Here is a 69,542-nt window from a genome sequence, read left to right as displayed (position 1 = left end):
GCTAGACCTCTATTAATGTGGCCTGAAATCACATCAGCTTTTTCAGAATCTTAGCTGCATTTTTCTGTGTGTGTGTGTGTGCCCATGCCATACAACATGTGGGATCTTAGTTCCCTGACCAGGGATCGAACTTGTGACCCTTTCATTGGAAGCTTGGAGTTTTAACCCCTGGACCACCAGGAAAGCCCCCCTAGCTGTACTATTTACTACCTGGTTTGTCCCTACAAGCTGTGGAGGGCAAGATAATGGTCTCCCAGGGACGTCTGCATCCTAATGCCTGGAACCTATGAAGATGTTCCCTTACATCCATGGTAAAGGAAATGCGCAGGTGGTATTAAGTTAAGGCTTCTAACAAGATAGATGATCCTGGATTCCTCAGGGGCCCAATGTCATCACAGGGTCCTTGTAAGAGGGAGGGGGAGGGTCAGAGGCAGAGAGATGGGAGATACTACTCTGCTGGCTGTGAGGATGGAGGGAGGGGCTGTGAGCCAGGGATATGGCACCTCTAGAAGCTGGAAAAGGCGGGAGCCAGTGCTCCCCTGGAGCCTCTGGAGGGACCAGCCTAAGACACCCATTTTGGACTTCTGACCTCTGGAAATGTAAGAATATTAATTTGCACTGTTTTCAGTCACTACGTTTATGGTAATTTTTGCTATAGTCACCCTGGGAAACCCATACAAAACTCTCATAGGATAGTCTGTCTGGTGCAATTACCCTCCCTCCCCGCCTTTTTTAAAGAAAAGAAATATATACTAATTGAAAAAAACTCAAATAATCAGAGAAGCAAGAAAAAAAAAATCACCCTTATCCCACCAAGTAGAGATAAGCACTGTTGATACCTCAGTGTGTATACAAAGATTATACATGTATGTATATTTAAGAATAATGGGACCTTAAATTTTGGGGTTTTTTTTTTGTTGTTGTTGTTGTTGTTTGCCACACCATGCAGCACGTGGGATCTTAATCGAACCCGAGCCGCTTGTATCCCTACTTTGGAAGCACAGTCTCAACCCCTGGACCACCAGGGAAGTCCCAGGACCTTTTAAATGTACTAGTTTGTAACCCATTTTTCTAGTTACTGTACCTTGACCATTTCAAAATATTTCCTTTGGATAAATTTCCAGATATGGAATCTCTGGGCCAAAGGGTATGCATATTTTTAGGCACTTTTGGTCAAGCAACTTTTTTTTCAGGTGTTTTCATTTCTGTGTGTTTTTCTAAGATTAATATATAAGCTATAGACAATAAAACATACAGATATTATATATAGAGTTGGATGAATTTCACAAATGTACACACCCATGCAAACTCAATTTTTGCTTTTTTTTTGTGGTTAAATAAATGTTTTATTTTGGATATAGTTTAGATTTACAGAAAAATTACAAAGATTCCAAAATTAGAAAGACTTCCTATCTACCCTTCACCCAGCTTCCCCTAGTGCTTTCATATATCACCATGGTGTATCTGTCACAAGGAACCAACACCTGTAAACCCTACACTGTCTTCACTTTTCTCCAGTTTTTTCCACTAATGCCCTTTTTCCATCCAAGACCACATTCTGCAGTAAATCAACTGACTTTCCCTCCTCAAAAAAAATTGTAGGGACTTTCCTGGTAGTCTAGTGGTTAAGACTCTGAGCTTCTGATGCAGGGTGCATGGGTTCGAACCTTGGTCAGGGAACTAAGTTCCTGTGGGGAACTAAGCCCCATGCTGTGGCCAAATAAATATATAAAGATAAATAATTATAATAAAATATACATACCAGGGCTTCCCTGGTGGCTAAGACAGTAAAGAATCTGCCTGCAATGCAGGAGATCCAGGTTCAATCCTGGGTCGGGAAGAGCCCCTGCAGAAGGGAATGGCTACCCATTCTAGTATTCTTCCCTGGAGAGTTCCGGGGACAGAGGAACCTGGGCAGCTACAGTCCACAGGGTCACAAAGAATTGGACACAACTGAGTGACTAACACTTTCACTTTCATACATACCATAACATTTACCATTTTAACCCTTTCTAAGTGTGCAGTTCAGTGGCACTAAGTAGATTCACATTGCCATGTAACCATCCCCACCATCCACCTCCAGGTCTTTCTCATCTTCCCAAACTGCAACTCTGTCTCTGTTCATTCAGTTGGCTTTGAGAGTGTGCACAGAACTTTACAGCCCTCCCAGGAAGGCAAGTGTGTATTTGTGTGTTTGTTGTGATACACTATGAATCCAAATTTATCTTCATTCTCTCAGAACTGATAAGCTAGCCTTCAGCATCTTGGCATCTTTATTCAAAGTCACTGTTGAAAAAGATTAGATTGATAAGGACTTCCCTGATGGTCCAATGGTTGGGATTTCCCCTTCCAATGCAGGGGATGTGGGTTCAATCCCTGACTGCTAGGATCTCACATGCTTCCTCGCCAGGGGACCAAAACTTGGAACAGAGGCAACATTGTAACAAATTCAATAAAGACTTTCTAAATGACCCACATCTAAGGAATCTTTAAAAATTAAATAGATAATGCTTAGATAGGTGTATAAACATAGACACGCACACATATATATGACATGTTGAAGTCCTAACCTCTAGTACCTTAGAGGGAGACTTTATTTGCAGATAAGGTAGTTGAAGATGTAACTAGTTAACATGAGATCATGCTGGAGCTGAGTGGGCCCCTAATCCAATGTGACCACTGACCTTACAAGAAGGGGACATTTGGACAGAGACAGATGAGCACAGAGAGGAGATGACCTCAAGGGACCTGGGGGAAGCCAGCGACTTACAAGCGAGGGGAAGCCTGAGGCTACTGGAAGGAAACCAGGAGAAAGGTCTGCAACAGATCCTTCCTGCAGAGCCTTCAGAGGGAGAATGGCCCTGCTCACAACTCACCTCTGGGCTCCTGGCCTCCAGAACCGAAAGGGAATACATTTCTGCTGTTCCCAGTCACCCAGTTTGTAGTCCTTTGTTACAGAAGGTCTGTGGTTGTTGTTCAGTTGCTCAGTCGTGTCCGACTCTCTGAGACCCCATGGACTGTAGCACACCAGGCTTCCCGGTCCTTCACTATCTCCCGGAGTTTGCTCAAACTCATGTCCATTGAGTCAATGATGCCATCCAACCATCTCATCCTCTGTCGTCCCCTTCTCCTCCTGTCTTCAATCTTTCCCAGCATCAGGGTCTTTTCCAATGAGTTGGTTGTTTGCATCAGGTGGTCAAAGTATTGGAGCTTCAGCTTCAGCATCAGTCCTTCCGGTGAATATTCAGGGTTGATTTCCTTTAGGATTGACTGGATTGGTCAGCAAAAAGATATGACACGGAAGCTGTAGAAAATGAATTTATATACATATTTCATAGGGTCCTTATAAAAGGGAGTTACAAGGGTCAGAGTCAGAGAGAAATGGGGAGATGTTGAGCTGCTGGTTTCGAAGATGAAAAAATAGATCATGAGCCTTTAAAAAATAAACATAGGGGGATTTTCCTGGTGGTCCAGTGGCTAAGACTCCAGGCTCCCAATGCAGGGGGCCTGGGTTCAGTCCCTGGTCAGGGAACTAGATCCCTCATGCTGCAACTAAGATCCGGAGCAGCCAAATAAGTAAATAAATAAATATTTTAAAATATAAGTGTGGGGACTTCCCTGGTGGTCCAGTGGTTAGGATTCCAAGCTTCCACTGCAGGGGGCATGAATTCCATCCCTAGTTGGGGAACTAAGACCCCACATACCTCATCACATGGTTGAAAAAAACAAAAAGACCCTGTCTACCTTCCCCCACTGTGGTCTCCATCTGTATAGGCTGGGATGCCCATACCAGCATCCCAACTGGCCTAGCCCTGCCCAAGGCTCTTACACAGTCATCAGTGTGATTAACAAAACATAAAGAAGGGCACAGGTCTGCTCAAACCCAAGCGGATGTCTTTCCATCAATACTTTTGGTGTAGGAGGAACATTTTAATTTTTTTTTTTTTGCTGTGCCATGAGGAATGTGGGATCTTAGTTCATTGACCTGGGATCAAAACCGTGCTCCCTGCATTGGGAAGGAAAGTCCCTTGACTTCTTTAATTTTAATTTTTTGAAAAGAAAAACATTTGGGAATTCCCTAGTGTCCAGTGGTTAGGACTCTTCACTGTCACTGCTGAGGGCCTGGGTTCAATCCCTGATTGGGGAACTAAGATCCCACAAGCCATGTATTGTGGCTAAGAGAAAGAAAGGAAAAACATTTAATTTTAGTCATAAATGACCACAGTTCATAATAATGAGATATGAGAAATAACTAGGGACCACAGGAGTATCCAGACTTCGGAATGAGATTGAGCCCAGCCACTCTCATCTCCTGTTTCAGGCCTACTTTTCTTTACAACCTAAAGAAAAAAATTTTGGGCAACATACATGAGACATAAATTTTACCAATTTAACCATTTTTAAGTGTTTACTTAGTGACACTTAGGTATATTCACACTGTTGTGCAACCATCCCCACCATCATCTCCAGAACTTTCTCATCTTCCCAAACTGAAACTCTGTCCCAGTGAAACACTGACTCCCTATCCCCTCCCCCAGTCCCTGGCCCCACCATCTACTTCCTGTCTCTGTGGATCTGACTCCTCTAGGGACCTCCGCTGAGTGGAATCAGACAGTGTGTGTCCTTCTGGTTTATTTCACTGAACATCACATCCTCAAGGTCCATCTGGGTTGTAGCAGGTGTCAGAATCTCCTTTCTTTTGAAGGCTGAGTAATAGTCCACTGTGTGGATAGACCACATTTTGCTTATTCATTCATCCATCAATAGACATTTGGGTTGTTGCCACATTCTAGGTATTGTGGATACAGCTGCTGTTAAATATGGGTGTTGCTTTGCTTTTTAAAACTGATATGTCATTCACATACCAGAATATTCACTCTTTAATGTGTACAATTTAGTGGTTTTCACAGAACTGTGCAATCATCACCACTATATAATTTTCAAAAACTTCCATAACCCCAAAGAGCAACCCCATCCCCCTTAGCAGTCACTCCCCTCCACCAGGTCCTGGCACCCACAAATCCACCCCCTGTGTCTGTAGATCTACCTGTTCTGGACGTTTCCCATCAGTGGAATCACAACCTGTGTCTCCTTCTGTGTCTGCTCCTCTCACTGAGCATCATGTCCCCAGGGTTCATCCATGTAGTAGTCAGTGTCAGAGCTTCACTCCTTTTTATGCCTGAACCCATGACCTGCAGGTGCCCCGGTCACTGCCCTAGAATCTGTTGCTCCAGCCTCACTGGTTTCCTACCTGATCCTCCGTCATGAATCCCAGACCCACACTTTACCCTTTATCCTCACACCTGGGAACATGCCCATCCTTATTCAGATCTCTGTTCTCTACCATCTCCTTGGAATAATTCTCCCTGATGATCATTTCAATAAAAGAACTGACCCCTTAGACAAACTTAGTCTTGGTCTGATGCTATGGGGTTTCTTGGGGTCTCTTGCCTTTTGCCATTTGGGGGCTATTTTACAACTATGTACGTTGTAGAAAATGGATGCTTATGGCAATGATTCTTTTTGTTTTTGTTATTTATTTATTATTATTTTTGGCCACTTTACATGGCTTTTGGGATCTCAGTTCCCTGACCAGGGATTGAACCCGGGACCATGGCAGGCAGTGAAAGTGCAAAGTCTTAACCACTACACTACCAGGAAATTCCTTGGCAATCATTCATTTAAAACAAAAATTTGTTGTTGTTCAGTCACTAAGTCATGTCTGACTCTTTGCAACCACATAGACTGCAGCACACCAGGCTTCCCTGTCCTTCACCATCTCCTAGAGTTTGCTCAAACTCTTGTTCATTGAACCAGTGATGCTATCCAACCATCTCATCGTCTGTTACCCGCTTCTCCTCCTGTCCTCAATGTTTCCAAGAATCAGGGTCTTTTCCAATGAGTCGGCTCTTTGCATCATGTGGCCAAAGTTTTGGAACTTCAGCTTCAACATCATTTCTTCCAATGAATATTCAGGGTTGATTTCCTTTAGGACTGACTGGTTTGATCTCCTTGCTGTCCAGGGGACTCTCAATAGTCTTCTCTAGCACCACAGTTCAAAAGTATGAATTCTTTGGCTTTCAGCCTTCTTTATGGTCCAACTCTCACATCCATACATGACTACTGGAAAAATCATAGCTTTGACTATATGGACCTTTGTCAGCATATTTTTAAATTTTTCTTTCCCAATTCATTTATTTTCTTATTTTTATTAATTTACTCTTTGACCACACAGCATGTGGGATCTTAGTTCCCAGACCAGGGATCAAACTTGTACCCCTTACAGTGGAAGCACAGAGTCTTAATCACTGCACTGCCAGGGAAGTCCCTGGTAATGATTCTTGTCAAGAGAGATACAAATTAATTGTGCACAATCATGTCTTGCTTCTGTCTGTAATTCATCCAAGCATTGCTCACCTGTCTCTATGTGAATATTCTTTGGATTTTCCTTTGAACCCATTGTAACACCTTGCTGGTTCCCTCATTAATGAATGAATGAAATAAAATCTTTTGACCTGTGTTCATTAAAAAAAAAAAAAGGCCCCAGGCCCCCATCACTGTCTATTCAGTTTCTCTGGTAACTGTCTTCAGTGAATCACTGATAATTTTCTGAAATTCTCTATGTATGTGTCTATTTGCTTATTATCCATATTCTCCACTAGAATGTGAGCCAGAGATTGGGAACTTGGTCCATGGGAGGTGCCAAGGGCTAGCTAAGTGGGTTTCCAGGCAGACCAACCACTGAGCAGAACATTCTAGAATTGTCAGGGTGTCCACATTAGGCTCAGTGACACCCCTAGGTTTTAAGACCTGCCTACAATCCTGCCATTTTCAAAAAGAAATGCTTACCCCAGCTTTCTTTCCCAGAACTTCTAGAAATATCAGCTAGGATTCCCAAGACTTGTGTGCAAACTTCTTCAACACCTCAATCTGTGAGCTCCCTGGGCCCAGTGACAGACCCCAATGACATCCTCAACAGCCAGGGAATGCCCCCTATCCACGCCCTCCTGGATCTTGGTTGAGAGAACAGTCAATGCCTAAAAACATAATCTAAATGGGAAAAGACTTTGACAAAGAATATATACATGTACATGTATGGGCTTCCCCAGTGGCTCAGTGGTAAAGAATCCACCTGCAATGAAGGAGACACAGGAGACGTAAGTTTGCTCACTGGGTCGGGAAGATCCCCTGGAGGCGGACATAACAACCCACTCCAGTATTCTTGCCTGGAGAATCCCATAGACAGAGGAGTCTAGTGGACCAAGTCCACAGGGTCACAAAGAATTGGACACAACTGAAGCAACCAAGCATGCATACCTATGTGTAACTGAGTTACTTTATTGTATACTTGAAACTAATACAATATTGTTAAGCAACTGTGCTCCAACATTAAAAAACAAACAAACAAAAAATGCAACTAAAGACATTTGATCCAAGTTGCCAAGTGCCTTGTCTGCTGGCTGCTTTGTAAGCCTGTGAAAGAGATATGGTGCTTGCCACCATTGGTATATTGAGGCCCAGGGGATGGAAGAAGATATTCATGCAAATAGACATTAAAAGAAAGCTAGAGCAGCAATAGTCATATCAGACAAAAATAGACTTTAAAATAAGGACTGTTGTAAAAGACAAAGAAGGACAGTATATAGTGATCAAGGAATCAATCAAGAAGAAAATATAACAATTGTAAACATATACACATCCAACATAGGAGCACTTCAGTATATATTTGCCATATATATATGGCAAATATCAACAACCATAAAGGGATAAATGACAGTAACACAATATTAGTCAGTAGTGGGGGACTTTAACACCCCACTTTCATCAATGGACAGATCATTCAGACAGAAAATCAACAAGGAAACACAGGCCTTAAACAGCACATTAGACCAGATGGACTTTAATTAATATTAATAGTGTGTTCCATCCAAAAGTGGCAGAATACACATTCTTCTCAAGTGCACATGGAACATTCTCCAGGATTGACCACATGCTGGGTCACAAAGCAAGCCTTGGTAAATTTAAGAAAATTGATATCATATCAAGCATCGTTTCCGATCACAACACTATGAAATTGGAAATAAGTTACAAAGAAAAAAAATAGCAAAAAAAACAAACATGTGGAAACTAACAATATGCTACTAAACTGAGGCCCAGGGTGGGAGGGTCCAACCTGGGCTGCAGAATCAGAACAAGAGGGTTGGTCTCAAGAAATGCCAGCTTTGGGACTTCCCTGGTGGTCTTGTGGTTAGGAATCTGCCTTGTAATGAAGAGGACACTGGTTTGATCCTTGGTCTGGGAAGATCCCATATGCCTCAGGGTAACTAAACCCGTGCACCACAGCTACTTAGCCAGCTCTCCAGAGCCCATGAACTGCAATTACTGAAGCCTGAGCACCTAGAGCCTATGGGCCCCACCAAGAGGAGCCACCACAGTGAGAAACCCACGCCCTGCAACAAAGAGTAGCCCCTGCTTGCCACAATTAGAAAAAGCCCAGGTGCAGCAATAAATAAATCTTTTTTTTAAAAGAATTGTGTCAGCTGCAAAATACTCCTCTATCAAAAAATAAAGCCATTGTAAACCAACTCTACTTCCATAAAAAAGTAATTATATATATATATATATATAACATATATATATAACATTTTATATATATATAACATTTATATATATATGTAACATTTTCTATATATATATAATATTTACTAAGGCATAATTCACATGCTAAACAATTCACCCTTTTAAAGTATGTAATTCGGTGGTTTCCAGTATAGTCACAGAGTTGTAAAATCATGGCCACTATCTACTTCCCAAACATTTTCATCACCCCCAAAAGAAACTTCATTTCTATTGGTATTCGTTCCCCACCCAATTCTCCCCAACACCTCCCAGGTCCAGGCATCCACTAACCCATATTCTGTCTCTGTATTTGCCTGTTCTGGACATTTTGTATAAGTGGAATTATACACTGTGTGGCCTTTTGTGTCTGGTTTGTTTCACTGAGCATTCTATTTTCAAGGTTCATTCACACTGTAGCCTATGTCAGTGCTTCACTCCTTTTTAAGGCTGAATAATATTCTATTGTATGGATGGACCACATTTGATTTATCCATTCATCAGTTGATGGACATCTGGACTGTTTCTACCTTTGGCTATTGGGAATAATGCTGTTATAGATATTCGTGTTCTCATTTCCCTTGGGTAGAGACACCTAGGAGTGGAATTGCTGGATGGTATGGTGGCTGTCTCTTTCACCATTTGGGAAACTGCCAAACTCTTTTCTACAGCAGCTGTAACATTTTACGTCCCCACCAGCTACAAATGAGGGTTCCAGTTTCTCCCCCATCCTCATCAATGCTTGTTCTGGTCTGTCTTTTTGATTCAAGCCACCCTAGCAGGGGTGAAGTGGTGTCTCCTTGCGGTTTTGATTTGCATTTCCCTGATGACTAGTGATGTTGGGTAACTTTTCATGAGCTTGATTGGTTATTTATGTTTCTTTCTTTCTTTTTTTTAGAAATGTCTATTTAAATCCTTTACCTTTAAAAAAAATTGGTAGTGTTTTTATTGTTGAGTTTAAGACTTCTTTATATATCATATAAACAGTAGACCCTTATCAGATCTACAATTGGCAAATGTTTTCTCCCATTCTATGGGTTTTTCTTTCACTTTCTCGATGGTGTTCTTTCAAACACATAGGTTCAAAATACTTTAGACATAATTTTTATTTTATTATAAGTCATAAGTGCAGGATACAAAATTCAAAAGATCAAAGAGAGTGAACAGAAGCTGTCTCAGTCTGCTTCCCATCCCAAAAGCAACCCCTGTTGATGGTCAAAAGAGTTATCTGTTCAAATGTTATATAACTTTGCAGCCTAGAGCTCGTAATTGGAATTTAAGTCCCTTTGCTCAAATGCTGTGTGTATTTGGTAAATTTGCCAAGTTTACCCTCTCTGGGTCTTCAATGTCTTTATCGTGTACATCAGGGATGATAATCCTGGGTTCCACAGATGGACTAAAACAGCACACAAAAGTGGAATTCAGAAAAGGAGAGCTGGTATTACAACTCACCCTAGACCAAATCTATTTTGAGGCAAGTTTCAAATATTTAACAATTTTTATATTGCTTTATTGCTATGATGGAGTTGGTCCTGATACATTCCAAGAACCCTTTAGCCAAGCATCTTAAGTAGGGGTCTGCCAATGAGATTTAAAAAAAAAAAAAAAAAAAGCCTTGAGTGTGTGTGAAGTTTTTACCTTGGGAGATGTGGGTCTCACCTCTATCCTGGCCAGGAACAGGGCATGGCGGTCAGGGTACAGCCCAAATAAAAATAATAATGACAGCAATAACAACATAATCCCATCTGTCCTGTGTTGAGGACCTCCCACCAGTAGGTACCATGCTGTTTAAGTATGTTACATGTACCATCTTGATTCTTCTTTGTCACAACCCTAGGAAGCCTCTACCATTACTCTTTTTTAATTTTTAAAATAAAATTTTAAAAAAGTTTTATTATTTTTTTGGACATGTTGTGGCATTTGAGGGAATCTTAGTTCCCTGACCAGGGATCAAACATGTGCCCACTGTAGTGGAAGCTTGAAGTCTTAACCACTGGACCACCAGGGAAGTCTCTATGATTATTCTCTACAGAGGACTCTGAGGATCAGAGAGGTTAAGTAGTCTTCCCAAGGTCACACAGCCACTCAACCTTTTATACTTTATTAGGTTTTTTAACTAGCATCTGCTTGGGTATCTTTATGGGGGGCAGGGGAGGGGGTGGAACTGAGGAGTGGGGGCTGTGACAAAGCTTTACCCACCTCCCTCTCTTTTCATTGCAGGGGCAGGAATGGGCACAGGGTACGCCATTCTGGCATTTTCTCAAGGACCTGCCTGCAGACCCTCTGGCAGGGTCCAGAGACAGATGAAGCTGGATCCAACATCCTTGGGCTCTCTCCCTCTCTGGGTCTCAATTTCCTCAAATGTAAAATGGAAATCACATAATCCCTGCTCTTTCCTGGGGCCTGATAAGGATTAGATTCAATGCCAATCTTACATGTAAGTTCTCTTGCCCCTTCTGAGTCAGGTTATCAACTGCCGAGAAGAGTACCAGATATCTGAGGCTGGGTGGTACAGAGGGGACACTGAGTGACCCCTCTCTGGCTGAGTGGGTGGAGCTTGCGGGATGGCAAGTAAGACCATTCAGGACGAAGGTCTGAGCTTCAGGTATCTACAGAGCCCAAGTGCTATCCTGGGACCTGCAAACTGTGTTTCTGCTTGGCCCTTCTCCTCCCAGGGTGGATGAGAGGGTGGTTTAAAGAAGGAAGAGGGCTTATTTCCCAGGCAGGGTCGTTAGAGCAAAGTCCCTGGGTTCCGCCCTCACTCTGGATGGCTGTGGCCCCTCCCTCAGTCCCTTTCCACCTACCCAGGGGCTGGTTTCAGGCTGCAAGTCCTGGGGCTGTCACTTCCCTTCTGGGGACCTCCAGGGTTTCCCCTTAAAGACAAATTATTAATATAAAAGCCCATTCACCCCGTTTGGGAGTCGAAAGGCAGTAAGGTGCAGGAGGTTGGGGTGGAGAGGTGGAAAGCTTTGAAGTCAGAGACGGACAGATGTGCGTTTCACTAACGGCAGTGGAACTTTCCTGCATGTAAGGTAATGGTGGTAAAAAATGATAATAACAAGAAACAATGATCATGGTCATGGCATTAGATGCTGGAATGGAAGTAAACAGGACCCGGGACAGAGCCAGCCACCTGAGAAGCGCTCAGTAAACGACCGCTGTGGAGCAGGTGCCAGCCTTCTCCGACCAAGGAAATGAGGAAGGGGGAAACTGAGGCGCAGAGCCCCCGCCAGGCGGCTGATCGCACCAGCCAGCCCTGCTCGGGTGCCTACTGTGTGCAGCGGGCAGGCGGCCTGGCCGGGTCATTCTGTTCTCACCGCTCGTCCCCCTCCTCCCCCTCCCCCGTCCCCCCGCCGGACCTCTCCCACGACCGGGGAGGAAGTGGGAGAAATGGACAGGGGAAAAAAAAAAGTTGGGCTGAGCCAACGCCTCCCCACTCCCCACCTCCGCCCCTCCCGAGCCACGCAGACCCTTGCGGGAGCGGACCGCAGGACTCAGGCGTCCGGGGCCGGGGCCGCGTCCCGCCCAGTGGCCCGCAGTTGGGTGGGGGAACTTGGAAAGCCGGGAAAACAACAATCCAGCCCGCCCCTCGCCAACCCCTTCCCCCGCTACGCCCCTTGGCGCAGCGGGCGGAGGCGACTCCTTTATATAATCGCGGGCGAGCAGGTTGGCTGTTTCATTTAGGGACCCGGGAGCCCAGAGGACCCGAGCCGTCAGCCGAAAGCCCGCCCCCGGGTCCCCTTCCGCAGCTGGGCAAACTGAGGCCCCCAGAGAGGGCGGGCGCCAGGCCCGCGGTCCCCACCCCTTCGCCCCCCACCCACCCCCAGCAGCCAGGGCAACCGCGACCCACGCCCGCGTCGGTCCTCGCAGTGCGCACAGCCCTCCCCGCCCCCGCTGCCATCCTGCCACGCCCCAGGCGTCGGGGGCAAAGCCCGAGCCCCCCCTCACCCGCCTCCGCGCAGAGGCTGGGGGCCTGTTTATCTGGAGGCCCCCACCCCCCCTCCACCCCGGGGGGCCCGCTCCCCCCGCGCCCCGGGGAGCTCTGGGGCCAGATAAGCTGGCAGGCTGGCACGGCGCCGCGCAGCGGGGCGGAGAGGTCAGAGGAGGGGGGGGCGCGCCGGGGGCGGGCTGGACCCCCCCCCCCAACTTGACAAAACCTAATAACAGCCCGGTCTCCCCGGCGCAGCGGGCGAAGCCCCACGGGAGGGCAGAGACGTGGCAAGAGGGGACCTGCCGAGCCTGTTCTGGCCTCTGAGGCCGGGGTGGGGGGGGCGGGCAGGGCGTGGGGGGGGCCGGCGGCTGCGGCACCTTTAAGACAAGGGAGGACCCCTCTTGCCCTCGGAGAAACCAGGAAGGGAGTCGCGAGCATCATACGGGGCTTTGGCTGTACTGTACAGTTACTGTAGGGGCAGTGACGCCGCCGCCGGAGCGAGGGAGCGACGAGGGGAGAGCCAGCGAGGGGAGAGCGAGACGCGGACCCCAGAGGCGAGCGGCCAAGGAACCCAGTCCGAACTCCGGGCCCCGGCCCCGTGCGCCCCGGCCCCGGCCCGGCCCCGGCCCGGCCCCGCGAGGTAAGTCAGCGCCCGACGCGGCCCCCAGCGCGGGGTGCAGGGCGGGGACGGGCCGGGGGCACTGCGCCCACCGCTGCCCTCTCGGGAAGGGGCGATCCCCGGAGCCGGGGACGTTCCGCAAGTTTCAGAGGAGGGGGTGGTTGGCAGCTGCCCGGAGGCGGGAGGCGCCCTGGATCCCGAGCTCGGGGAGGGGGCGCCGCCCGGGAGGGGGTATTGGGGGCGAAGTGCACGGGTTTGTGCGGCAGCCCCCCCGCCTCCGTGCATGGTTTTTGGGGGCTCCCAGGCACGCGGGGAGAGGGGGAGGGGAAGCGGGGCTGCATTGAGGGTGGGGGGAGCCGGCGTGGGGAGATAGGGGGCGCGTCGCATGCTAAGTTTGCAGCTGGGTACTGGGGGCGCTCTTGCCCCCTGGGGGCCTATTCGGTGTTGCGTGCATACGTTGGAGTTGGCCAGGATTGAGCTCCATGGGGGATGGGGGGGAGGGGGCTGAAAAAACAGGGAGGGGGGCTTTGCAAAGGAGGGGGAAGGGGTGGGGTGTCCGGGTGGGCGGGCGCGGCCGCTGGGGCCTCTGGGCGTCGTAGTTCCCCCGCGCTTGTGGCTGGCAGGTGGCAGGCGGCTAAGACTACTAGTTCCAGGGTGCCCTGCGCCGGCAGCCCGCCGCGGTCCGCGGGTAGGGGCGGTGCGGAGGAGGGGCGGTGAGCGGCGGGCTGGCGAGCCAATGACCGCGGGCCGATAGCGCGGCGCGGCTCGAGGGCGGTCCCTGCCGGTCCGGGGGCGGGGCCTGGAGCCGGGCTCCCCTTGCCGGGGGCCGGTGGCGGTCCCCGGCTTCCGGCTGCGCGGCCCGCGGGCCGGCCCCCTCCCCGCCCCGGAGCCCCTCCCCGCCTGGTTGTGTAACCGTCCCCAGCCCCCCTCCCCTCAGCCCCCCGCCCCCGGGGGGGGGTCACCCACCAGGCGCTCCCCGGGGAGGGTGGCGGCCCTAGCGGCCGCGAGGCGCAGGCGAGCCCGGGGATGCGCGGCCTAGTGCAGGCTGGGCCCGGGCGTGGGGGAGGCGGGCGGGCGGACCCAGATCCGGGGTAATTTGCATCGCCCTCCCCCCAGCCCGGGTGGGGATTGGCCGCCGGCGGCGGGGGGTGGCGCGGGGCCAGGCTCACTGCCGCCTCCCGGCCCCTCGGAGGGAGCCAGCCCAGCCGCAGCCGCCGTCACCGCCGCCGCCGGGGCCGGGCCCCCTCGCCGCTGCCCCGGGAAGGAGGTAGGAGCACCCCGCGCTGGCGGCGCGGTGGGGGCCCGCGGGCCGGGGCGGGGGCTGCGCGCTGCGGCCGGGGCGGGGGAGGGGGCCGCTTCCTGCCCCCGCCCGGGCCTGACTCAGCCTTGGGCGGGGGGACCGGCCTGGCCCCTTGCCCTGCCCGCGCGGCCGTCCGGCCCTGGCCCCGGGTGAGGGGACAGAGAGTACCCCTCTCCCCCGCCCGCGCCCCCAAAGCGCGTGACCCCGTCTCCTCTGGCCCGGACACCCCTCCTTCCCCTTGACGCCACCACCACGTGCGAACCCTGAGCCCGAGCAGAGGAGGGGGTAAGCTGGTGGGATCCGGCCCCTTCCCTCGCCCTCCCTCCCTCCGTGGCCTAGGAACCGGCCCCCTCCCCCAGCCCCGGGCCTGGGAACCAGGCAGGGGCCTGAGCTGAGCGCTGGGGCCGGTGCACCCCCCTGGGCCCAGGCCTTTGCGGGTCCTGGGAGGCACTGTCCGCGCCGGCTGGCCGGTGGTGGGGGAGTCCAGTGGCCCGCAGCAAGAGACTGCTGTCCAACCAGGCCCGGGCACCCAGTGGGCGCCTGCTGAATGTTTGGGGAAGGTAGCCAGCACTTGGCGGGGTGGCAGGGGGAGGCAGGCAACTCCTCTCTTCCCCTAGCCAGGCGGCGGAAGTGAGAGAGGTGCTGGTGCCCCTCCACCGGGTGTGCCCACCTGGCTCACCCATGGGTGGCGGGCTTGGTTTGCACCCCCCCCACCCGCCGCCTCCCAGAGCTGGGCCGGAGCAGGCCCGGCCGGAGAGGGCGTCCAGGATTCCGTGTCAGCACCCCCCTCCTCCAGCAGGGCCAGGGCGTAACCCCGAGTGCGCCGCTCCCACACTGGGGGGGCCCTCCCCAGGGTCAGCGGATCACTTCCTACTGGGGAGTCCAGGCTGGGCTCTGCTGCTGCCCAGGCCTCCAAGGCTCCAGGCTGGGGGCATTCTCCCCCGTGGGCCACCCCCAGTGGGGCCCTTAGATCAGCCAGGCCTGGTACTTATCGGCTGGGCTCGGGGCTCTGTTTACCGCCAGCCATCGCTGTGGAGACGGGAGCCTGGGGGAGGGGGGGGGGCGGGAGCTGGTGGCTGGAAGAGCGAAGCCCTGGGATCCGCATGCCTAATGAAGGAAAGAGGAGCCATCGGGGACACTGAAATTTTAATTCATGGGTCACTTTGGGGGGGTATTTATTATTCAGTCCTGATTGGCTGCGTGGTGGCCAGTCAGCACCCTGGCCCCAGGCGGGGAGCCACACAGCCCTTGGCACAGGCCCTCAGCAACGGGTGAGTGGCTGCAGGGAACCCCTGCACCCTTTTCTTTGTGTGGCAGACTGAGGCCTGGCCGTGCTCAAGCCTAATCCACTGGGGGCGAGTTCTACAGGCAAGAGCTAGTCCTTCTGTGGGCTTTTTTCCTTCCTTCCTTGGACTCTTATGACTGATCCAGAGTCTGTTGGACTGGAGGTGGTCCCTGATGCCATGTGAGGAAAACTGAGGCCAGGAAGGAAGGCCCAATACAAGCGTGGGGCCACAGGGCTTAGACAAGCCTCAGAAAGGTGCCGAATGGGGCAGGAGTGACTGAGGCCCAGGGGAAGCAGAGAGCAGGCCAAGGTCACCCAACCAGGGCTGGGTCTGACCCTTGTGGTCCTACTGCCCAGCTCCAGTGGTATCTAGAGTTCTCTTCATGTCACAGCCAAGGGGCACCTGCTCTGTCTTACAGAGGGCCTAGAGGTTGACAGTAGGCACCTGTCAGCCAAATGGAGCCTCTGCCCCAAGAGAACAGTGAGGCTCAGAGAGGGGAGGCAAGGTGTCCAAGGTCACACAGCAGGAGCCTCAGCGTCCCAGCATCCCAGGCCCTTCCCACCCCATCTGAGCTGCAGCCCCACCCCTTGGCACCTTGGTCCTTGGAGATTGTGCGTGTTTTACAACCCATTATTCCCGAGGAGACCCAGGTTGCCTCACAGAGCTAAGACTTGGGGCCAGGCCCTCTGAAGCAGAGCTGGCCTGAGAAGGGGGTCCACTGGGGTTTCAGATTCCAGCCCATTTGCTCTGTGACCTTGGGCAGGTCCCATAGTCTCTCGGAGCCTGAACATCCTTCTCTGTGAAATGAGGTTACTGTGAATTCCCCCACGTACTGCCCGCAGGCCCACCTGTGTTCCCTTTCCTTCCCTCCCTCGTGGAGGAAGCACCTGGGTCAGCTTGGGGTACAGCAGGGATCCTGTTGAGGGGTATGTGTGACTATGACACCCCCCCACCTGTCACCTTGTGCTCCAGGCACCTGATAGACCATAAACTGAGCTGCCACAGCCCTGGGCAGTGGAGACCAGAGGAACAGGCTTGGATGGGGGCCAGTGTGGTCCAGTCTCAGCCTGGCCCTCCCTCACCTCCATCTGAGGTCCACTTAGGAAGGTTGCCTCCCCTCTGCCAGCCTCAGTGTGGCCATCACTACAATGGGGAGATTACCTTTAGCCCCAAAGCGTTGTCCTGAGGATTTACTCTGTGATTCTCCAGGGATGTTTATCGAGTGACTGCTGGGTAGTGTCAGGGCCCAGGAGAGCCCTCCTGCGTCTCTGTTCTGAAGTCCCCCCCGCCCCCCGAGTTCACAGGTGTCAGCTGGACTCCAGCCTGGCCCCAGGCTCCCTGCGTGACCTTAGGCAGACCTCTCCCTTTTTTTCCTGGGCTATCATAAGGCATTTCTGAGGGGGTGTGAGAATAAGCTGTCCTCAGCCTCCAAGGCCCCCAGGGTGGGGGGATTTAGTCCCCCGCTGGCACCTGGGGCAGTGTGTGTGGGGGCAGGTGGGTGGAGCCCTGGAAGGACTAGTTAGGCGAGATGGAGCCAGACAGACGACCTGTGTTCGAATCCTGCTCCGCCATGCGACCCAGGCAGGTTGCCTCAGTGACCTGGCCTGTGAAGTGGGGTGGTGATCACAGGCCCCACTTTCCAGAGCTGGGAGGGTTGACACCGGGGCGACCGAGACCTGTTGGGGGACCAGCCCCGGCCTTGGGGGGCCTAAGGCCCAAGTTTCTGAAGCAACAGAGCGTGGAAGGCGCCCTCTGGAGAATCTGGCCACAGAAGCAGGCCCTCCATCTGTCCCCCAGCAGGCCGGGAACGGCCACGGGGTGGAAGCGTCCCCACCCACGCCTTTCTGGTTCGACTGGAAAACAGGGCCCTGTCCCACCTCCTGTCAGGATGTGTTTGGTAGCCGGGAAGGGCTGGATCTGTAAGCACAGGAGCCTGGGGGCCCCATGGGCCATGCGCCCCTCTGTCTGGCATTTCCAGGCTGAGCCTTCCACCTGCTCAGGCTGCAGGTGGGGGCGGGGGTGGTGCCTCCAGGTGACAAGCCGGCCTCTGGGGAGGGCATGAGGGAGCGATCTGGATGAAGAGAGGGGCAAGGCTCCTAGAAGTCACCCAGGCCTCTCCTGGGCATCTTGGATAAGCACGTGCAATCTGAGCTAAGGGCAGGGTAGACACTGGTGGGCTTCCATGAAGCCCAGCTTTGGTTACCCCCAGTGACAGGAAGCTTACTCCTTCCACCTCCACTGAAAACAGATCTGTCTTCTCAGGGCTTCCTCTTGAAACCTGGGCTTGGTGTCAGGGCTGCACTTCCTGGCCCAATACGGCGCTCAGAGCGTGGGAACAGGGTGGGCCTTGGCCCCACCCATGAGCTGGGGGTCAGATAGGAGCCCCATGACCTCCTAATCCCCACCCACTCCGGTCTCCACACACACACTTCCCAGTGGGCCCACAGCCTTCCTGCCTCTGGCCCTTTAAGGCCCGGGCAGGAAGCCCCTCCCCATTTAGGGCAATAAATGGACACATAAAATGGCCGAGGGCCTGTTTGCTGGTGTCTGGCCCGGAGGGAGGCCTGCGAGGGCAGGCGGGCAGGGGGCCGGCCGACAGCTGGCAGCCACAGTCACCCTGAGCCATTGGTGCCCCCCACCCCCCGACCAGGACGCTGCATTCCTGTCCCATTAAACCCCAGGCCGGGGACCGGGCCAGGCAGGGATTGGCACCAGGTCAGGGCGGGGTAACCCGTCAGGACCAACCTTGCAACACAGGCTGCCAGGCTGGGAGGGGGTGGGGGCAGCCGGGCACTAGCCTGGCAGCCGCACCTGGGTGCCAGACTTGCTGTGTGACCTTGGGCCTGCCGCCTACCCTCTCTGGGCTGGTTTTTTTCCCCTCTAGAGGATGGCTCAGCTTCCTCCTGGGGCCTGCCTGGCACTTCCTTGGCACATAGTAGATGGAGAGGGAGAGGGATTCCCTCTGGTATAATGTTCAGAAGTGAAGTTGAAAGCCCACCCCCATCCACAGGGCAGGGGGCGAACCACCTCATCAGGCCTTTGGGGACTGTCAGTGGCACATGGTAGGTCCTAGGCCAAGGCTTGCTGAGTGGACTAGAGTGGAACCCTTTGCTACCGTCACAGCTCCCAAGGAAACAGGTGCTTTTCTTGGCCCAAGGTCACCCAGCTTGGAGGTGGACAGACCAGGATGTGCTCCTGGGCTGCCATGGCACATAGTAGGTGTCAGAGGTCCCTGAAGGAGTTCCCTTTTGTTCTCTCCCTGGGTGGGTGTGGGAGCCTGTAACCCCATTAAGCTGCCCCCCTCCCTGGACTCTCCTCCAAAAAGGCATCAGCTGACGGTTACGTACCTACCTGCTGCTGGCCACCCCCTTCCTGGGGGGTGTGGGTGGGGGGGGAGGCCCGGCCTCAGCCCTCACCTTGCACCTGACCTTGGGGACTCCTCAGTCTCCTCCCCCTGACCCTCTCCCGGGGCGCCACCCTGGGCTTTGCCCCCTGGTGTTCTGGGGACCAGGTTTGGACTCTCCCAGCCTCACCCTGCATCCCCAGTGGGTGAGTGTGGCAGCTCAGGTCAGAGTACTTGAGTCCCAGCCTGGCCACCGCTCTGCTGTGTGACCTTGCCCTGGTCTTAGCACCTCTCTGAGCTTCTCCTCATCTCTACAGCCTAGGGTCCACTTAGGTCTTGAAAGTTAGGGCACCGAGGAGGGCCCAAAGCTGGCCTAGGTCCTAGGTGCCTGCTGCAGCAAGTGACCCTAGGTTAGATTGGAGGTGGGACTGGCACCGTCCCCTGGTACTGGGTGTGCCTGCTAGCCAGGTGGGCAGGGCTGGGCGTGGGCTCACTCCAGTGCATAGCTCTTTGGTCTTTGGTTCCTCCTGCTGTTTGCTGCACCCCTACTGTGTGCTGCCCAGGGGAGGGCCGGGTGTAGGGGCCTGGGAGCAGCCCAAGAGGGAGGAGGGTGCCCCACCTCCAGCCCAGGAGGAGCCTGCCGAGGCCTGCCCCTCGGCCGGCCGCCGAGTCAGCACCAAACGGCCCCGGAAATCCCATGGAGGCAAGTGTGGGGGTGGAGCTGTGATGAAAGACTGTGCCTTGGGTGGGTGTGGGCCTGAGCTCAGGGACCCTGGCCGTTGAGGGTGTGGACACGGCCAGCGTGGGGGGTGGGGCTTCCTGGAGGAGAGAGGTTTCGTTGGCTCATCATTACCGAGGAAACCGCCAGTGCGGGAGCACCTACTAGGTGTCAGGTGCCGCCAGCAGGGCCTCTTAGAGCAAGGAAGGGCTCTCCCGGTGAGACCCTGCCATGGCGCACAGTGGGTGCTTAGTCATCAGTACTTTCTGCCACCAGGACCCCACCTGACCTCCGTCTCCCATCTCACAGGGACTTCCTCCCCTTTCTTAGAGGGAGGGCCCCAAGAGGCCCCTGTGGGGACAGCGGCCTGGGGCGTGGCAGGCAGGTGGCATGAGTTCTTGGAGAGAGGGTTAAGCCAGGTGGCCAGTTTAGTTTCCAGGCCGAGAAAAGAGGCTGCGGCTTGCTGGGAAGTGTGTAGGGGAGGGTTGGGGGACCACCAGCCTCTCGTCTCTGTGGGCTCCTGGGTAAACCTCCCTGGGTGCTCTCGGCCTGGCTTCTCGCTGTCTCTGGGCCTCAGTGTTCTCATCTGTGAATGGGGCTCATGCTGCTTTCTTGGGCGCTTCCCTTGGCCTGCATCACCCCAGGCCTTGCCCTTGAGAGGAGAGTCTCACGTGATTTGTTGTTGTTCAGTCGCCAAGTTATGTCTGACTCTTTGCGACCCCAGAGACTGCAGCACACCAGGCTCCTCTGTCCTCCACTATTTCCCAGAGTTTGCCCAAATTCATATCAGATGATTAGCTGGGGAAATAAGAGGCCCCAGCTGGGGAAGGTCAGGGACTCGAACCCCCAGACCCAGCCCAGACCCAAGGAGTGCCCCACACAGCAGGCTGTGTGCGCTTGGTCCAGCTCTTCCAGCTGGTGGAGACCCAGGCGCAGGGCTTGAACCATCGCCCCAGGATGGGTTCAAGGACAGAGCCCGCTCCTTCCCAACTGGCTGACTTCACACTTGAAGTAGGTCTGCACCGGCGCCTGGCCTGGTGGGGAGGCGGGGGTGGAGTGGCCATGGCAGGGTGAGTCACCTGGACCAATTCAGGTCCCGACCTAGAGGCCCCAGGAGGCACCTGAAGGGACACTGGCAGGCAGGGCAAGGGTGGCCATCTTGGCGTGTTGGTGGCCCGGATCAGAGGAGGGGCCGAGGCCGGTCTGATCCGGAGGCCCATCTGCCCACTCGCTCCCAGGGGCCCAGGGCCAGACGGCAGATGGTGGCAGGGGGTGGGAGCCGCCACAGGGGGCTCTGCCGAGGCCTCCTGTGGCCGAGCCTTGGATGGGGTCGCGCCCCCCACCCCCATCCTCCTGCTCCCAACAGCCACATCTGAGCCTCCCCCCGCACCCACCGCGGACTGGCGGAACAGAGGGGGGAGCTGAGCAGCTGGTGCGGTCGGCGGGAAAGAGGGCGGGCCGTGGAGAGAGGCGTCCCGGGAAGTGTACTGGCTGCCTGCGCACCACACAAAGGCCTCTGTGTCGGCCCCAAGGCCTGGACCCCGCTCCCAGGGCGGCCCTGGGTCCTTGGGACTGGTTGGGCCAGCCGCCTGCATCCCGCGAGAGGCCTACCTAGCAGGAGGGATCGGGTTAGACCTGAGCTGGGTGACTCAGCTGGGGGTCCCAGGGAGGCTGAGGAAGGCTGGATTCAGGCCCTCTCCCCAGGGACAAGCGGGGGCTCCATCCTGAAAGCAGGCCAGCTGGGCCCAAGGAATGTGGGTTTTGTTGGGTGGCTCTGGGCAGCCAGGGGTTCCCCGGAGAGGGTGGAGGGTGGGGACAGGAGCCAGGGGGTTGCACAAGCGCCCGAGTGGGTGGATGAGTCACAGCCCAGGGGAAGGCGGAAAAAAGGAGGGGGGGAGAGGGGCGAGACTGAGTCCCCCTCTGGCCCTGCTCTGCCAAAGGCTTCTGCCCATTTGACAGATGGGGAGACTGAGGCACCAAGAGTGGCAGAGTCTTGTCCTAGGCTGAACAGTGCAGACACGGTGGCCTAAAGGAGAGGAACTGGCCAGGCAGGAAGTAGACAGGAGGCCCCTGGCCCCCCATTACTCCTCGACAGGGTCAGCTCAAGTGGGCAGGGAGGAGCATCTGACAGTGGCCTGGTTCCCCCCAGTTATTCACTGCAAGGGCTGAGCTATGTCCTGGGGGCTCCACATGGCAGGAAGGGGTTCTTCCTGAAGAGTCATGGCCCCACCCCACCAGGGCACACCCACAGCCCCCATGGTTCTGGCCAGGTCCCCGGGTCTTGGCCTCACCCCTTCCTGCTGAGTCAGAGCCCCCCAAGAGAACCGGGTCTGACCAAGCAGCAGGAGGGAAGGTTAGGGAGGCTGAGGGGCCGGGCAGGGTTGGACAGCCACACTGTTTGGGTAGTGGCTCTTGGGTCAGGCACCCAGGGTTTGAATTGAGGAGCAGCCACAGGGTCCTGGGGCTCCCTGAGCCTCACTTCCTCACCTCTGCAGTGGAGACCACGTTGCCTATGGGACTGCAGGGTGCTCAGCCAGGACGGCGCACAGTGGGTGCCTTATGTCACCACCCCGGCCTCCTAGAGAGGGGATGGACAGAAAGCCTGTGCTCAGATTCACTAGGATGCAACTCATGCTGGGCATTTATTGAGCACCTTCTGTGTGCTCCCATGCCACTTCAAACCGCCCCTCAGCCGGGCTCTCCCGTCCATTAAAGAGGGGAGGGGGCGGGTGTTCATCCCTGAGGCACCGACTGGGTTTCGCCAGTGTCATCCCACAGTGATGACCACGGACCACAGACCACCCTAATGCAGAGCCAGGGAAACTGAGGCTGGGGTGGGGGGACTACTCTCCGAGGGTCCTGCTGCCCAGCTGGCCCCATCCGTACGCCCACTCTCCAGCCCCGACCCTCACGACTGCCCCTTCCTCCTTGGTGCTGCAGGTCTCGGCGCGGAAGATGGCCGGCGGCGTGGACGGCCCCATCGGGATCCCGTTCCCCGACCACAGCAGTGACATCCTGAGCGGACTCAACGAGCAGCGGACGCAGGGCCTGCTGTGTGACGTGGTGATCCTGGTAGAGGGCCGTGAGTTCCCCACGCACCGCTCGGTGCTAGCCGCCTGCAGCCAGTACTTCAAGAAGTTGTTCACATCAGGCGCCGTGGTGGACCAGCAGAACGTGTACGAGATCGACTTCGTCAGCGCTGAGGCACTCACGGCCCTCATGGACTTCGCCTACACGGCCACACTCACTGTCAGCACGGCCAACGTGGGCGACATCCTCAGCGCCGCCCGCCTGCTCGAGATCCCCGCTGTGAGCCACGTGTGCGCCGACCTCCTCGACCGGCAGATCCTGGCAGCCGACGCAGGCGCCGATGCCGGGCAGCTGGACCTCGTAGATCAAATTGATCAGCGAAACCTCCTTCGCGCCAAGGAGTACCTCGAGTTCTTCCAGACCAATCCCATGAACAGCCTGCCTGCCACCGCGGCCGCCTCCTTCCCATGGTCTGCCTTTGGCGCATCCGATGATGACCTGGATGCCACCAAGGAGGCCGTGGCCGCCGCCGTGGCCGCCGTGGCTGCTGGCGACTGCAATGGCTTGGATTTCTACGGGCCCGGCCCCCCGGCTGAGCGGCCCCCAGCCGGGGATGGGGATGAGGGCGACAGCAACCCAGGTCTGTGGCCAGAGCGGGATGAGGACGCCCCAGCAGGGGGCCTCTTCCCAACCCCTGTGGTCCCACCATCCACCGCCACGCAGAACGGCCATTACGGCCGGGGCGGGGAGGAGGAGGCGGCCTCACTGTCGGAAGCAGCCCCGGAGCCAGGCGACTCTCCGGGCTTCCTGTCAGGCGCGGCTGAGGGCGAGGACGCGGACGGGGCTGATGCGGACGGGCTGGCGGCCAGCACGCTGCTGCAGCAGATGATGTCGTCGGTGGGCCGGGCGGGGGCAGCCACGGCGGGGGACAGCGACGAGGAGTCACGGGCGGACGACAAGGGCGTTGTGGACTACTACCTGAAGTACTTCAGCGGCGCCCACGACGGGGACGTCTACCCGGCCTGGTCACAGAAGGTGGAGAAGAAGATCCGGGCCAAGGCCTTCCAGAAGTGCCCCATCTGTGAGAAGGTCATCCAGGGTGCCGGCAAGCTGCCGCGCCACATCCGGACCCACACAGGCGAGAAGCCCTACGAGTGTAACATCTGCAAGGTCCGATTCACCAGGTGAGTTGGCGCCTCCGCGGTGGGGAGTTGGGGTGCTTCCTGGGGGCCCCTGGTCCAGTGGCTGCACACGGACCCCCTATGCCATCATGTGTGCACACACGTTCACATCCTGCCTCTGTGTGCAAAAACACCCTACAAGGGTGCCTCATCCATTGGTGCACCCCCCACCCGCGTGTGCCTGTCAAGAAAGCCTATGACGGGAATGGGCACACAGCGCCTAAACAGGCTGACCACTTGAACCTAAAGTGTGCCAGGCGGTGCCAAAATGTGTGAGGCTGGAAGGAAGAGCCCAAGGGGCAGCTCTTCTTTCTTTTCTAAAATATTTTTATTTATTTATTGCATCAGGTGTTAATTGCATCATTCAAATCTTTCCTTTCGGCGCACGGATTCTCTAGCTGGGTGCTCATGTCCTCAGGAGCTCCGCGGCATGTGGGATCCTAGTTCCCTGACCAGGGACCAAACCCACGTCCTGGGCATTGCAAGGCAGATTCTTAACCACTGGACTACCAGGGACGTCCCTGGCATAGCTCTTCTTCTTTTTCCCTGTGGTGGTTCTTCTCCAGCCTGGAGAATCTGGGCCTTGGGAGAACACCACAGCCCCGCTGGGAGCGGGGCGCTCTGGTTATTGTGTTTAACTTACAAGCCTTCCATGAGCCCAGGGAACCTGCTTCATTCAGCCAACATGTACAAGTGCCTACTGGGTGCCAGGCCCTGTTCTCAAAGTAGAGAAACACCAAAATCCCCATGGGGGCGATGGGCATATGCAGGATACGACCACAGAATTGATAACATCAGTTGGTGGAAAGTGCTAGGGAGGAAAAGAGCAGAGAACCAGGCAAGAGGGCAGCTGTGGGTGCTGCCCACCACAGGGAGGCTTCCCCGAGGACGGAGACCCAAAGAAGGAGAGGGCAAGGGAAAGGCAGAGAGGGAAGCACCAGTGCAAAGGCCCTGGGGCTGGTTCAGCTTACAGGATGGGCCACAGCCAGTGGAGGAGGAAGGGCACGGGGTCGCTGGGCTTGGGCCCTGGAAAGGAGATGTCTGAGGCCAGGTCTTAGGAGTCCAGAGGTGGCAGGCTGGGCTTTGTGGGCCAGCCCAATGGGGACGGGGGGCTGGCTGGTGTGCAGGGGCCTTACCAGGCTGGGTGACTCAGCATCACCCCCTACCCTCATCCGCCCTGGGGTTCCCCCAGCCACGCCCACCCAGGCTGAAGAAAGAGGCTATTGTCCCAGCTTCCCAGCCCCACCCCATGGGGATAGAATCTGGGGGCTGACCCCTAGCCCAGTACCCGGGCCCCCTTCCCAGCAGGCCAGGAGAGGAGGGTGTGGCTGGGACTCCAGGACTCTGGAGTGCCAGGCAGGGGCAAAGGGCACTTGCTGGGAGGCAAGCCACCTGAATGGTGGCTTGGCTTCCCCTTTTGGTGAGATTGGGGTGCTGGTGGTCTTGGGGTCCTTCCTCTCCCTCCAGAAATGGGGAGCGTGGACTGGGATAGCTGGGGTCCTGCCCTCAGGATCTCTGAGCCTGGGAGGAGCAGCTTGGAGGAGACCTAGCAAGCCCAGGTCTGGAGAGGTAATGTCCCTACTCCACCACCCATCCCGCTAAGGCTTCGTTTCATCTAATCTGGAATTCTCCTGGCTGCCCCACATTCAGCTCGGGGCTGATTCCTTTGACTGTTTACTGATTCCCTCAGTCAGGGAAACTGAGGCACGGAACATCTTCCTCCCATATGCCCACCTGGCTCCTCTCTGCCCACCCCCACCCAGGGCCCCAGCTCCCACCCCTCCCTCCAGACTGGGGAGCCTAGGGGCCCCTCTGAGTCACACTAGAGAGTTGAGTAAGCGGGGCCTGTGGCGGCCGGGGCTATAATTACCCGGGCCGGGGCTTGAAGTGATGAAACCCAGGCTGCCTCCACCACCCACCGCACCTTGGCGCAGCCCCCAACCCTCTGTGCAACTCAGGGCAAGTCACTTCCCCTCTCTGAGCTTCTAAGCCTCAGCTGGGGAAATCTCCGTGTAGTGCTAGAATAGTCTGAGTCCCTCCTGTTCCCTCTGTGACAAGGCCCCAGGATGTGAGCAGGGCACCTGAGCAGGTAGAAGAGGGAGCGCCTGGCAATTGTCATCGTCTTCCTAGTGACAGCCCCAGTTAATCTAGGGAACAGTGAGTTCATTGTGGCCCAAATTCTGTTGGCTCATGTGAGGGTAACAAGCCAGAGAGTAGTCAAGGGTCTGGTTGCATTGGGCCAGGATTTGATCCTCAGGACAGCAAGGAGCCTAGAAGAGTTAGAACAAGCAGGGACATCAGCTCTGTGAGTGGTGCCAGAGGAAGAGACTTGGGACTGAAAGAGGCTGGGTGGCGGCAGGGGATGGGTGCAGGCCTTTGTGTTGGGGTTAGGAAAGACTTCCTGGAGGCAAAGGGGCATTTCATGTGGGGTTTTGAAGGATGAGTAGGAGTCTGTTAGTCTTGGCACTGAAGAAGTTCTCAGTCTGGTGGACATCAGAAGGGAGAGACCCAGAGGGACTCAGTAGAGTGCAAGAGTCTGCAGCAAAGAGCAGGTCAGATGCTTGCCGGAGCTCTGGAGATCCGGGTCCCTGCCCCTGCCTTGTGGATTCCAGGAAGGAATCCACCCCCATCAGTATGAACCAGCGTAGTGCAACAGAAACACCATGTGAGCCACCTCCGTGACTTTACATTCTCTGGCAGCCACATTTTCAAAAAGTAAAAGGAATAGGTGAAAGTAATCTTAATCATATTTTGCATAATCTGTTAGTTCCATTTCAACATGTGATTAATAAGCAAAATTATAAATGAGATATTTCACATCACTTTGAGTAAAGGAAGTCTTCAGAATCTGGGGTGTCTTTTGCACTTCTTGCACACCTTACTTTGGACCAGTCACATTTCAAGAGCTCAGCAGGACAGAGCAACACTTGCACCATGGTAACCCCAGAACTGATGAGATGATCGGTTTTGTAGGCCAGAGGTCCTAGGCTGAGCCTGGTCCACACTGCTGTTTGTAGGGTGAGAAGGGGCAGAGAGGGACACTGGAATCATACCCTTCTCTCATGGCTCACAGTTCAGACTGGGAGACAGATGAGAAACAAGGCAGTAGCACAAGGGACCAAGAGTGAAGGAGTAGCTGGTTGGGCCTCTCTGAGAAGCTCACATTTGGGCCAAAATTCAGTTGTGAAGATCTGAGAGGAAAAACAGTGCTCTGGTCGTGGGAGCAGCATGTGTGAGGGCCCTGATGTCAGCCCGTGGTTCTTGGTGTGCTGGGCTCATAGCCAGGAAGCCAGCATGGCCAGAGCGGAGTGAGGCAGGGGAGGGGGGATTTGGCAGGAACTAGGGGGTGGGGGGACTTGGTTACTGCTATGACCAACTGCCCTGGATTTACAGTGACCCAGGGGTTTCCCAGGACAGAGATCTTTCAGAGCTAAAACCAGGACTATTTAACCCTCTCAGTCACCAATTCCTCCAGGACCCACGGCATTCCGCCTTGTTCTCTGGAGCATTTTCAGCACCTGGAACAGGGTTTCCCTGGTGGCTCAGATGGTAAAGACTCTACCTGCAATGCAGGATACCCTGGTTTGATCCCTGGGTGGGGAAGATCCCCTGGAGGAGGGCATGGCAACCCACCCCAGTATTCTTGCCTGGAGAGTCCCATGGACAGAGGAGCCTGGCGGGCTACAGTCTATAGGATCGCAAAGAGTCACACATGACTGAGCGACTAAGCATGCACATACTCAGCAGGGATAAATACCTGTAGTGTTAAGCTATGCGTCTGCCACTGGGCAGAACCCCAGGCAGGAGAGAGGTGTCCTCCCTTCCTCTTTCTATGGATAAGAAAGGGGTTTCAGTGGGACTTCCCTGGTGATCTAATGGTTAAGACTCCAAGCTTCCACTGCAAGGGGGCACAGGTTTGATTCCTGGTCGAGTAGCTAAGATCTTGCAGCGCAGCCAAAAACAAAAGGTGAGGGCTTTCAGTGGGACTTTCCTGGTGGTCCAGTGGTTAAGAATGCCCTTGCCATCTTGCCATCTCTGGTGAATGAGTTGATCCAGCACTGTTGACAAAAAAAGAAAGAGGGTTTTAGGTTCAGCTGTTGTTCTGGGGCCACACAGCCAGCAGGGTCTGAGGCCCTTTTTAGACCTTTGTGGGTTCCTCAGTGCTGTTCTCAGAATGGGGACCTAAACCCGCTCACCGTGTTCCGCTGGGGTGCCCTTCCTGCCCCCCCAACCCAGGGTGCAGCCCATCTTCCCATGAAGGTCCCAGTTTCCCGCTCCAAGGCCAGTGGGGCGGGCTGGGCAGGGCTGCCACCCCGGGAGGGGGGCTGCCCCCCGGCGCGCCCGCTGACCCTCGGCCCGTCCACAGGCAGGACAAGCTCAAGGTGCACATGAGGAAGCACACGGGCGAGAAGCCCTACCTGTGCCAGCAGTGCGGGGCGGCCTTCGCGCACAACTACGACCTGAAGAACCACATGCGCGTGCACACCGGCCTGCGGCCTTACCAGTGCGACAGCTGCTGCAAGACCTTCGTGCGCTCCGACCACCTGCACAGACACCTCAAGAAGGACGGCTGCAACGGCGTGCCCTCGCGCCGTGGCCGCAAGCCCCGTGTGCGGGGCGGGGCGCTTGGGGGGCCCGACCCCGCTCCAGCCCCGGGGGCCCCCGCGCCCCCACCGCCTGGCGCCCCCGCCCCGCCCGGCTCGCCCGAAGATGACACCGCTGCCGCCGCGCGGCGCAATGGCCAGGAGAAGCACTTTAAGGACGAGGACGAGGAGGAGGACGAGGCCAGCCCCGATGGCCTGGGCAGGTTGAATGTAGCGAGCGCCGCAGGGGGAGGCGACGGGGGCTCCGGGGCCACCACCGCCGACGGCAGCTTCGCGGCCGGACTCGCTTGAAAAACCAAAAAAAAAAAAAAAGCAAAACAGAAACCCGAGAAAGTGAGAGAGAGAGAGAGAGCAAATCACCCACCACCCCCCAAAAACACAAAAAAAGAAAATCTCTATATACAGATATCTATATCTATATATATATATATATATACAGATATATATATATGAAGCGTCACAGAATCTAGGGTAGTGCTTTTCTCCGATTTTTCTCCTTCATGACCGTTCTCCCCCTCCACGGGGGACCCTTGCCCCACCCGCACCCCACCCCTAGCCCCCAGCCCCGCTTCTCCCCCACCCCATCGATGGCTTTCGGGGCTTGGTTTGGGGTTTTTGTGGGACACAAGGATTCTGAACTCCCTGGGTGACCCACCCCCCCCACCACTGCCACTGGGTTTGGGTCTGGGGTCCCATCTGAGGCCTGATCAGGATCCCAGGTCCCGGCAGGGGTGAGGGTGGTCTCGGGGGAAGCCGGGGACCCAGGTGGTCTTTTCTTTTCCTTCCCTCACTGGTTTCTAGAGTCTTCGAGACAAGACCTTAAAAAATGATTTCTGTCCGCTGTGAGTGGACGTTAAAATGGCCCCACCCCCACCCCCACCCTCCTTCCTCAGGGCACTTCCTAAGTGGGGGTCTCCCCCTCCATCTCTCCCACTGCCTCCCTGCCTCCCATTCCTGCCTGTGGGCCCCCATTATCTCCTGGCCACTGCAACACAAATCTATTTTATTTCCAGGCTTGGAGAAAGGGAAGAAGATGGGAAATGGGGGGATGCCAGGGTGACTCTCCAAGGGCCCCTGCCGCCTTTCTTCACGGCACTTACAACCTGGCGGGACCCAATGGGCCACCACTCAGGGCGTCCCTGCCACCCCCTGTCTTCATCCCCTGACCCCGTGAGACGCTTGGAGATTGGAAACTATTTGTCCTCACCCACTCCCCTCCCCAGCCCTCTCCCAGTTTTTAAAAGCACTTTTTATTAGATTTTTTTTCCCTCTTTTCCTCCTTAAAGACAAAATTTATATATAGATATATATATATATATAAAATATACTTTTCCTCAGAGGAGCGGACGATAGTGAGGGGGTGAAGGAGCCAAGAGCAGGAACCCAGGGTCTCACGGTGTCAGGGATGGGGGAGCTAGAGTGTCCAGAAGTTCCAGTGTCACAAAAAGCAATAAAAACAAGATTTTACAAAAATGAAAGAAAAAAAAAACACAACAACAAGACAACCAACCACAAATAGGAGTCTTGGCACTTTGTAACAGAACGGGTACTACACTTTATCTTAATTTAAAAAAAAATGTTTACAAGTTGCAACCAACTTCTATGAAAAGTCAAAAAGACAAAAAAAAATAAAGAGAGCGAGCGAGCGAGAGAGAGAGCGAGCGAGAGAGAGAGCAAACAAATTCCTAAAAGTCGATTTATTTTTGTACAAAATAATAAAAAGACAAACCCACCACAGACGTAGAATCCACTTCTGTTCCCCGAGGTGAGCAAAGGGGGTCAGGAAGTCATGGGCGAGCGAGGGCAAAGCCTTCTAAGGCATTTGTGCTTTACCACAGGGGCTTGCCTTCAGGCAGGACTGTGGGGTTTTTGTGTTTCTGCCGTGTCCCCCCACCCCCACCCCACCGAACCCGCCCCCTCCCCCTTCTGCCCCTTTTTTGGGTTCTGATTTTGAGATGTCTCATCAACTGCTAGCCATACAGTGGCCACCATTGTCCGCGGGGACCCTCCTTACCGACTCCCCAGCTCAGGGATGGGCCCAAGAGAGGGCTGGCCTTCCAACCAGCCAGAGCATTCCTGTCTCCCTGCCCTTGTCCCCCCCGACCCCGACACACCCCCCACCCTTGCTGTCCCCCAACCTCCAACATGGCCGCCCTTCCTGTGGCCACCGGGGAGCTGCCATCTTGGATCCACAATCCCCGTCGAGGTGGGCAGCAGGGGGCCCCACCTCCAGGGCCTTAGATTCCCCCTGCACCCCTCTTTTTACTCAAAGGCACTGACTGTAATTGGGGGCTGGCACCTGCCTCCCCCCAGCCTCTGGCCCCCACCCCCCCAAAGGCCCGGTGTTGACCGAGCCACAGGCCACGGACTGGGGCCAGGGCTGGGGAGACCATGTTGCCAGAGGCCAGGGCACCCTTCCCCCAACCCCTAACCCCCTGTCGCATATGCAACCCTAGCGTGGGACCCTGTAAATAGACACTCTGCTGAGCTGAGACCCTTCCTAGTCAAAGCCCGAGGTGCAGGGGCATCCCTGCCCCCCCACTTCCAGCCACTGGCCCGTCACCCCGCACCCCTGTGTTCTGTGACAAACCCCATCTTGTTCTTGTTTTTAAAGGGAAGCTTTTAAAGAAGGCAACTTTCATTGTTTCTACAGGATAGTTTTTGTTTCCTCCTGCTCCCCCTACCCCCCGAGCCCATCAGCCCCCCAAATGTCTCAGGACACCCCCTCCTGAGGGGGGTGGCAGGGGAGCCCAGGGCCGGGTGGCCCCGTCCACACCCCAGTGTCCTGAGGCGAGCCGAGTGCCCAGGCCAGGGACCCCGAACCCACCCACCCCAGCTCCCAGAGAGGTTCCCTGAGGGGCTCAGCCCTCTCCCAAACACCCCCTCGCAATAAAGCCAACTGAAAAATCACAGCTGTCGTCCTGGCCAGGGGGGCGACCGGACTTAGGGGAATCCAGGCCTCTAGGACTACAGGGTGGGGAGGGGGGCCAAGGGCTGAACCCCCCCGCCGAGCACACTTTAACACAAACCTCCTCGGGAATTGCACTAAATCCTTGCCCCTAGCTCTGCGCTCAGCTTCCGCCAGCCCTGCCCACCCACTCCGCCTTAACCCTCCTCTTGCCGCCCGCCCGCTAGCCTGTCTCGGGGGGCCATAGCATCTGCATGGGCCCAAAGCCGGGACCCCCTCACCCTCCCAGCCCAGCCCCCCACCCCAACTCCACGCAATCACATACTGTATATAGACGTGGATCAATTTTATTTTTATTCTTTAAATTAAGGTCGTGATAAAGTGTTGCCAAAGATAACTGCTGAATTCTCGCGTTTCAGGAAACAAACAAACAAAAAACTATTTGAGGGGGAACGTGCTGACTGTTCAGAAAGGACACAGCAAAAAGTTTTTTTGTTTGGTTGTTTTTTTTTTTTTTTGGTTCTTTTTTTTGAGGGTGTTTTTTTTTTTTTTTACTGCCTGTACAAAAAAAAAAAAAAAGAAAAAAAGAAAAACAGCGAAATTGTTATTTCCATCATCTTGGTGAAGCTGAGTGGATGTGTGTGTGTGCGTGTGTGTGCGAGAGTGAGGTCCGGGCACAGGGGGAGCTCCAGGCGGGGGCTCTGGGGGCACCCCAGGGCTGGGAGCAGCGGTGGGCCTGGCAGGATGGTGGGGGCCGGAACCCTCACCTGGAGCGGTCTCCAGCCTGCAGGACCAGAGAGAGAGAGAAAGAGAATTAGCATACTTGCTGCTGCCCCCTGGCTAGCCCCCCACCTTGATCCCCACCCCGCCTTTTGAGATTAAGAGAAAAAAATAAAAAAGGAAAAAAAAAAAAAACTTAAAAACCAGTGAATGTAAAGTGCCGGACCAGGCCCAGCCTGGCAAGGGTGTGGGTCTGGGCCTGTACCCAGGCAGGCTCCCCCGGGGCCATACCAAAGTCTGCCCCCCCACCATGGCCGGCTCACCCAGGAGACCCCTCATGGCCCTCCTGTCTTGTCACCCTGCTTGTACCTGGCTGTCCCTTTCCTTTCTTCTAAGGGAGCAGGGTCTTGGGTGGGGGGAGGAGCTCCCAGCCCCTTAGAGGGTCTTCTGGAAGAGTCTTTGCACTACTGAGACCCATCTCATCCCATGTGGTGGGACAGAGGCAGGGGCCCCTCCAGGACCAAGGCAGTTCAGGAAGCCAGGATTGTGGGAGGTGAGAAACGGAGAGACTGAAAGGAAGAGCAGGAGAAAAAAAAAAAAAAATCCACACAAAAAAAGCAAAAATCCTATTTTTTGAGAAAGAAAGATATTTATATTTGCAGTTTTATTTTAAAAAGTTATTTAAGCTGAGGAAGCAGCCTTCCTGGAGCGGGAGCAGGGGGATGTTGGCTGGTGCAGGACGGGTCAGGGCCTGGGGCACCCCAGGAGTGATAACCTCAGAGTAAGACTAGCTCGCACTAAATATATAGATTTACAGGGGGGTGGGGGGCAGGGCTGGAGAGGGAGGGGCTTGGGGAGACCCCCATCCTGCAGCTAGAGCTGCCTGAAGGCTGCGGCCACGGGTCCCCCCTGCCCCACCTGGGCCCACAGACATGAGGTGCCTTGGACTTTGGGGGGCCAGGCCTGGTGGAGCAGGGCGGGGTGGCGCCCATGGGGGGCACAGAGCACAGAGCAGACATTCCAGAGACTGTATTTGAGAGTCTTTATAAAGTGTGGGAGATTTAAAAAAAAAATCAATTGATAAAAATGCACTTTTTGGGGGTGGGGAGGGAGAAGCTTTAAAAGTAATAATAATAAAAAAACAAAAAGACAAAAGATAATGAAAAACTAGACAAAAAAATCATTTTTCTTGTACATAAAAAAAACCACTAAACGCAGCCTGTTATGACCGCTGCTGTCTCAGTTGCCTGATTTTGATGTTCTTTGTGTTTTGTTGCGGGCCGGGGAGGAGGGAGGGAGACAGGGGAGTGGGGATGGGGGTTTGGGGGGCCCCTTCCCTAGGGGCTGGGCTCCTTGTCCACACTCCTTGGGGGCTCCACCTATTCGAGTTCCTTAAGCTCAACCTGACCCTTTCTGCCAGGCCTGGATGCAGTGACCTGGATGCAGTGACCCCGCCTCTGGGCTCCTAGGGAGGGGTAGATGTCACCAGCAGTGCCAGACCCGGGGGCCCCTACAGAGGAGGTGACCTGTACCCCCCCGGCACGGGTGGGTGGCACCAGGAAGGGATCTGAGGGATGGTGAGAGCAGGGGTGGGCAGGGAGAACTGGCCGGGCAGGCTCCTTGGTCACCTACAGGGTTTCTGGAGGCCCTGGGTGGGATGGCCTTGGCCGGGGAACCCCAAGTCTGCCAGAGGGCCCTGCTGACATGCTCCAAGATCTGAGCTGACTGCTCCCCCTACATTTCATGGTGGGGGAGTCAGGCCAGGGCCCACTCAGTGGGGAGAGGGCCGTCAAGAGGCTGCAGCCCCCTCCTCTGGTTCGGGGCCCTGGGAGGGTCCTTCCCACTTCTGTCTCCTGGACTCAACTGGGGCCAGCAGGGCTGGGGTGGGGGTGGGGTGATGGAGGGGCCACCATGACCTGGGAGGCCCTGGCTGGGAGGTTGCAGAGTGACGGACGACTCCAGGGGTCCTCCATCAGTGGTGAGGTCACTTACCTATCTGTGCTCATGTGGACCCAGGCTGGGTGGGGTGGGGGGTTAGGGGTTCCATGGCCAGATCCCAAAGGGACCTGAGCCAGCCACGAGGGAGACTGGAGGCCTCTGATGAGGACAGTGAAGGACGATGGTTCTGCAGCTCCTCCGCCCAGGAGGGCATCTTCACTCAGGCTCCCCTGCCTCCCATGCTGCAAGAAGTCTTGTCATGTTCAGAGAACTGTGCAACTGTCCCCTCCATCTAGTTTCAGGACATTCTCACCACCCAGTCAAGACCACCCCTCCCCCCTTGAGCACTCACTCCATATGCCCCTCTCCCATCCCGCGTACCCACCCTTGTCTCTGTGGATCTGCCTGTTCTGGACGTTTCATGTAAATGGAATCACATACTATGTGGTCTTGTGTGTCTGGCTTCTTTCACTATCACGTCCTCAAGGTTCATCCTCGTTGTGGCGAGTATCAGTGCTTCACTCCTTTTTAAGGTCGGATCATTTTCCACTGGGCTTCCCTGCTGTCTCAATGGTAAAGAATCTGCCTGTAGCATAGGAGACTCAGGTGTGGGTTTTGATTCTTGGGTCTGGAGGATTCTCTGGAGACTGTGGCAACCCACTCCAGTATTCTTGCCTGGGGAGTCCCTTGACAGAGGAGCCTGGCGGGCTACCGTCCATGGGGTTAGAGTCAGACACGACTGAAGTGACTTAGCACCCACATAATCCACTGTGGATGGAGTGTGTGGTGTGTCTGTCCATCTGTTGACGGACACCTGGGTTGTTTCCCAACCACCTTTTGGCTGTTGTGAATCATGCTGCTGTGACCACGTGAACACTTATGTACCAGTGTTTATGTGAACCTGTTTTCATTTACCTTGTGGGAAGACACCTGAGCAGAGCCACTGGGCCAGATGGCAACCCTGGCCAGGACTCTCCCACCGCGGCTGCTCCAGGGCCTCACTTCTCCCCAATCCTCGCTGACTAGCCGTCCTAGTGGGGATGAGGGGCACATATTCCCGTTGACTGGTGATGGTATCTTTCTATGAGCTTATCAGCCATGTATCTTCTTGGCCCCTCAGAGCGAGCAGGGACCCTCCTTGCATTTTGGTGGCTCTGTCTGAACTGGCCCGGCCCAGCAGACACACACTGGACCTCAAAGCTCAAGGCAGCACCTCTCCCACTGGACTGGAGGCTGTGCCTCCTGAAGCCGGCAGGTCCTGTGGCACGCCACGAGGAGCATGGAGCGTGGATGGGCTTCTGGCTTTGTCCTCTGCTCCTGACCATGGCCCCCGACCCACAGAGAGGCGGACCCCGTGGTAGCTTCACCTTGACTTTTTTATTTGCGTTTTTAAAAAACAATTAAATTAGAATACAAATATTAGAAAACAGCGGCCCTCGGCTGCCGGTGCAGACGGAGGGGGGGCCGAACTGCACAACCGAGTTTATACAGCAAAACTGAATTTGCCCTCGACCAGATTTACGTCCCTTTCTTCTCTAGACCTGAAATGATATTGCTTCCTGACTAGGAGAGTTCTGTTCATACAAAGAAAAATTATTCTGGGGTCTGAGGGTGAGGGGTGCAGGGAAGAATAAAAGCAAAAAAGAAAGGCGGGCACAGGCGGTCTTGGAGAACCAGGTGTGGCCTCCAGGGGACAAGGGTGCTGGGCAGGGGGTCGGGCACCCAGTGGAGGCATCTGGGGCCGCTGCGGGAACCCCCGTGGTCGCTGGACCACCCCCCAAGGCTGGGAGCCACTGGGGGGCCGGTGGGGCTGGGCGGGGAGCTGACGCCCAGTCCTGTTGGAAGACCAGAGTGAGGCTCCCGGGGGAGGGGGGAGCCAGGCAGGCCTTGTACCCGTCGGAAAACCCAAGAGCAAGAAGAGGGGGGAGGAACCACCCCAAATGGAGAGGCCAGGCAGGTCCGTGCCACCCCTCCGAAGTGGCGGCCCCCACCCCGCCGAGGAGGCGGTGTCCATGGACACCTGCGCTGTTCCCTAGGGAAGTTAACCTGAATTGGAGTTACCGAGGTAGCTGGCTAGAAAACTGAGACCCACCCCCCCACCACGCCACACGGTGCCACGCCCTGGGGCCCCCGCCTGCTGGGGGGGTGGGGTGGGGGGGGCCTGGCCACATGCCGAGTCTTCAAAATACCAAGTTATTGCACTTTCAAAAAATACAACACATCTGTGGCTAAACCCTCCCTGGCCCCCCCACGTCCCCCCATTGCCCACCCCTGCCCCCCCAAGGCCCCACCCCACCCCCACCCACTCCATGGCTTCTTGGCTAAGAGGCTCCCTGCTCTGGGCTCTCAGGAGAGCAGTTAGCAGGGAGAGAGAAAGCAAAGGAACAGATGAATGTCAAGAGTTGTGGCCACCGCTGCCACCGCTGCCAGGGAGAGGGCCACTCGGCTGCCAGTCCTCCCTGAACTCCCACCACCCGGTCCCTCGCACCAGCTGGAATGGTCGTTGGGGGGCAAGGCATCCTGGGCCTCCCCCCTACCCTTCCCAGGGTCGGCTCCGACTTTGGGCTCCGACACCGGCCGGGGAAGCGGCTGTGTGGGTGGTTTGCCTTGTTTTTAAGTTTGCTTTTTTGTTTTCTTTTTCTTTTTTTATACTTTTTTTTTTTTGTCATTTTCCTTTTTTTTAATCCTCCGATGGGAGAGTCCAGAGGTACAGGTGCCAGGAGCCAGGGAAAGGGGTGGAAAAAACAAAATGAACAACAATGAAAAGAAAAAAAAAATCACTCCTCCCTCTGTGCCCAAGGCCCGCCTGTGCCCCTCCGAGTGGTGAGCACCAGGAAAGTTGCGTGTCCGGCCGGCGCAGCGGCGGCCAGCAGTCAGCAGGCCGACACCAGACCCTTTTGGAAGGGGCAGCGGCGCTTGGGCCGGGGGCCCTCCTCGTCCTCGTCCTCCTCATCCTCTTCTTCTTCCTCCTCCTCCTCCGAGGATGACGAGCTGTCCAGCGTTAGGTCCACCACATCAGCTCCCGGCTTCCCGTTCTCCACGCTGCCCACTGGGCCACCTCCACTGCCCGCACTCCCAAGCACGCTGCCGCCCCCACCGTTGACGCTGGGGGTAGAGAGGAGCCCATTGGCGTCCGAGGTGCCTGCAGGGGAGAGGGGACAGATGCTTGAGGGGGCTGCCAGCCTGCAGAGCAGGGGAATCGAGGCCAGGAAGGGGCAGGGGCAGCCTGGCTGTGCGGCCCACTTTGGAGGACAGGGCAAGGGGCCTGATACCCGCAGGCCCCTGGCACTCTGGATGGGGCTGGCACTTGGACCGCCTCTGACCATTCACAGACCACCTCGGATGCCCCTCTCTAGAGGGATTGCCTCCACTGGGACAGTTGTGTTTCAGATAAAAAGGTGGCGGGGCGGGAGACAAGCCCCAGGAAGAGGTGGGTGGCCTCACCGAGCACGAGGATGGGGCACTGGGGGCTGCAGCTGCGCTCCTTCTCGGCGCGAATCGGGCACCACGAGCCATCCACCAAATACTCAATCTCGTCCGCGTCTTCGCACTCACTCAGGATCTTGGAGAGGAGCCTAGGGGTAGGAAGAGGGGTGCTGACTCCAGGGTTGCACTGTGCTCCCCAGGAGCCACCTCCTTCTCCTAAACAGTGCTTCAAGGCATGATGCTGAAGAGAAGCTGGAGGCTCTGGTGTGTGCCTTGCTCCTGGTCTGGGCATTTGGCCCCTCCCCAGACCCTTGTAGCTGCTGCAGAAGGTGGGCCATGGGCCTGCCTCACCCTGCAGGCAGGGAGATCCAGGCCAGGCAGCAGCAGGGCTAAGTACACAGCACTGGCCACACCTGGTGGCCTGAGGTTCTGCGAGGGCCACACATAGTGAGCCCGTCAGTCACCACCCCATCATGGCAAGATGACTGGCAGAGAACGGGACCTGCCCTCCAGCTGCTCTGGAGCATGGGGCCTGGGCAAGCCACAGGAAGGCCCCCCTCCCTGGCCCCCACCCTCTCATCCTGACACTGTGCTGCCTGTTTTTACAGATGAGGAACCTGGGGCTCAGAAAGGAGACACACGCTGCTCAAAGGCCCTGAGAGGCTCTGGGCTCACCTGGGAGCAGGAGGGGCTCAGGTCACTTGCAGTCAGCCAGCAGCACCCCCGAGGGCACCTGTGGAAAGTCACAGCCCCAGGTGCTGCTCCTAATAGACTGCCAGCAAGTCTGACTTTACAGTTGGGGAGACACAGGGAGCGGGGGCGGAGCGCAGTGGTATAGGGTGGGGGAGTCAGTCCCCCTAGGCCATGAGGCCATGTGATGGCAGGCCTGAATTCTGGTCCTGCCACAGCTGCTCCTGGGCCTCTGTCTCCCCGCCTTCAGGGTGAGGAGGGCCCAGCACCCACCCTCTACAGCAGCTACAAGGGTCTGGGTAGGGGCCGGGAGCAGGGCACACCCACCAGAGCCCTCAGCCTTTGTTCCACATCTACACCGCACCTGCCTGCAGGTGGCTTTGATCCCCTCTGTCACGATCACACAGGAGGGGGGCCTTGTCCGGGACACCCTCTGTGGCTGAAGGGGCCCCTCCAAACCCCATCACCCCCGGTCACCACAGTATGAGCACAGTTCTGGCTGCCATGCACGTCACACCTGGAAAACTCCTACTCATCCTCCAAAGCCCTACTCTATGCTCCTCTTCTCTAAGCAGAGCACAAGTAACAGTGTCTGTGTCTGGCTCAGTCCTCCCAACCCGCATGCCCACAGGGGAGTTCCCTGAAGGATGGAGTTCTTTGGGGGCCCCCTAAATCACCCAGCTAAGGGCCAGAAACAAAACAGCAGAGCATTGAGGAAGAACTGTATGACTCAAGGACCCTTCCTCCAAGAAGCCTTCCTGGCTACACTCAGGCCCTGCAGGCTGATGGAATCACAGTCTGTGTGGGACACCATCACACTACCCAGCCCTAGGCCTATGAGTCCCTAGAGCTGTCAGAATTACCAGCACTTGGGCCCAAGTGACCTGCTCCAGGGCTGTGGGGGGAGGCGGGCCCAGGCTGCACAGCTGCCAGGCCGGGAACAGAGCTGCCATTCAGGCCCAGCCTGGTGCCCGGCCCCAGGGGCCTCCTCACCCCACCCCAGGCTGGACACTGTGGGAGTGGCGGCTCTGCCCCTGCTGGGAGGGGACCCAGGCTCATAGTTGGCCTGACTGGACTTGCTTCTTCAAGTCCTTGCCTAGCACCCGGGAGCCAGGGGCCTGGGCTGTGGGATGCCCCTCCTGAGACTCAGTCTCCTCATCTGTAAGGTGGGGATGATCAAGGCCCACCTCCCTGAGCAGCTGAGAGGGAGGGCTTGCAAGACATCTAACGTAGTGAGTGTCGGACGATGAGGACCGTCAACATGCAGCCACTGCAGGTCAGGGCTACCCCATTCCTCACGGCATTGGCCCCAGCTGCACCTCGACCATTGGGTGTGGGTGGGGCCATCATGTAGTCAGCTGTCCAGAGCTTCCCCATGGCCCCTCCTGCCTGAGCCACGCGGTCCCCACCCCCACCAGCCCCAGCTCTGGGGTCAGAAGTGGGTGTGGCCAGCACCTGGCAGGAGCCTGGCAGTCAGGTGCTGGGCTTCTGGAAACTTAAGCCCAGAGTGAAGTTTTCCTTTGGGGAGAATGGCCTCTTTCCCCATGTTCCCTTCAGTGTGGGGAGGGCCTGCTGGCTAGGCTCAGGGGACAGTCTGACCACACACTGCTGCCCCCTAGGAAAGGGACAACAGAACTGGGCAGAGTGCTGGGGAGACGTGTGTCTGCCTCACTCTTCCACATGAAAGATGCGACTAAGCCTCTGTTGAGCGCCGCTGGAAAAGCTGCTCCCCAAGCTGTGCAGGTTCCCAGGGGAAGAAACAGGCTCAGAAAATGCAAGGTCGTGGGGGAGCAACAAAAGACCTTGTGGGTCTGGAGCCCCTCTTCTGAATCGAAGCTACACTATCGCCAGGCAGACAGCAAAGACCCTGACATCCTCCAGGGCTGACATTGGCCTCTCTTTCTAGCCTGGGGCCATCGGAGCTGCCACGGGACGAGAGGCACCAGGAAGGACCATGGAAGCCTCAGGGGTCACAGGGCCCCCGCTCCTCTTTCCAAAGGCCCTGGGAGGCAAGGGGTCCGCACGCCCCGGGACTCACCCATCGATGATGAGCTGGTCATAGGGGGCCGGCTTGTCACACACCGGGCACATCCAGGTGGGCTTCTTCTCGTTCATCTGGAGGTAGAAGACTGCGTCGAAGCACTGCAGGTGCGCGCAGGTCTCTGCGCGGCAGGGCACGGACAGCCGCATCTTCACCAGCTGCGGGGGCAGAGGGATGGGTGTGAGCGGCCGCCCAGCCAGCGCCACCCACCACTGGCTGCCCCTGTGACCTCATGCATTGACTCACCGGGCAGATGAGGGAGACCCGCACGCCCGTGGTGGCGATCTCGCTGTCAGGGTCCAGGCGCAGCTTCTCTTTGACTGTGGGAAGGGGTGACTGATGTCAGCAAGGAGGGACAGGGGTGCCTGCAGGCCCGGAGCTGAGCAGGGGGTTCCCTCAGTACACAAGAGATGCTCGGGAGGGCAGCAGCTAACAGCTCAGTGCCCCACTTCAGAGGGTTCACATGGCGAGTCCGTCACACCCGCCTCCCTCAATGATAGGACACATGCCTGAGCTCCAGGGCCCGGGACTATGAGGAGCAGCTAATGCTAAAGAGCCCTGGGCAGTGGCCACTCATTTCTGACAACAACTTGAGCGCACACAAGGGGGCCCCCTGACAAGCCTACCCTTTCTGGAAAGACCCAGATGAGCTAACAAGGGTCACCTGCTGTGACTGTTCCTTCTGATAAAAATCAAGGCCTATAAGAGCTGGGAAGCCCCAAGGCCGGGAGAGCCCTCTGGGGGCTCACAGGAACGAGCCCATGAGACAGTTCCCTTGCACCGCCCAAGCCTGCTTCTCTCACAAATCAGAAGATGGCGGGTGCCAACCACAAAGCTACCTGACTATAAGTACACGAGGTGTAGAGGGAAAAAAAGCCTGGAAGGAAATGGCGCACTGCAGCCCTGGGGAGGGGCCTGCAGGGGGCGCAGGGAGCTGGCTGACCAACCTGAGACTATGAACTCCAAACCCCAGATGGCTCAGGACTGTGCCTAGGCCCACACAGTGGAGGGCACTCTGCTCTTCCCTCCTCCACACATGGACTGTGCCCCCTCCTCCTCCTCCCACATGGGGCTGAGGGTGACTGGCCAATTTGTCCCCCACCCTGGAGTGTCCTGCTGTTCTCAGCCACCCTGTGGCCCCTCTCTCTGGCTGAGAAGTACTAACGAAGGATAGATCCCGAGGCCCTGGCCCCTCAGAAAAACCCAGAGCAGCTGAGAATGGACCGAGCGCACACCACGCTTCATAGCAAGGCCCTGTCCTCTTCCACATGACAGAGGGAGGGCGTGTGCAGCAGGAGGGGTTCCGGTGAGACACACAACAGGACTTCCCCGCTGCGACCAGAGAGGGAGCCTGGCTGCCCGAGTGGCGGTCAGCTGTCCCACACACCGTGACACCACCCTGCTGCTCCTCCTGGCCGTTCACTGAGGAGTCAACCCAGGCCTCTGGGCCTATGCCCCCTGGGGCCCACAGTGCCTGGATGACCCTGTCCAGCCCCACACCAAGCCCAATGTGAGAAGCCCACCTCCTCTGGTCAAGCTGGCCATTGTCCCCACAGGGAAACAGGCAGGCGGGGGTAGGGTTGAAGAAAGGGCCCTTTGAAGAAAGTAAGGAGGGGCAGGGGGGTGCCCAGGCTGAGGCCCTGCGGTCACAGAGCCCTAACTCTGCCACGCTGGCCTCAATGTCTCCACTGGTCAGACTGGGATGTGGCCAGGCCCTGCTGCCCAGATCTGCATGGGGATGGAGTGGGAAGCCAGCCCACCAGGGCCTCCAGGTGACCAGAGAGGGAACTCCCAAGCCACTGCCATACACAGCAGCCCATGGTAGGACGCAGGAAGGTTCCGTCTGTCCGTCTAAGCTGTCACTGGGCTTTTAACGCTCTCTGTAGCCCCATTCCCTTTAACTGGTTTGGAAAGAAAAAAACAACCCAAACTGAATGGTCTCAGCATCCCTGGTCAGACCCTCATCTTCAGCCTCTGAGCGCTGACCCCGCGCACCCTGTCTCTGCACATCAGCCCAGAAGCACCTGCCTGGACCACTGATCACAGGGGTCCTCCCCTCCCCCACAAGCCCTCCAAGGCCCCTCACCCCATGGACCTGGGTGGCCCTCACCCTGCCTCTCTGTGCCCACTCACTGAGCTCTGGCTCGTCCCTCCTCAGGGCCTCTGCACTGATGGTTCCTGGTCTGACTCCCCACTTCCTTCTGCACTCTCTTAGAGACCTCCCAGAGCACCCCAACCCCAGGGTGACAGCTGGACCCTGGAAGTCCAGGTTCCTCCATGGAGGGCCCGCCCACAGGAACAAGCCCCAACGAATTTGGGGGTCAGCACCAGGGACCGAGAGGAGCCCCACCCAGCAGTGCCAAAAGCCCCGGGGCTCACCCAGTGCCTTGCACAGCTCCGGGTGCTTGACCCCGATGGTCTTCAACCTCTGCAGCAGCTCCGAGGAGGTCAGCTGCCGCACCAAGTACAAGGCCACGGAATAACTCTGGGGGGTGGCGGGGCGGGAAGGGGCGGTTTAGTCAGGGCCAGGTTGCGAGGGCAGGCTGGGCAGAGGCGGTTGGGCAGAGGCAGGCGGGTCCAGGCCGCTCACCTTGCCGTAGTTGCCCCAGGTGACAGTGATGCGGTTGGTGGCCGAGGACAGGTACATGAGGTGGGTAAGGTTGATGGGGCGGCACGGCCTCTTGGGCTCCACTCCAGGCTTGTTTGAGGGGTAGTAGCCCTGGGGGCAGATGTGCCGGCTGCAACCACCTCTAGGTGCTATGCCCCCGCCCCCCAGCACTCTGCCCCACCCCCACAGCAGACCCGGGCTGCTGGGCATGCACTCACCGGCACTGAGCAGTAGCTGTGGTTGACCTTCACAGCGATGTTGGGTGGGTACTGGTCTTCCTGAGGGCTGCTGGTGTCTGAATAGCAGATTCTGTGAGGACAATGGGGACCATGGGGTCACGAGCACCGTGGGCAGGGGTGGGCCCACTGGGAGAGGTGGGGAAGACAGATGGGGAGCTAGGGGGAGACGACATGACCTGTGTCTGGTCTAGCCTGACAGGGGGATCTCAATGCTAGACTGTATGGGTGTGGGGAGGTCCTTGGGGACCCAGTGTCTGGCCTGAGGGTGGGGGGTGGGCAGCGGACAAGGCCAGAGAGCAGGAAGGGAGGATCAGGTGGGGGCGGAGGTAGTCTGAGAGGGTCCTGGGGTCCCGGGGGGGGGGCGAGACAGGGTTTCAGCCATCCAGGATGGCGGAAGGGAAGGTGGGCAAGGGTCGTGTCCCCACCCACCCCTGTGACCAGGCACACCTGGGCTTACCTTAGGACAACCTGCACGGCCTTGACCCCCGGCTGCAGTTCTCTGTGTGGGGAGCAGAGGAGGGTCAGTGAGAAGGCCTGTGCCCAGCAGCCACTCTGAGCCTTCGCCAGGGAACAGCCAGGTGGACTAACCCACGACCTCCCACAGCAACCAAAGGCCTCAGGGCATCACCTAGAATGTTCTCCCCCACCGTCTACTTGCCGGTGACTTGGGCAAATGATCTCTCTCTGGAGAATGGGGGCCTGTGTGGATGGTAAGAGGGCTAGTGGGTGTGGGCCCTATGCCCACCGGGAAGCCACCCTGGTGGTGACTTGTCCCAGCTGGAAACTGAAGGCCTCGAGGGGCAGAGTCAGAGCCTGGGACCAGCCTGCCTCCCTCATCTGCTCACCCAGGGTGGTCCTGCCCCCACAGGACACAGGTGGTCACCACTGAGGGGCTCCCGGCCTCAAGGGAGTGGGGGCAGGATGTTGCCCCACACCCCACAGAGAACGCCCCCATCCTGGATGTCGGGAGCAGTGAGGCGGGACCCTGTGAAAGGGGGACAACTGGCCGACCTGGGGCTGTGGGTTAGAGGCGCTAAGAGCATGTGGTGGGGGCCACCCTTCCTGGTGAAGGCTCCCCGGGCTGCCTGGCGGCAGGCACAGCACACCTGGAATTCCGGATGAGCTCCACCTGTCTGGGGGTCAAGGCGAAGATGCAGGGACTCTCCTGAAGCTTCTCGTTATTCTGTGGAACTGACAACAAACGTGGAGTCAGGCTCAGGCCTGGGCCCTGGCAAGGGTGTCAACCACCATCATCCCTCCAGGCCTGACCCTCTTCAGACTGGGCCCACCCGGGTGGGATGGATGTGGGGCCCACTAGGGATGGTGGGGGGTTGGATCCTGACCCTTCCTGGGGCCATTCATCACTGCCTATGGTCCAGGGAACACTCATATCCCCCATGTTCCCCACTGAGGGCCTCTCGGGGAGTAGTAGCCTCTACAGCCCCTCTGTTCAAGAGGGCTGAGAACTGGACTACCCTGGTGGTCCAGTGGTTGAGAATCCACCTGCCAATGCAGAGGGTCCAGGTTCCATCCCTGGTCATGGGGATCCCACAGGCTGCAACTGGATCCCACAGGCTGCAACTGAAGAGTTCACATAGTACAACTAAAGATGCCACTTCACAACAAAGGCCTGGCACAGCCCAATAAAAAAATAAATGTGTGTGTTTTTAAATGAAATGGGTTTAAGAGACAAAAAAAAAAAATGAAAAGGATTTTAAAATGAAAGCTGTATGCTTCCTCCACAAGAAGCTAGAAAAAAAAGCACAAACTAAAAGCCAAAGCCAAAGCCATTAGAAGGAAGGAAACTAAAGATAAAGATGAAAGTCGATGAACTAGAAAGCCAACAACAGAGAAAACCAACAAACCCAAAGTTCTTTGATAAACACTGAGCTACACTGACAGTAAGACTGTGGGAGCACAAACTGTCAGGAACAAGGAGTGGACAACAGTACAGACCCTGGGGCCTCTGACCAGGGTGGGGGGCGGGGGGAAGCAGGAGAGGGGCTGCAACTTCACACCAATAAATTCGTCTAGAGGATACGAACAAATCTTCCAAACACAGATTATCAAGACTAGCATCGAAACATACAGAAAGTTTGAAAAGCTTTTTACCAGTTAAAAAAAAATGAACTCACGATTCCATCAGATGTTTAAGGAAGAAATCATATGAACTACATATAAACTCTTCCAGAGAAGTCCCTGGTGGCCTAGTGGTTATGACCCCAGGCTTTCATTACTGGGGCCCGGGTTCAATCCTTGGTTGGGGAACTGAGATTCCACAAGCCTCTCAGCAAGAACATAAATAAAACTGACAAACTCTTTCAGAAAGTAAAGGAGGAAGGACACTTCTTGACACATTTTAATCCAACATAACCCTGCTTCCAAAACCTGACAGAACTGCATCAAGAAAGGAAAAACACAGTTGACTATCTCTCATAAGTGCGAAATATCTTTAACAAAACATGAGCAAACAGCCAGGCCCCCTGGGATTTGGCCCAGGAATGCAAGGTTGGTTTAAAAACCTCTACACAGGGACTTTTCTGGTGGTCCATTGGTTGAGGATCTGCACTTCCACTGCGGGCGGGCTCAGGTGTGGTCCCTGGTCAGGGCACTAAGATCTGGCATGCCACTCAAGGCGTGGCCAATAAATAAACAAACAGATGAAACCTACGAAACCTCTACTTACAATGGCTAAAATGACAAGACCAGCCGTTCCAAGTGCTGCCAAGGATGTGGAGCAACTAGAACTCTCTGCTGAGGTAACAGGGAACATGGTTGTAACATGGAACAACCACCTAGGGAAACTGTTAGACAATGGCTAATAAAGTAAAACATATACCTGGCCCTGTAACCAGCAACCTGCTGTTAAAGGTATTTCCCAAATAAGCAGAAGTCAGTCTACAAAAAGACTTGTGCAAGAATGCCCAGCTAATCTATTCCGAGTAGCTCTGAACTGGAAGCAACCCGAGTGACCAGCAACAGAATAACACATGGACAAGCTGTGGTACTTTCATACTATAAAAGCTGTAATCCATTCATCAACATGGACAGACAGGAAGCCGTACAGCTGAAACAAAGAAGGCAGATGCAGAGATGGACGTGCGGTGTGTTATGCCACCTTCCTGAAGAGGCAAAGCTAAGCCACGGTGACAGAGCTCAGAACGGAGGCGGCCTCTGGGGGCTGTGGAGGGGTGGGGCAACTCAGCAGTGATGGAAATGTTCTGTATTTGGTGGCACTGCAGTTACTCAGCACGTGCCTCTGCTACAACTCAAATGACAAGCTAAGTATCTGTGGATTTCACTCTATGGAAACTGGATTTTAAAGTTTAAAAATTTAAAACCACCCTGAGGAGTGGTGATCATTCTGTGATGCATCAAAACATGAAGTCACTTTACACCAGGAAGTTGTACCAGATTGCTGTATATCAATCATACTTCAACTTAAACATACATTTGAAGAAGCAAAGGAAAAAAACCACCCCTCAAAACCAAAAAACAAACAAAAAATCCTCTACACTGAGAAGTCATCTGACTGCAGACTGGAAGGGATTGAAAAGTTTGATAAAAATTGATGAGGCTGGGACTTCCCTAGCAGTCCAGTGGTTACGGCTCTGCACTTCCACTGCAGGGGGGCCTGGGTTCAATTCCCGATCCAGAAGCTGGGATCCCACAAGCTGTGTGGTGAGGCCAAAAAACACCAACACCACAGACAAGTTGATGAGGCTATGGCTAGGAGTGACACCCTCTAGGGAGGGTAAGCTAGCACTGTCTGCCAAAATGACTAACACCTCAGAAGCAGCCACTGCAGGTGGTGCACATACAGAAGACCAAGGACCACTGTCAGACGGGATGCGGAACGGTTTTTATGAGCAGCAGTTAAGGACCTAAATGCCCACCGGTGTGATGTGGCCCTACGTGGAGGAATACTAAGCTCCGTGAACACGGGAGCTCCCATCAGGCGGCTCTCTGTGCTCCGACAAGAGACCAGTCCCCAGGATGGTTTAAGTGGGAAGAGCAGGTGCAGAACAGGGTACAGCTCTGGCTGCCAGGTGCAGAACCAAACCCGAGGAGGGGGTCTGCGCCACAGCTGCCCCTGGGGAGGGGGCGCCAGAACTGGCTTCGATCACAGCCTTGGCAACAAGCCCTGGGGAGGCAAGGTGTCGGCTCTCTTCCTACGGCAAACCCTTTAGAACACTGGTGGGCAGACTGTCCTTAGAACGAGCTGGAGTATAAATATTTTCAGCTTCACGAGCCACACAGTTTCTGCCTCCATGTCCCCACTCTGCCCGGTACTGCAAAAGCCTGGAGCACCTGCCTGGAGTGGCCAGGGTGAAGAGCCCACCCCTGCTTCAGAACCTTCTGAATTCCAAAATTTAAAAAGCAAACAGAATTTGAATGTTAAAGCAGCTGGGGCCCATAAGCCAGACCTCGTGGGGCCGAGGGATCCCACCCCAGCTTCACTGAGCCCAAGCTCCGTCCCCACCCAAGCCTGGCGCCCCTTATGCCCGGGACCACCAGGACTGGACTGTTACTGGGGGTGCTCAGTGCCGGTCCGGAGCTGGCGTTCAGTGAACAGTAAGCTACCAGCTCCTGTCTGCATGGAGGGCTGGTCCCTCCGGAGTCCCTGCGGGGCCCCTGAGAAGGCTGCCTAATTGGAGGGCTGGGCTGTGCAGGGTACTTGCAGATGTGCCCAGACCTGCCCGAAGAGCCCGGGGCAATTATTTATGGGGTGGGGGGAGGAGCCTCAAATCACCTGAGTTGGGCCGCCAGGCTGAGTTGGGGGTCAAACACACTCCCCCAAACCCACAGAATCTCCTGGGAGGCAAGGGAAGGGCCCACCCACCCGCCAGCCACAAAGCAGAAATGGAGAGAAAGGTCACTGACAGCTGGGTCCTGAGTCCATGCAGCAGGGGCAGGTGGCACTTTCCAAAGCCATCAGCCCAGAGTGGCTGACTCTTACTCCAGGGAGCCAAGTGGCCAGGGGAGGCCAGTTGCCACCTAAGCTGGGACACAGCACAGGCTGCACCGCTGGGAGAGGGTGGGGGTCCCCCAAACCCAAGCCTTTGCCATCCATCTCCAGGGGCGGCCTTACCCTCCCAGTTGTTCAAGGCCAAGATTCCACGACCCTCGCCCCTACCTCCAACCCTCGCCCCAACTTCCAATCTTGGCTCCCCTTGACCAATTCTATTGGCGCAGGCTTCCAAAGGTGCCCCCTCACCATCAGGGCTCATCTGATCAATGTGCAGACCCCTCCTGGCTCCCCCAAGCTCAGGGGTCAGGGGGAGTGATGGGGGCAGGGCCCTGCCCCCAGCCCTGATGGCCCTGATTCCACCGCAGCCACCCTGGCTGCCTCCTCCTGCTCGCCACCTGCCAAGAACATCCCGCCTCGCCTCGGGGCCTCTGTGCGCGTGTCATCCCCTCTTCCAGAACACTCCTCCCCCGACGATCTACACAGCTCTGATGTCTTTTAAGTCTGTGCAAATGCCACTGGGACGAAAGCCTTCCCGAGTGGCTTTATTTAAAAACTGCAACTCCCACCCCACCCCAGCCCACCAACAGCTCCGGCAACCCCCACCTCCCTCCCGGCTTCCTTTTTCTCCAAAACCTCTCTGTCCTGAGAATTAGCACCATTTCCCCATGTCTTTGGTTCACTGTGGACACTCCGCCGCGGGGTGGGGGAGGCCCTGCCAGGTGGTGTGGGGGCTGGGAGGAGGTACACGCCCTCCCAGCCCCAAGCACACCCACAGGCCTCAGAGCCTCTCCGGGACTAAAGGGAAAACCCTGCCCCAGGGTCCACAGCAGGCGGACCAAGTGAACCAGGGAAACCTCCCCCGGGACCCTGACAGAGGGCAAGGCAGCCCTACAAAGCACCGCCAGCAAAGAATATGTAATGATCTCAGCAGGTACTCAACATATACTGGGGGGGGTGGAGGTAGTGGTGACTGATAAACCAGCAGTGGGGCCCCACTGAGCAGGGAGCAAGAACAAGCGCCTGACTGCTTTGCTATTAACCTGCCTTTTCGCAGATAAATACATATTTTTACAAAAGTTTAAACAGAAAGAGACTTTAAGAAGTCAATCGGCTGGGACTTCCCTGGTGGTTCAGTGGCTAAGCTCCCAATGCAGGGAACCAGAGTTCGATCCCCAGTCGGAGAACTAGATCCCACATACTGCAACTAAAGATCCCTTGTGCTGTATCCCTGGACTTTCCCAGGCCAGAATACTGGAGTGGGCTGTCATTCCCTTCTCCAGGAGATCTTCCCGACTCAGGGATCAAATCCTGGTCTCCTGCATTGCAGATTCTTTACTGTCTGAGCTACCAGAGAAGCCCCAAGACTTGGCACAGCCAGATAAATAAATACATACATACACACATACACATAGATGTAGTTCAATTGGCTATGACTGGTCTTCCTCCCACTTCCATCTTCGGCTGGCAGGCCTCTGCCCCTGGGCTCCCAAGGCCCCTCCTCCCGGCCAAGGCCTGGCCCCAGTGGTTAACGGATGGTGCGGGCAGTCCCAGAGGAGGTAAAAGAGGTGCCCAGGGCTGGGAGCAGAGCAGGGGGCTCACAGTGGAGGGAGGCGGGTGGGTACAACAAGCCCCAATTAGGGGCTCTGGTTCAAACCCCAGCTCCTCCACCTGGAGTAAGCACCCCTGACTTCCTGCTGGTGGGATTAGCAGAGGAATGAATGCAGAAGCGGCGGCTCAGTGTTCGCCCTGCAGCCTGCGGTTGCTTCTCAGCTCCAAGCCTTTGCTCACACTGCCTGCACCCCCTCTGTCCCGTGGATGTGATGGGGACAAGCCAGCCCCAGGCCTCAGAGGATGAGAGAGTGATGAGGAAGAAAGGGAGGTGAGCTTTAGATTAGGCTGTGGGGCAGGGAGGACCATGTTGGTAACAGCATGTGCAAAGGCCCCGGGGCAGGACCTGGCCAGGAGTGCTGGAGGTGGAGCAGAGTGGGTGAGGGTGAGGGTTGGACCAGGCGAGAGGGAGCAAATGAGGGCAAGGAGGGGATCTGGCAGACAAGCCAGCAGATCAGGAGAGTGCTTGGAGTAGAGGAGGAATGGGATCAGCCTGCTGTCTAAAAGCTTCCTCTGGCTGCAGCTGGGGTCGGGGTGGGGGGGTGGGGGGGTGGCGGTGTGGAGAAAACAGGAGGGAGGACGGGTGTTGGGCAGGTGGAAACCAGGGCTGTGCAGAAAGTTGGGAGGTTGAGGGGGTCATGGGCAATGGAAGTGAGCCCGCTCCGGCAGGACTGAGGCCTGTGGGCAGGAGGCCTTGTGAGGAAAACCTCCACCTCCACCTGAGGAGCCCTTCACTGGCCGTGCCGGGCGCTCCCCAGGGCAACCACGTGCTGCAGAGCTGGTGGAGACCCTCCCACCACCACGGACAGGGGAGGCCCAGGCAGCCCAGGAGCTCAGGCCACCTGCCCCTGGAGCTGGGACACAGGACACAGGACACCTTGTGACCGTCCGGGCTCCCACGGCATGGAATGGCCAAGAATGCCACGGAGGGCCTGTGGGCGGGGTGGGTCCCACACCAGGCTGTGGGCAGCAGGCAGGTGCCTCTGCTTCTTTGCACCTCAGGGGTATTTCCTGCCTCAGAACAGAGGTAAAATATAGCCCAGAAAAGCTGGGAAGCCCTCAGGACACGCCAGCTGGTCCCCCCAAGGCAACAAGCCACCTATGTCCAGCCCGCTCTCCTGACCCCGGCCTGCGCCACACCGCGCACTGGTCACAACGGCCTTCATTCACAAACTCTCTCACCACTGGGCCTCTGCCTGGAACACACCCACCTACCCACCCGCTTAAGTTCAGCTTAACTACTACTTATCCCTCAGGTCCGGGTGGGATTGTGACCTCCTCCAGGAAGCCTTCCTGACTGCTACCTCCCAACAAATGCACAGTACAGGGCTCCTGGTACTGACAACCCCTACTGCTGCTCAGAGCATTCCTTGCCAGTCAGGGACCCCGCTGCCTTGCTTGTCAGTTGGGCAATACCAGCCAAAGGGCTTAGACCTTGAATGAGGTACCTACGTGGGCCCTGCCCAATAGGGCGGGTGCTAGACTGGCGGCTCTCCACCAGAGTCAGCCGACCACCTCCTGGGGCAACAAGGAGACCTGGGGGGGCAGCTCGATCACCTGGCCGGGCCGCCTGAGTGGTCCCACCCCACAAGGCACTGCCCACAGGATGCCGGGAGCGCCGAGGGGCAGTGCAGGGCCAGGTCGTGCCTCCTTCCTTCTGCCAGCATGTCTCATGACAGCACCTCCTCTCGCCCACGCACCGTGGCCCTGAGGTCTGGCCCTCCCCAGTCAGCCTCTGGTCACTAACAGCCCAAGTGGCCAGGCCTGGGGGACCCTCAGGCCATCAGGGGGTTAAGACCCAAGCAGCAGCACTGGATCTAAGACTGCATTCCCAGCCCCCTGTAAGCGCCTCTGCCTTGGATGCTTGGCCCTGACGGCTGGGCTCCCAGTCCTGAAATGAGGCCCAGAGTCCAGAGTGGTTCAGAGACAGTGCTTCCCCACAGGAGAGCAAGGCAGCCGTGGCGCGGGGAGGGCTGAGTGGGGAAGCTGGCTGAGCACAGGGCTCCAGGGACCCCTCCTCAGGATGCTGTGTGACCTTGGGCTAGTCTCCTGACCTTTCTGGAAGCCATCCCCACCCCTGCGGAGTGGATCATCTGCCTCCTAAGGTCCTTCCAGCTCCGGGTCTGTGGCTCCATTATTCCCCTCCCCTCCCCCAACCCGAACATTCCTCTGTGCGTGATTTATGTCTCCTGTCCGCCAGGCGCGGGCTCCATCCCAGAGCAGGCCGGTGGCTGATCTGGCAAACAGAACCAGACTGTTTGGGTCTCCTTTCAGGTGGCAGGTCAGAACCTGGGGTGCGGGAGAAGGGGAAGCTGGCTTGAGCCTCCTGAGGGGGCTCCTGGGCTGTGCCAGCCATAGAAGGCACTGTGGGGAGGCACCCAGAATGGCTGGTCCCAGAGCAGAGGGGACCAGCTGGCTCAGGGCCGGTGTATGTGCTCACTCAATCATGCCTCCCCTTAGGACCGCGGGCAGCCCTTGGGGGTCCTGGAGACTCGGGAGCAGGGTGCATCCTGGGGGAGGGGCAGGGGAATGGGTGGGAGCACAGGCAGGGTGGGGTCGGCCTCTTTGTTCTGAGCAGAGCCGAGTGATTCCTGGTGCAGACAGGGGAGCAGACTCTCCCGGAGATCAGGTGACCGGGGTCCCCGGGGGCTCAGGGCAAAGTGATGCATTGTGGGCCGGGAGTGACTGCACATTTGCGTGCAGGAAGGAAGCCCACAGTCCAGGCCAGGGAGGGAGGCTGCCGCCCCAAGTTCAAAGTCACCTCCAGTCCTGGTCCTGGCCCCTGCTGAGTGCCGAGCCCGCCACGCAGCCTCCCTTTAAAAACCCAGCCTCCCTGTTGCAAAGATGGTGATTGAGTCCTCAGGAAAGAGTCTGAATTGTCAGCTCAGTCTTCAGAACAGCCACAGCCAGGGCTGAGGTCCCAGTCTATAGGGATTGTGCTGGGGGGTGTTGGGGAATGAGTCCTGACATCAAGAGAGGCCAGGGCGGGGGTAGCAGAGACAGAGAAACTCAGGGAAAGGCCTTGGGTCCCCAGAGCTGTCACAACAATCCCATGACAGGTGCTGCTGGGCCAACCTGCCCCCACCCAGGGGTTGGCGAGAAACACCTCCTGATGTCAGACAGAAGGCAGTGGAGGACACAGCCCTGGGCTGCAGTGCGGGCCTCAGACCCCAGGACCACCCATCCATGGCACCTTCCTTTACCTCTGATGCGACCCCACCCTCCCTAAGTCCAAAGGTGGCAGGGAGAAGGAGCGAGGTAGCCGCCAGTCCTCTCCTCCCCTCCCGCTCCCAACCAGGGCAGGACAGAAGAGCCAGCAGCTGGGGGCTGGAGTTAAAGCCTGTGGGCAGAGAGGGGGCCCCTGCCGAGCAAGGCAGGGCGCTGGGTCAGCAGGGCTGAGAGGGACTGGAACACGTGGCCAGGGGCATGGTGGGCGGGGGCGTGGAGCGGCCACGACCTCTGGCACAGGGTGCTGGGACTGACTCGTGACCCGGGCCCACCATGTTGGGCTTCAGGACACACAGCACCAGGTTAGGCTGGGGTACCTGGAGGCCTCAAACAAAGGGTGCTAGCAGGGGGCCTCTACAAGCGTGGCGGGCTCTGTCTGCATCCCCCACCCTGCAGGTGGTCAGAGATACGCTGAGACTGAGTGTGTGTGTGAGGGGGAAGAGGAGTGTGTGGGTGAATAGGAACACTCAGGGACCTGGGAAAACTGGAGGGACTACAAGCACCCCATTGCATTCTACTCGCTCTCTGGAGCCTTGGAGGCCCAGGAAGCTGTGGCTCAGGGGTGGGGGGCTCAGGGCAGCTTCTGAGACTGAGTCTAGGCTGACACCCACTCCCAGCCCAGTCATCCAGCTGCATGGAAGCAGTGGGGGCCTACTCACGTGCCACCCTATAGGCCTGACACACAGCGGGTCCTCAGTCAACAGAAGGGATAGAGAAACGAGAACAAGGTCCGCGACATCATCTCCTCCACCTGTGGCTGCACCTGCCTCTTGCAGACACACCTACCCACACACTGATGGCCCGCCTGTGTGGATAGGCCTGATCCTGCTGACCAGGGTCACTCCCACAGACTGCCTACTAGGAAACAGCCTTCTGCTAGGGGGCGGGGATGGTGGGGCAATCAGGTTGAACCTCAGATCAAAACTCCAGCTCCTTTGCCACCAGGAGTAAGAGCAGAGTGGCCACCCCTCCAGGTGGCCCCCAGTGATCCCTACCTCCCAGTGGTCCAGCCTGGCAAAGGCCCTGCCCACAGTGCAGCAGAATTGGTCCCTGTGACCAGTGGGATACGGCCAAAGCAAAAACATGCTACTTCCAAGCTGAGGTTGCAGGGGAGCCCTTGGCTTCCAGTGGGGTCACATGCTCACACATGTGACCACGTTCACTTTCTCTCTCCCTTTCTGCAGCCCCCTCCCCCTGATCCATCACGGGGCGGGGGGGGGGGGGACAAGCCACCACTCCACACCACGCTGGGAGAACACTCAATTAGCCCGCAGAGGCCCATGTGGCAAGAGCTGGTGTCTCTAGCCAACAGTTGGTGTCTCGGTCCCATGAATAAGCATGCCACCCCTGCCCCAGTCGAGCCTTCAGATTAGGCAGCCCCTGGCAACAGCTGGACCATGACCCCGAGCGACCCCAAGTGAGAACAACCCAGCTAGGCCACTCCCCAGTTGTGACCTTCAGAAACTGAAGTGTCAGCTACTCCAAGCTGTTGGCATCTAGGATAACTTGTTACACAGCTATAGCTTACTAATTCAAGGACCCAACAGTGGGTCCCTGTGCCTTCTGGGAGGGGCGAGTCCCCTGCATGCAGCCCCTTGGCTCTTGATGCCCCCCCAGAAAATGCTCCTGGTTGGCCATGTGGTGGGCCTTGGGCGCTGGGAGAACTGGGAGGTGGGGCCACCCTGGGGGGGGCGGGGACTCACCCAGCTCCGTCGGCTTCAGCAACTCATCCAACATGTTGAAGAAGGGCAGCTTCACCAGGCGCACTTCTGGCTTGAGGGTCTTGGCAGGCAACCGTCCAAGTCCATTTAAGTACTTCCCGTAGAGCACGGGGTAGTCAATGTTGGGGCCAGTGAGGGGAGTCCTGGGTACCGAGCTGGCCCGCTCATAGGTGGAGTGCATGGTCAGAGGGTCCAGGGGCCGGTGGGGTTGGGGTACAGGCTCTGAGCTCTTCTTGGCATAGCGCGTCTCGTAGAGCTCCTTAATTTTCTTGAACAGCTCGGGGCTACAGTCAAACTGGACCAGCTGGAGGGCCCGCGTGACAAGTTCGTGTTTAAGTCCGCTCTTACTCCGGCCGACAAAACCCAGGAGCATCTGAAGGTCGGAGACTCGGAAACTCATCACCATGTTCTGGGGAAGAGCAACCACAGACACACACGCTCAGAGGGAGATGCTGCCAGGGTAAGGGGCCACCCAGGCCAACTGGGAGGGTGGCAGGGAAGACTGAGCCCCCTCACCTGGGTTCGGTCCCACCTCCATGCCTGCCCTCACCCTCCCCTGTGAGGCCCCGTCCCAGCTCAGCCCTGCTCCCCTCCTCCAGACTTTCTCAGCACCAATGCAGCAAAATCTTCTCTGACTGCCCCCCACCCCCACCCTGCCACCACACCACAGGTGCTTCTGTTTTAGGTTCTCTTTCCCCATCTTCAAGTCTGAAAGCAGTCCCAGGGCAGGAGCTGGGAATCTTGCTTCCTGGTCAACAGTCTCAGCCACTCCTTAGCTGGCAATACCGATGGCCTCTCTTCATCAGGGACGATGGCATGTGCAACGGGCCAGAGAAGATGACGTACAGAAGCAGAATGAGTACTCAACCAACGTCAGCAACATCGGCCACAAACACATCTTCCCTTCAGTCCAGAGGGCGTAGCTACCACTCACTCAGTACAACTCATCTGCTGGGGACTGAGCTGGGTGAGTGATTACGTACTTAATTCTGGTCCTTCAAATACCCCTGCCAGGCTGGGTACAAGTTACAAGATCCAAACCTGATTCTGAACCGGGGTGGCTCCTCCCTACCAGGCTGCCCCTGCACTGGCTTATTTCAGCCGAGCACTGCTGAGGCCATCAAAGAATCTGCAGGTCACCCCGGCAGATGTCCTCCCCTTGGCACTGTGGTCCTCGGGGCTGGATCGTTCTCTGGGGTGTGGCTGTCCTAGGCATGGTGGGGTGTGGAGCAGCATCCCTGGCCCCACCCACTTGATGCCAGGAGCCCCCCAAATCCAAGTCGTGACCACCACAAACATCCAACAGACATCAGCAAGTGACCCCTAGGAGCAAGATCCCCCCCAAAAGAGAAGCACAGGGACCCAACAGTCAGAGGTTGCAACTGAGCTGTAGCAAAGTGATGACTGAGGTCTGGTGATTATCGCCTGGTAGTGTCCCTCCAACGAAATCAGATCAAAACAAGAGCACAGTGGACCCTGATGCTTTCTGTGGGACTGACCAGCAGTGACCTGCCCTCCATGATACTGTGGACTCCCTAATATGCTCCATAAGCAGAAGGATGGGCCAGCCAGGTTTGGGGGCCACCTGTGCCGAGCCCTGAAGCTGGCCTGTGATAAATGAAACGTGGTGGGAGAGAGAAATTTCCAGGCGGAATGGAAAAAAGAAAAAGTACAGGCGACAAGTGCGGACATGGAAAGCTGGCAAGCCGGGGGCAGGACAGCAGCCAAAGAAATCAAGAAATCACTTAAAAGCAACTAGAAAAAGTCTGGCGGTCTGAGGTGGGCAGGACCCCTGAGAGGCTGTTTACAGCAGTGGCCTCAAAGCCAGAAGGCGCTGGTGCTTCCTGGCTATCAAAGAGTGAGATGTGCCATGTATGACGGTGGCCCCAGGACTCAGGAGCCTGAAGCTCAAAGGCAGGCTCTGCCCCAGGTTCCCAGAGCAGCCTGGGTCCCTGTCAGCCTCACAATCATGAGGGGGACCCAGTCCTGCCTGCAAAGCCTTGAAGGGGGAGCCTTTTGCTGCTGCAGGATCTTCTTCCTCCTCCCATGCTGAATATGGGGCGCACCCACCCATGCCAAGCTCGCCGGCCTTCGCACTCACTCATCTCACCGGGACTAGCACCCACTATACAGGTGAGAAAACTGAGGCTCCAAGAAGGAAGTAGCTGGTGCCAGGCCTCCCCATGTGTCCACAGCAGAGTTGGCAGTATCTGGACTCCTGAGGCTGTCTATCTCCAGCTGCCGAGGAGCCCCTCACTCCCCAGCATGCCCCCTGGGTGGGGAACCCAGCGGTCTGCAGGCCCCCACAGAGTCCAAAAACTCTGCAATCAAAGAGGCTTTGCCTCCTTCAGCATGACTTTCTACCTTGAACAGAGGAGAAAGGCTTGCAGACAAGATGTTTCTTCTGGAAGAGGCCCAAGGCACTCAGGAGGAGAGGCGAAGTCATGTGGAAGAGCTGACCGCCAGCCACTGAGCCCGAAGCAGGTGGGCCTGGCCTTTAAGAGTCTGACCACAACAGGGCACCCCGCCCTGGGGAGCCGCTGCCCCCACCTGCCCCTTCTACCAGGTTGGGGACATCCGGAAGCTGCGTGTGCACGCGCAGCCTGGGGCACACCTCTTGAGCTGCCATATGTTCAGGACTCGGATTTCTCAGCAGCTGCCACTACCCAGGAGCCTGCCCTTGACACTGGGTGGGGGGGGGGGGGCGGCGGAATGAGCAGGGCGCAAACATTCAGGAAGAAGCCCCAAGCGCTACACAGATCACTTCCTGCCTGGCTTTATCCTGAACCGCCTGCCCCTCAGATCTGTGTTTATAAACAGCACCAGGCCCCAACGGCTTCCAGAGCCTCAACTCTGGGCCCCTTAGGAGCCGCGAGGAGAAACAGCGGCCTGGACACAACAGCCTTGCTCAACTGAACAGGGGCTCCTCACTGCAGGAACTCAGAACTCAGCGCATATAGCTACACACCCTCTAGGGGAGTGCCCAGCCCAGCCCCTCCCCCCAACCCCTCTCAGGGGCCTCAGGTGAAGAGTCTCAGATTTCCAAGTGTATGAATAAGCCCCCCTTGCTCTCCTCTCAGATCAGCCCATTTTGCATCCCAGAAGATAAGTCTCTGGTTATCACTATGAAAGGTTTAAGAAAGTGCCTGAAAGAGGGAGTCATTTCAATGACATGCAAAGCACTCCACGGGGACAGCAGGGCACTGAAGAAGTAGGAAGGTTCCAGAGGATCAGAGCAGGCTGGGTGGCAGTCCTGAGACCCCCTAGGACAGAGGCTCATGGTTTAGAGAACTTGAAAAAGGGTCAACCTGATCTAATTGGGGAGGGGGCCCCAGTCATGGAAGGGTCAAGTAGAGTTCATCAGATCATGTTTCAAGGCCCTAGATGGTATAATAGTTCAGACCCTACTCTCTGGCTGGAATGGCCGGCCTGCGTCTAGAGCCACAGGCCCACAGTGCCCTGAGGAGGTTAAATTTCAGGGCTCCAGGGGACTTCAGGCCACAGGCTTCCACCTTGGGCTGGCAGGGTTCAGACCCCTGCGTCTCTAGGGCAAGTCTCAATTTCTCAAAACAGAGCGCGATGGCTGCGTGTGTGATGCAGGTATAGGCGGAGGGCGCTCAGGGGTGAGGGGAGGGTAATACCCGATAATCACAGAACCGTGAGGGCTGTATTTCAGATCCCCGTGGGAAGGGAAGGGAGACGGACTGAGAGGGAGGAGCGAGAGAGAGAAAACATTTACAGGTCAGGACCCCGGGGAGGGGAGATCAGCCGGGGAGGGGGCGGGGCCTCAGTCTTGCTAGGTCCCGTCCCCCAACTCCGAAAGATGAGCGGCCTTGAATAAACTTCTCAGGCAAGAACCCCAGCCTAGTCAGGGGCAAGAGTTCTGGAGCCTCATCTCGCAGGGGCATCTGACAGTAGATACCTCCCTGGGAGACGGATGTTCCCAGCTTAGTCCCAAGACGGTTAAAAGGGGCCTCAAGCAAGAAGGAGGTGACATCTTTGGGATGTAGAATGCGGACCCCAGACAGCAATACAGGGGAGACAGGCTGGGAACCCAACTGGGTACACTCCAAGGGTCAACATAAGAGACCCGCAAAAGGAGTGGGGCCTCAGACGCCAGAGTCGGGGTGTCTAAACAGATCTAAAGAGGGGCTGTGTGGAGAGTGTGGTCTGAGCAGTAGACTCGTGATGGGGTGAGTATAAGGGAACCAGCTGGGGTTGGAAATAGGGTATGATCCTGCGAGTGTGGAGTCTAGGGCTCGCAGGAGCAGAGTTCAAAGCTGCACAAATGCTGTCGGGAGGGGAAAGAGTGAGAAGGTACGCAAAGCCCAGGACCTATGACTGAGAGAAAAGAGTTAGGAAGGAACCGACACCAGGACCAAGGCTCCATCACACCCGGGAAGGCAAGCTCAGTTAACACCGCGCCCACTCCGGGGTGAGAAGGGTGTCAGGAGGGGGGCGGGGCTCTGGGACCAGAGCGGGAGCTGAATAAGGGCTCTAAACCTCAGCCTGGGGTACAGACCCCCAAGAGACACTCTGTGTTTGGGGGCGGTTCAGGATCCCCAGCTCATCACCCAGGATGGTGGAAGTGGTCCAGAAAAATCAGAGGACCCTTCCGAGCAGAGAGCCGCCAAGCGCAGCCTGATCAGCTGGGCAAGGAGACTTGAGACCCAGATGCCAGCCCACTATACCATGGGAAGCGGTGAGAGGCAGACACTCCCCCAAGCCAAAGAGCGCCGACCTCGAGGAAGGGACGAGCAGCCCAGCCCGTCATGCTGTCCGGGGGGAATGTGCCTCAAGCTGGAGGCACGGCCCTGTGCCCGTGTTCAGCGCGATCTGGACCCTAGTCGCTTGGGTTGGAGAGGGGAGGACCCAACCTCACGCTTGGGGGGCCGAACCCCCTGCGCGGAGACTGGGGTGAGGTTTTGGGGGCCCCGCCCCCGGCCTCCTCGCGCCCCGCCCGCAATCGGAGCCCCCGGGCCAGGGGCGGGCGAGGGGGCAGGACGCCGAGCCGCAGGCGGGCCGCGCCGTGGGGCCCCAAGCGGAAGGCACAGACCTCGGCCTGCCGCCCGGCCCCCGACCCCCACCCGCCCTGGCCGGCGCCGCCACCGCTCACTCACTTTGGCCTCCACCAGTTCCGCCGCCATCTTGGCCACCAGCGTCCCCCGCGCCGGGAGCCCCCAGCCGTCGCGTCACGTGATCGCCCTCCACTCGCGGGCGGGGCCCCTGCCGCGGCCAATTATCACCCTCACGCCCTCCTCCCCTCTGGCGCGCGCGATCGCGCACTGCGCAAGCGCGCGCGGCCACCGCCCGGGCCTCGGGCCAATCAAGGCTGCCCGACTACGCACCCCCTCCCGTTTCACTCACGGCGACCACGCCCACCCCTGGCCGGTCTGGTTTCTTAAAGGGGTACAAGGCCGGAACACGTTGGGGCGGGTGCTGGGTCCTGTCTGAGGAAGGAGTAGACAGTTGAGGCGACAACAATGCAGCCAGGTGTCGCGGTCCCCTGCGCGAGGCAGCCTCCAGGTGTGTGATCGGACGCCTAGCTGCCTGGGAGGAGGAAATGGTTGGCCCGCGCGGCGGCCTCCAGTGCGTGCAGTGAGGCGCCTTGGAGCGCATCGCAGTTCATTCTCAGCGGGCCGGGAGCCCCGCGCGCTGTACATCCGGGTCCTGGGGTGGCTGAGAAGGCGCGGGCGCCTCACCCCCTTGGTGCGCCGCCGGCAGAGAAATGTTGTACCCCATACCCAATTACCGCGGTGCAGGTGACCACCCCACCACCACCACTCCCGCCCCGCGAGTTCCGCCTCTCCACCCACGGTAAACCTTTGGAATCTGCGCTAATCGGAAACTTACCAGCTTTAGAGCTCTCCGTGGCTCCCCAGTGCCCGTGAGCTGGTAAGCCCAAACTTTCTTGTGTCAAAGAAAGCAAGAGGATAAAAACGTATTTGGGGGCCCATCCCTTGAGAAAATGAAGCGCCACAAATGACTCAGTTATCAAGTTACCGATTTTTATATAAAAATGCAAAAATATCCATAGTGAAGAAAATACTAAAATTTAAGAGGGTATACAACTTGTAATTGTATAAGGGACTTCCCTCGCCTCACCAGAACTCTGACTCTGCAGGGTTTTGTTTTACTTATCTTATAGTTTTTTTTTTTTTTTCTTTTTTCTTTTTAAGGATGTGAGAACTTCCCTAGGGGTCCAGTGGATAAGACTTTGCTTTCCAATGCAGGAGGATGAGTTTGATCCTTGGTAGGGGCGGGGAGAAAACAAAACATAGAAAGATTTTTATAACAAATTTAGTAAAAACTTCAAAAGTGATCCGTATTAAATAAATGTTAAATAAATAAACTAAAGCCATTTAAAAAAGAAGAAAAGGTGCAAAACTGGCACCCTAGACCCTTAGGTACCCTTCATCTAGCTTCTCCCAATGATAATATCTTACATAAATAACCACAGTGTGTTGTCAAAACCAGGAAATTGATGTTGATACCACATAGTCAACTCAGGTACAAATACTTGGATTTCTCCGGTTTTTTTATATGTACTTTTCCTTTGATGGTAAATACCCTGATAGCTCAGTCAGTAAAGAATCTGCCTGCAATGCAGGAGACCTGGGTTCGATCCCTGGGTCGGGAAGATTCCCTGGAGAAGTAAATGGCAACCCACTCCGGTATTCTTGCCTGGAAAATCCCATGGACAGAGGAGCCTGGCAGGCTACAGTCCATGGGGTTGCAAGAGTTGTACACGATTTAGCAACTAAACCACCGCCACCTTTGGTGGTGGTAATGTATAGTTTTAGGAACTTTGATCACATAATAAGATTCTTGCAGCCATCATGGTTGGCACAGTTGAAGATCTGATAATGGTATTATGGCTATGTTTTGAAAAAAGTGTTTAGTCAGATGGATGGATAGAGAAGATTTGGTTTATATATACAGTGGAATACTACTCAGCCATAACAAAGAATGAAATAATGCCATTTACAGTAACATGGATGGACCTCGAGATTATCATACTAAATGAAGTCAGAAAGAGAAAGGCACATTCCTATGGTATCATTTATATGTGGAATCTAAAATATGATACAAATAAACTTATTTATAAAACAGAAAAAGACTCACAGACATAGAAAGGAAACATGATTACCAAAGGGGTAAGGCGGGGGCAGGGGGTGATAAATTAGGAGTTTGGGATTAACAGATACACACTATTATATACAAAATAGATAAACAACAAAGTTCTACTGTATCTTGCAGGGAATGATACTCAATATCCTGTAACAAACCATAACAGAAAAGAATCTGAAAAAGAGTGTACATATGTATACATATGTAACTGAATCACTTTGCTGCATACCAGAAATTAACACATTGTAAATCAACTATACCTAAATACAAAATAATAAAATACAAGAGGAGAAAGAATACATGAGGGCATATGTACAGGAGAAATGCTACAGGATTTGCTTTAGACCAAGGAGGAGGGATATTAAAAAGCAGAGACATTACTTTGCCAACAAAGGTTCATCTAGTCAAGGCTATGGTTTTTCCAGTGGTTGTGTATGGATGTAAGAGTTGGACTGTGAAGAAAGCTGGGCGCCGAAGAATTGATGCTTTTGAACTGTGGTGTTGGAGAAGACTCTTGAGAGTCCCTTGGACTGCAAGGAGATCCAACCAGTCCATCCTAAAGGAGATCAGTCCTGGGTGTTTATTGGAAGGACTGATGCTGAAGCTGAAACTCCAATACTTTAGCCACCTCATACGAAGAGTTGACTCAGGCTGGAAAAGACCCTTATGCTGGGAGGGATTGGGGGCAGGAGGAGAAGGGGACGACAGAGGATGAGATGGCTGGATGGCATCACCAACTTGATGGACATGAGTTTGAGTAAACTCCAGGAGTTGGTGATGGACAGGGAGGCCTGGCGTGCTGTGATTCATGGGGTCGCAAAGAGTCAGACACGACTGAGCAACTGAACTGAACTGAAGAAGGAGGGAATTCCCTGGCAGTCCAATGGTTAGGACTCCAAGGTTTCACTGCCAAGGGCCTGGGTTCAGTCCCTGTTTAGGGAACTTAGATTGCCAAAAAAAAAAAAAAGAAACTATTGAGAAGGGTGTGGGTCTAGATCAGTAAAACAAAGTGGACAGTGAGCTACTGATTGTTAACACCAGGGGTTTGGACTCATGACGCAGTCATGATATTCAGTAACTAAGGCTGCTGATTCTCCCAAGACTGCCATATCAAGCTCTTTGTGTGTGATCAACATTCAGGTTGATCCCTGTTTTTGATAATGAAACCCAGGCTCAGACATGGGAAGCAACCTGCTAGACGTTGCCGGAGCCAAAGTCTTAATCCAGGCCTGAACATCTCCAAAGACCAGAGTGCAACTGTAAACTACATCAGACTCTTCCATTCGATATTCAGTAATAATTTCTCCAAATATCGAACACCTACTATATGCCAGACACTGTTTTTTATTTCTTTATTTATTTGGCTGCGCTGGGTCTTATTGCAACATGTGGGACCAGGGATCGAACCTGGGCTCTCTGCATTGGGAGCACATAGTCTTAGCTACTGGACCACCAGGGAAGTCCCTGCCAGACCTATTTTGAAGAAAAGGTGGGCACACATTTTCTGCAAAGGTCAAGATAATAAATATTTTCAACTTTGCAGGCTGCACACGGCCTGTTGTAGCAATGACTCTACTCAATGGACATGACTGTGTGCCAGTAAAATTTTATTCTAAACATTGAATTTGAGTTATATATAATTTTTACATATTGTGAAATAGTATTCTTTGCCTCAAACATTGAGAAGAGAAAAACATTTTTAGCTCAAGGGCTGTACAGAGGAAGTTGTCAGGCTAAATTTGGCCCTTCCTTCCTTCCTCCTTCCCTTCCCTTTTTCCTTCCATCCTACCTAAAAAAATAAAATAAAATTAATTCTGATAAAATGCACATAACATAAAACTTATCATTTTAACCATTTCTAAATGCACAGCTGTGGCATTTAGCACATCATATTGTTGTGCAACCATCCCCACCATCATCTCCAGAACTTTCTCAACTCCCCAAACTGAAACTCTGTCCCCGTGAAACACTGACTCCCCATCCGGTCCCCCAACCCCTGGCCCCACCATCTACTTCCTGTTTCTGTGAATCTGACTCCTCTAGGAATCTTATGTGAGTGGAATCACATAGTATGTCTTTTTGTGTCTGGCTTATATCACTGAGCATCACGTTCTCAGGTCCACCCACGTTGTAGCAGGTGTCAGAATCTTCTTCCTTTTGAAGGCTCAGTGATAATCCATTGTGTGGATGGACAATTTGTTTATCCTTTCATCTGTCAAAGGACACTTGGGTTGTTTCCATCTTTTGGCTATTGTGAACTGTGCTGCTCTGAACATGGGGGTACAAATAGCTCTATGAAACCGCTTTCAAATCTTTTGGGTAAACACCCAGAAGTAGAATTGCTGGGTCATATGGTAGTTTCTTTTTGCCTTTTTATGCAATTCATGGGGTTTTCACAGCAAATATACCAGAGTGTTTTGCCATTCCCCCCTCCAGTGGATCACGTTTTGTCAGGAACTCTCACTATGACCCGTCCATCTTAGGTGGCCCTGCACAACATGGCTCATAGCTTCACTGAGTTATGCAAGCCCCTTCACCACAACAAGGCAGTGATCCGTGAAGGGGACAAGGCATCACCAAGTCAATAGACATGAACTTGGGCAAACTCTGGGAGATGGTGAGGGACAGGCGTGCTACAGTCTATGGGGTTGCAGAGTCGGACACGACTTGGCAATTGAACAACAACAACAACAACAAATGGTAGTTCTATTTTTAATTTCTTGAGGAATCTGCATACCATTTTCCATTTCCATTAACAGTGCACAAGGTTTCCAGTTTCTTTACGTCACTTGTTACTTTGTTTTCTTTATTAGTTTTTAATACTAGCCATCCTAATAGGTATGCAGTGGTATCTCACTGGGGTTTAATTTTAACTCCCTGCTGCTGCTGCTAAGTTGCTTCAGTCGTGTCCGACTCTGTGCAACCCCATAGACGGCAGCCCACCAGGTTCCCCCGTCCCTGGCATTCTCAAGGCAAGAACACTGGAGTGGGTTGCCATTTCCTTCTCCAATGCATGAAAGTGAAAAGTGAAAGGGAAGTCGCTCAGTCGTGTCCAACTCTTAGCGACCCCATGGACTGCAGTCTACCAGGCTCCTCCATTCATGGGATTTTCCAGGCAAGAGTACTGGAGTGGGGTGCCATTGCCTTCTCCGTTTAACTTCCTAAGGATTAGTAATTAGAATTCTCAGTTTTTGTGTGCTTATTTGACTGTTTGTATATCTTCTTGGGAAAAAAATGTTTATTGAAGTCTTTCACCCATTTTTGAAATTCAGGTTGTTTTAGAGGACTTCCTTGATGATCCAGTAGTTAAGAATCTGCCTTCCATTGTAGGTGACCTGGGTTCAATTCCTAGTTGGGGATCCCATGTGCCACAGAGCAACTCTGCCTGTGCCAAAGACAAATAAAATAATAAACATTTTTTTTTAAAAGGAGCACACATACTGCCACTAAGACCCTGTACAGCCACATAAATAAATACAAAAAAAAAAAAAAGATCTCCACAAATTAAGTAAAAATCAGGGGTTTTTTGGTGTGCTGTTGAGCCTTAAGAGTTTCTTCTATATTCTGAACATTAATCCCTCATCATGATTTGCAACTATTTTCTCCTATTCCCTAGGTTGCCTGACTCAATATTATTAAGATGTCAGTGGTACCCAAACCAATCTACAGATTTGCTGCAATTCCTGTTAAAATGCCAACAAGATTTTCAGAAATAGAAAAAGCCCTTCTAAAATTCATATGGAATCTCAGGACTTCCCTGGTGGTTCAGTGATTAGGACTCCCATCTTCCACTGCCGAGGGCATGGGTTCAGTCCCTGGTCCAGGAGCTAAGATCCTGCAGGCCTCATGATGTGGCCAAAAAAACCTCAAAAATTCATGTGGGGTCTCAGGATTCCACATCAGCAATACAATCATGAAAAGGAAGAACAAACTTAAGGACTCACATTCCCCAATTCCAGATTTTACCATAAAGCTATGTAAATAAAGCAGTGTGGTGCTGGCATTCTCGCAGAAGCACTGTTGTTGTTCAGCTGCTAAGTCGTGCAGAAACCAATGGAATAGACGAGAACAAAGTTTAGGTGTATCTCAACCACAGTTTTTTAAGTATAAAAAAATAGGGACTTCCCTGGTGGTCCAGTGGTTAGGACTCCATGCTTCCACTGCAGGGGGGCATGGGTTCAAGCCCTGGTCAGGGAACTAAGATCCAGAAAGCAGTGCATGACCAAAAAGGAAAAAAAAAATTGTCCTTGGTTGCTAAACAGATACGAAGCCCCAATCCCCTCTTCCCCCAAACCCATTGCTTCCCAAGTTGATCTTTGTGATCTCTTTACCCTGGGGTCTTTCTACCAGATGATTAGTATTTTTTTTTTTTAATGAAGAGGAAGAGAAGCTGAGAACTTTTAAAAAGAGCCAAAGTGGAAAATGGCTGGGTTGACTACCTTTCCACAAAAGGAAATCAATTAACCTTTGATCCACCAGTTCCACTTTCCACGGAAATGACCATAATCTGCTCATGGTAATACTACCAGCTGATACTGTCAAAGCCTTGTTTTAAGAACTTAACATGTGTTACCACTTCATCCTCACACCAACAAGTACCATTATTGAATCCATTTTACAGGTGAGAAAACTGAGGTCTTAAGTGGTTATGTGACTTGCCAAGGTCACCTAGGAAAACAAGAACATTGAAATTTCACTTGTACATTCAGACCTAGGAAAGAACTGAAGTCACAGCTCAAGTCTGAAAGCCCATTTCCTGGCAGAATTCCGTTTTATTTGGTCAGATCAACCTTGTGCTTTCATGGTTCAGTCATCTGATCGTGTCTGACTCTTTGTGACCCCATGGACTGTAGCATGCTCGGCTTCCCTGTCCTTCACTGTCTCCCGGAGCTTGCTCAAACTCATGTCCATCGAGTTGGTGATGCCGTCCAACCATCTCATCCTCTGTCACCCCCTTCTCCTTCTGCCTTCAACTTTTCCCAGCATCAGGGTCTTTGCCAATGAGTCAGCTCTTCACATCAGATGGCTAAAATCTAGTCAGGCCTTCAACTGATTGAGTGAGACTCACCCATATTAGGGTGGAGAATCTGCTTTCCTTAATAATCCCCTAACTTAAATACCAAAATCATAGAGAGGGAAATGGCAACCCACTCCAGTTTTCTTTCCTGGGAAATCCGATGGACAGAGGAGCCGGGTGGGCTTTATTGTCCATGGGGTTGCAAAGAGTCAGACACAACTTCAACAACAACAACAACAACAAACACACAATCAGGCAGATTGTGATTTGGGAAAATACCTCTTGATGGAAATGTGGCATAAAATGGAGAGTGAAGTGACTTAGCGATATGGGATGTATAGTTTCATAAGAAACTAAAATTTGTGTAGAGAGTCATAGTTGCAAATATTCAAATAATAAAGTCTGTCACTATAGGAGAAAAAAACAAAAAAAACCCAAAATCATCTGAAAACATCTTCACAGAAGGTGTAATGAACAGTAGTGTTTGACCAAATATCTAGGCACCTTGGTTCAGACAAGTTGTTGTCGTTCAGTCATTCTTTGCCAGCATCAGAGTCTTTTCTAATGAGTCAGCTCTTCGAATCAGGTGGCCAAAGTATTGCAGCTCAGCCAAGTAGACATATGAAATTAACCAGTGGGACTTCCCTGGTGGTCCAAGGGTTAAGATTCTGTGCTTCCACTGCAGGAGGCACAGGTTCAAACCCTGGTTAGGAAACTAAGATCCTGCATGCTATGTGCCTGCTGCCAAAAAAAAAGGCCAAAAAAATAAAGATAAGATAATAATTAACTAGCATTCAGGGTAAGACAAGATGGTGGCTGTGGAAAAATGGCTGGTGGGTAATAATAGCGGAAGCCTGAAGCCAGGGAGGAGACTAGTGTAGGCACGTAATGATAGGATTTTGGATCAGGGTAGGGCCAGGGGGAGTGGGGTGAAATGGTCAGAGTCAAGGGGCTTGTATTAGACGTACAGTTTAACGAGTTTTAATGCACTATGTTTTCATTTTAAAATATAGTTGGATGGCAATCACTGACTCCATGGACATGAGTTTGAGCAAACTCCAGGAGATAGGGAAGGACAGGGAAGCCTGGTGTGCTGCAGTCCATGGGGTCGCAAATAGTCGGACACGAGTGAACAACAACATTACCCCAAGAGGAAGCTCTGTCCCCAGTAGCAGTTATTTCCACCCGCAGCCCCTGAAAACCACTAACTTACTTTCTGTCTCTGTAGATTTGCTTGTCCTGGACATTTCGTATGAATGGAATCACACCTTGTGTGGCCTTTTCTGTCTGCCTTCTCTCCCTGAGTGTCACATATTCAGGGTGCATCCACACTATAGCACGTGTCAGTGCCTCTCTGCCTTTTTATGGCTGAATAATACTCCACTGTATGAATGGACCGTTTATCCATTTCTTTACCCGAACCACCATATCTCTCCTGCACCAACATAGTCCCCAAGGCGAGAGCCCCACGCTGCGCCACCGCCGCCCCTCCCCCCCCACCCCCCACCCCCCGCCCCGTGGTCTCTCCTCCCAGCAGAAGCCACTAGAGGGCAGTGGTGAGTGCCTGAGTCAGGTCCTACTCCTCCTCTGACCATGATGCTCCAGGGCTCCCACCTCCCTCAGGGTAAAACCCCAAGTCTTCCCTGTAAGCCACAAGGCCCTGCCCAACCCCCACCCCAAACCCACCCTCACCTGCTTTCTCCTCTTCACACACTCTGCTTCAGTCACCTCCCCTCCTAGCTGTTCCTTCAACACACAGCGTGGTGCTGCCCCAGGGCACTTGCACAGCCACACCTGGATTGCCCCTCCCACAGACACCCACAATTGCCCCCTCCCCGATCTTCAGGGCTCTGCCCTGATATCTTCTTACACATTCAGTTCAGTTCAGTTGTGTCCGACTGTTTGCCACCCCATCCCCCCACCGTGGACTGCAACACGCCAGGCCTCCCTATCCATCACCAACTCCCGGAGTTTACTCAAACTCAAGTCCGTTGAGTTAGTGATGCCATCCAACCATTTCATCCTCTGTCATCCCCTTCTCCTCATGTCTTCAATCTTTCCCAGCATCAGGGTCTTTTCCAATGAGTCAGTTCTTCACATCAGGTGGCCAAAGTATTGGAGTTTCAGCTTCAACATCAGTCCTTCCAATGAATATTCAGGACTGATTTCCTTTAGGATGGGCTGGTTGGATCTCCTTGCAGTCCAAGGGACTCTCAAGAGTCTTCTCCAACACCACAGTTCAAAAGCATCAATTCTTCGGAACTCAGCTTTCTTCACAGTCCAACTCTCACATCCGTACATGACCACTGGAAAAACCATAGCCTTGACTAGACGGACCTTTGTTGGCAAAGTAATGTCTCTGCTTTTTAATATGCTGTCTAGGTTGGTCATAGCTTTTCTTCCAAGGAGTAAGCATCTTTTAATTTCATGCCTGCAGTCACCATCTGCAGTGATCTTGGAGCCCTCAAAAATAAACTCTGCCACTATTTCCACTGTTTCCCCATCTATTTACCATCAAGTGGTGGGACCGGATGCCATGATCTTAGTTTTCTGAATGTTGAGCTTTAAGCCAACTTTTTCACTCTCCTCTTTCACTTTCATCAATAGGCTCTTTAGTTCTTCTTCGCTTTCTGCCATAAGGGGGTGTCATCTGCATATCTGAGGTTA

The 69,542-nt window shown here is 55.1% G+C and overlaps 2 protein-coding genes across 6 annotated transcripts; one reads left to right on the top strand and one right to left on the bottom strand.

Moving 5' to 3' along the window:
• The first annotated feature begins 13,052 nt into the window (after positions 1-13,052).
• Positions 13,053-33,507, top strand: ZBTB7A (zinc finger and BTB domain containing 7A). Of its 5 annotated transcripts, none has more exons than XM_043466206.1 (3): positions 13,053-13,187; positions 22,754-24,027; positions 28,391-33,507. In XM_043466206.1, the coding sequence occupies exons 2-3, from the start codon at positions 22,769-22,771 to the stop codon at positions 28,917-28,919; spliced, it is 1,788 nt and encodes a 595-aa protein (XP_043322141.1). In that variant the 5' UTR covers positions 13,053-13,187; positions 22,754-22,768; the 3' UTR covers positions 28,920-33,507. The 5 variants fall into 5 exon arrangements, with proteins under 5 accessions (XP_043322141.1, XP_043322138.1, XP_043322140.1 ...); XM_043466203.1 differs by lacking the exon at positions 13,053-13,187 and adding an exon at positions 14,087-14,433; XM_043466205.1 differs by lacking the exon at positions 13,053-13,187 and adding an exon at positions 14,463-14,751.
• Positions 33,508-35,552: 2,045 nt separating this feature from the next.
• PIAS4 (protein inhibitor of activated STAT 4) lies at positions 35,553-60,361 on the bottom strand. The gene is made up of 11 exons (XM_043466207.1): positions 59,848-60,361; positions 54,710-55,136; positions 44,305-44,389; positions 43,656-43,697; positions 43,178-43,268; positions 42,942-43,070; positions 42,731-42,836; positions 40,598-40,671; positions 40,349-40,509; positions 37,639-37,769; positions 35,553-37,336 (listed from the first exon to the last, which is right to left on the bottom strand). Exons 1-11 carry the CDS (start codon positions 59,872-59,874, stop codon positions 37,068-37,070), a joined length of 1,542 nt encoding a protein of 513 aa, XP_043322142.1. The 5' UTR covers positions 59,875-60,361; the 3' UTR covers positions 35,553-37,067.
• Between the last annotated feature and the right edge of the window lie 9,181 nt (positions 60,362-69,542).

The sequence above is a fragment of the Cervus canadensis genome, chromosome 4, assembly GCF_019320065.1.
Source record: "Cervus canadensis isolate Bull #8, Minnesota chromosome 4, ASM1932006v1, whole genome shotgun sequence".
Lineage (NCBI taxonomy): Eukaryota > Metazoa > Chordata > Mammalia > Artiodactyla > Cervidae > Cervus > Cervus canadensis.
This window is presented reverse-complemented; position numbering and strand designations above follow the sequence as displayed.

Bases quoted from the DNA above. Each gene is read 5' to 3' on its own strand.
- ZBTB7A (XM_043466201.1), top strand. From the start codon at position 20,771: ATGGGTTCAAGGACAGAGCCCGCTCCTTCCCAACTGGCTGACTTCACA. The intron at 20,825-22,753 runs GTAGGTCTGCAC...TTGGTGCTGCAG, and splicing joins TGGCTGACTTCACACTTGAA to GTCTCGGCGCGGAAGATGGC. The intron at 24,028-28,390 runs GTGAGTTGGCGC...GCCCGTCCACAG, and splicing joins TGCAAGGTCCGATTCACCAG to GCAGGACAAGCTCAAGGTGC.
- PIAS4 (XM_043466207.1), bottom strand. From the start codon at position 59,874: ATGGCGGCGGAACTGGTGGAGGCCAAA. The intron at 40,672-42,730 runs GTGAGCCCCGGG...CCCTTCCCACAG, and splicing joins GGAGCTGTGCAAGGCACTGG to TCAAAGAGAAGCTGCGCCTG. The intron at 37,770-40,348 runs GTGAGTCCCGGG...TCCTACCCCTAG, and splicing joins GACCAGCTCATCATCGATGG to GCTCCTCTCCAAGATCCTGA.